Raw genomic sequence first — 72,089 nt, forward strand, 5'->3', positions numbered from 1 at the left:
CAAGTAGCTATCAAATTGGACTCATTTATAATGAATTCTACACACTCTAAACCAGTGGTGGGCAACCTGTGGCCCCTGGGCCGCATGTTGCCCACTACCGCTCTAAACCAACCCAAATCAATTCAGAACCATGTCCAAGCAGCCAAAAACAAAGCAGAGAATAATGCTGCTTACAATAGAAAATAATGCTGCTTATAATAGAAAAAAATTGTAATTGATTTTGAAAAGAGAACATGAGTTGAAGCTAAATTCTATGAGAGTATCAAGCTAATGCAATAGTAAATAAAAAAAAGGAGTAAATGAAAATCATTACTGCTATTGGGAACAGTTCAGGCTTTATTCCAGTAGCAGGGGAAATATCCCAGGTTGATGCAGGTAGTTCTTGCATAGTGGGGATAGATACATCTTCTTTATAGTTGGTGAGTGCGGTCTGCAGTAATGGAAGGTGAACCTGGGTTATTCTGCAAGGTTAGTGAGGGGGAGCCTCATTCTTATCTAGTAAGGAATGGTTTCAGGTGGTGCAGGCTGGCTCTGACGTGTTTATAGAAAGTTTCTGGGGTGTTTTCAGAATTTTCAAGGTGTTCTTGGCTTGTTCAGGAGGTTGAATGAGGTCTTCATTAGATTCTAGCATGCTGGGTTGGCTCCAGATGGATCATGGCATCCTGAAGTTGCTTCTATCTAAAAAAGTTTGTAGTAAGAGCACAATTTCAAAATAGTCTGAGGAGGTGAATAGTCTATCTCGCTTTTGGAAGAGTCTCTTGGAGCTCTAGGATGTGCTCCTCAGTACAGTCCTGATCTATATGTACAATCAATAATTACAGCTATTATAGGAGAAGCTATAATAGCAATTCTTCACTCTCCCAAAACATCTCATCTCAATCATGGAAAGATTGCCCAATCTCATTTAACTATTTCCAAAGATATTGCATGCCTGCTCAAAAAAGGTACACTTCATTAATTAATTGTTGTCAGTGAAATATTTCATTTTGTCTAGATTTTGGGGGCACCAGATCTTTTTTGTACCTGAGATTTGTAGTTACATGTAATGTCTATAGTTAGCCCTTGGACACATAGACAGCTAACACAGACACATCCCAGTAGGTTCTACAAAAAGAATTACTGCAGCTTATTCAGGGATCAAGGTGCATGTGCAACACTCGCATTGAACCAGTAGCACTTCCTGGCATGTGCCACTACTGGGTCTCTTAAGGGATTGTCCCCTACACTACATATCAAGAGCAGGCATTAACCACTAACATTTTTATAAGCATATGCTGTACTGCTTTTGATGCCCACAGTTGACTTAGTGTTCATATTATTACATGACAAAGTATACCAAGTTTGTAACTTTTGTGGTCTGGAAAGCATTTCAGACACAGTGTCTATCCATGCAATCCTGACCAACATATGATGATCTAACAGCGGTTATGTGTTTCAGCACTGGCTGGTTTAACAGAGCGTGATCTATTTCTCAGGTGGATGAACTCACTCAACTATTGTCTCCCATCAAAGAAACTATGAAGACCCTGCCCACACTGCATATGGGAACAAGTCTAGATTCAATCCTCTAAGAGTGCAATCCTTTGGACAACATATTAAGCTTTACAATAGATACGCTGCATCAGACCAATGGTCCATCTAGCCCAGTGTCCTGTCTTCTGACAGAGGCTAGTGCCAGATGCTTCAAAGGGAATGAATGGATCAGGGCAGATATTGAGTGATCCATCCCGCATCGTCCAGTCCCAGCTTGTGGCAGTCAATGGTTTTGGGACACCCAGAGCATGGGGCTGCATCCCTGACTATCTTGGATAATTGCCTTTTATGGACCTATCCTCCATGAACTTATCTAGTTGTTTTTTGAACCCAGTTATAGTTTTGTCCTGACAATGAGTTCCACAGGTTGATTGTGTGTGGTGTGAAGAAGTACTTTCTTATCTTTGTTTTAAATTTGCTATTAATTTAATTGGTGACCCCTGGTTCTCGTGTTATGTGAAGGGGTAAATAACACTTCCCTATTCACTTTCTCTACACCATTCATAATTGTATAGATCTTTATCATATTCCCCCTTAGTTGTCTCTTTTCTAAGCTGAACAGACCCACTCTATTTAATTTCTTCCTGTATGGAAGTTGTTCTATATCCCTAATCCTTTTTATTGCCTTTTCTGTACCTTTTCCAATTGTTATGTAACTTTTTTGAGATGCGGGACCAGAATTGAGCATTTAAGTTGTGGATGTACCATGGATTTATATAGTAGCATGATATTTTCTTATTATTTATCCCATTTCTAATGGTTCCCAATATTCTATTAGTTTTTTTGATTACCACTGCACACCGAGAAGATGTTTTCAGAAAACTGTACACCATGTCTCCAAGATCCTTCTCAAATGATAATAGCTAATTCATAACCCATCATTTTGTATGTATAGTTGGAATTATACACTGAATTTCATCTGCCATTTTGTCACCCAGTCCTTCAGTTTCATGAGATCCCTTTGTAACTTTTCAGTCAGCTTTAGACTTAAGTACCTTAAGGAGTTTTGTATCTGCAAACTTGGACACCTTACTGTTTACCCTCATTTCCACATCATTTACGAATATGTTGAACAGCACAGGCCCCAGTACATAGCCTAGGGGGACCCTGCTATTTGCCTGTTTCCATTGTAAAAAACTGACCATTTATTCCTACCCTGTTTCCTGTCTTTTTTTTACTGATCCATGAAAGGACCTTCCCTCTTATCCCAGAACTGCTTATTTTGCTTAAGAGTCTTTGTGTGGGAGCTTGTCCAAGGCTAGTCCAAATACACTATATCGACTAGATCAGCCTTGTGCCACTCCCCACCATGATGACCTACTCTGTCATTCCTGTATATTTTGTACTCTGGTATTACCATATCCTAGTGACTATCATCATTCCACCAAGCTTCTGTGAGGCCTGTTATATCAATATCCTCATTTAATACCAGGCACTCAAGTTCATCCATCATAGTATTTAGACTTCTAGGATGTGTATAGAAGCACTTATAAAATTTGTCAATATTTAGTAGCCTGCCTTCATGTGATATAATTGAACAGGACTCTTTTTCATTTGACTGTTTCTCTTCAGTTCCTGTCTGTACTTTATAAATTTCTATCCTCTCCTCTTTAAAAGGATATAAAGTATTCCCTTTAATAAATCCTCCACTAAGGGATGCCTCTGTCTGAACCATGTGCTCCTGCCCACTGGTCAGCTTTCCCCCTCCCTTAGTTTAAAAATTCCTCTATGACCTTTTTAATTTTACAGGCCAGTAATCTGGTTCCATTTTGATTTTGGTGGAACCCATCCTTCCTGTATAGGCTCCTCCTTTCCCAAAAGGTTCCCCAGTTCCTAATAAACCTAAATCCCTCCTCCCAACACAGCTGTCTCATCCATGCATTGAAACCCTGAAGTTCTGTCTAACTGGCCCTGTACATGGAACTGAAAGCATTTGAGAGAATGCAACCATGGAGGTCCTGAACTTTAATATCTTACCTAGCAGCATAAAATTGGCCTCCAGGACATCATTCCTACCTTCCCCTATGTCACTGTTACCTACATGCACCATGAGCACTGGCTCCTACCAAGACATAATATCTATCTATCTATCTAGCTGTCCCAAGAGACTGCAAACTTTGCACCCAGAAGGCAATTCACCATGTGGTTCTCCTGGTCGTCAGAAACTCAACTATCTATATTTCTAATAACTGAATCCCCCTTTACTATTACCTTTCTCTTCCTGATAACTGTGGACCCTTACCCTGCGGGGATATTCTCAGTGTCAGAGGATACCATGACATCATCTGAAAGGAAGGTCCCAACTATGGGATTGTTAGCCTCTGCTCCAACTCCATGTTCTCCTTCCCAGAGACTTTCATCCTCCTCAACAGCACACAGACTGTCAGACTATGGGAAGGATCACTCTACTATGTCTCAGAAAGTCTTGTCTATGTACCTGTTTCCCTTAGGTCCTCCAGTTCAACCACTGTGGTCTCAAGGGCCTGTACTGGGTCTCTGAAGGCCACAAGTTGCTTATACTGAATGCACTTATATGGCACCTGTCCACGAGACAGGTAATCATACATGCTGCATTCAGTGCAATAAACTTTATAGCCCCCCCACTCTGCTGCTGGACTTCTGGGTGCATTATTTTTACTCTTGGGGGAGGGGAAGCATTTGTTTGCTTGATTTTTTGGAGACGATTATAGTCCTACGTTTAGAATATGTTTGTTAAGTGTATCTGGCTCTCATGCTCCCTCTCTAAACTCCATCACAAAACTCCTGTTTGCTAGCTTCACAGAACACCTATGGCCTGGCTTTTAAAACCACTGTTCCCTAGAAGTTAGCCCCATCCCTTTGTCAAGGGATCCTAAAGGGATTAATGATTGAAGGGAGAAGGCTAGAGCTCGTTAGTAAGGCCATTTGGCTAGCAGGCTGCTCGGCTCAGCACACAACCCCCATACCAGACCACACAATAATATTCAGACAAGCAAGCACATGGCAAACAAACTAATGGACAAACTAACAGACAAATGCTCCCCAAGGATCACATAGTCTCTCCAGTTTTACCTTTATATTAAACTGGAAAAAAAAAACATATTAGAGAGTTGTCTACAATAGAAGCCTGGGTTCAAATGATTCTGTTTCAACTGACAATGAAGTTGCTAACGTTTAAAAAGATTCCCTGGGGATTTATTCCCAGGACTGCAGCCTGAATTTCATAGCTCCTGGCGAATTCTGCAAAATATCCCACAGGACTGTGAAACTATTAAAGTGATGACACTCCATATATGACATCACTCCACACTTTTTATGTTCCTGTTTTCCTTCCTGATTCAATTGTCCAAGGAACTTTTCCTGTGAAATAATGTTTTTATATTATTTATTTTTATTTGTAAACCAACATATAAAAATCACCCAGGCAAATGCCACGGGTTCCCTAATGGCAAATGAAATACACAATATTACAAACTTCATTGTAATAAAATCCTACCACATGCCATCAATATTTCACCAATCTTAACTAGAGCTGGGGGGAAAAAAGAAAAAAAAAGTTTGGTTGACAAAAAATGTTTTCTTGACCAAATCAACCTTTTCCAGCATGAAAAAAAAATTGAAAAAGTGGAGGTGGGGAAACTATTAAAAAAACCCTGAAAGACTGAAGCGAATACTTTTTTACTAAAAATTGACAAAATTAATGAACAATTTTAACAAAATGAAAAATGTTTGTTTCTTTCTAATTTTTCTTTGTAATGTCATCCTATTTATTTGTATCAGCCTTACCTTGGGAAACAAGCAGGGAGAACTGGAAGTCCTGGCACAGTCAAGGAACTATGATGTGATTGGAATAACAGAGACTTGGTGGGATAACTCACATGACTGGAGTACTGTCATGGATGGATATAAACTGTTCAGGAAGGACAGGCAGGGAAGAAAAGGTGGGGGAGTTGCATTGTATGTAAGAGAGCAGTATGACTGCTCAGAGCTCCAGTATGAAACTGCAGAAAAACCTGAGAGTCTCTGGATTAAGTTTAGAGGTGTGAGCAACAAGGGTGATGTTGTGGTGGGAGTCTGCTATAGACCACCAGACCAGGGGGATGAGGTGGATGAGGCTTTCTTCCAGCAACTAACAGAAGTTACTAGATCACAGGCCCTGGTTCTCATGGGAGACTTCAATCACCCTGATATCTGCTGGGAGAGCAATACAGCTGTTCACAGACAATCCAGGAATTTTTTTGGAAAAAGTGTAGGGGACAATTTCCTGGTGCAAGTGCTGGAGGAACCAATCAGGGTCAGAGCTCTTCTTGACATGCTTCTCACAAACCAGGAAGAATTAGTAGGGGAAGCAAAAGTGGATGGGAACCTGGGAGGCAGTGACCATGAGATGGCCGAGTTCAGGATCCTGACACAAGGAAGAAAGGAGAGCAGCAGAATATGGACCTTGGATTTCAGAAAAGCAGACTTTGACTCCCTCAGGGAGCTGATGGGCAGGATCCCCTGGGAGAATAACATGAAGGGGAAAGGAGTCCAGGAGAGCTGGCTGTATTTTAAAGAATCCTTATTGAGGTTGCAGGAAAAAAACATCCCGATGTGTAGAAAGAATAGTAAATATGGCAGGCGACCAGCTTGGCTTAACAGTGAAATTCTTGCTGATTTTAAATGCAAAAAAGAAGCTTACAAGAAGTGGAAGATCAGACAAATGACCAGGGAGGAGTATAAAAATATTACTCAGGCATGCAGGAGTGAAATCAGGAAGGCCAAATCACACTTGGAATTGCAGCTAGCAAGAGATGTTAAGAGTAACAAGAAGGGTTTCTTCAGGTGTGTTAGCAATAAGAGGAAAGTCAAAAAAAGTGTGGGCCCCTTACTGAACGAGGGAGGCAACCTAGTGACAGAGAATGTGGAAAAAGCTAATGTACTCAATGATTTTTTTTGCCTCTGTCTTCTCAAACAAGGTCCGCTCCCAGACTACTGCGCTGGGCAGCACAGCAAGGGAAGGAGGTGACCAGCCCTCTGTGGAGAAAGAAGTGATTCAGGACTATTTAGAAAAGCTGGACGAGCACAAGTCCATGGGGCCGGATGCGCTGCATCCGAGGGTGCTAAAGAAGTTGGTGGATGTGATTGCAGAGCCATTGGCCATGATCTTTGAAAACTCACGGCGATCGGGGGAGGTCCTGGATGACTGGAAAAAGGCTAATGTAGTGCCATTCTTTAAAAAAGGGAAGGAGGAGGATCCGGGGAACTACAGGCCAGTCAGCCTCACCTCAGTCCCTGGAAAAAATCAAGGAGCAGGTCCTCAAGGAATCAATTCTGAAGCACTTAGAGGAGAGGAAAGTGATCAGGAACAGTCAGCATGGATTCACCAAGGGCAAGTCATCCTGACTAACCTGCCTTCTATGATGAGATAACTGTTTCTGTGGATGAGGAGAAAGCAGTGGACGTATTATTCCTTGACTTTAGCAAAGCTTTTGATACGGTATTCTTGCCAGCAAGTTAAAGAAGTATGGGCTGAATGAATGGACTATAAGGTGGACAGGAAGCTGGCTAGATTGTTGCGCTTAACACGTAGTGATCAATGGCTCCATGTCTAGTTGGCAGCCGGTATCAAGTGGAGTGCCCCAAGGATCGGTCCTGCGGCCAGTTTTGTTCAATATCTTCATTAATGATCTAGAGGATGGTGTGGACTGCACCCTCAGCAAGTTTGCAGATGACACTAAACTGGGAGGAGTGGTAGATATGCTGGAGGGTAGGGATAGGATACAGAGGGACCTAGACAAATTAGAGGATTGGGCCAAAAGAAACCTGATAAGGTTCAACAAGGACAAGTGCAGAGTCCTGCACTTAGGACGGAAGAATCCCATGCACTGCTACAGACTAGGGACTGAATGGCTAGGCAGCAGTTCTGCAGAAAAGGACCTGGGGGTTACAGTGGACGAGAAGCTGGATGTGCGTCAAGTGCGCCCTCGTTGCCAAGAAGGCTAACAGCATTTTGGGCTGTATAAGTAGGGGCATTGCCAGCAGATCGAGGGACGTGATCATTCCCCTCTATTCGACATTGGTGAGTACTGGAGTACTGTGTCCAGTTTTGGGCTCCACACTACAAGAAGGATGTGGAAAAATTGGAAAGAGTCCAGCGGAGGGCAACAAAAATGATTAGGGGGCTGGAGCACATGACTTATGAGGAGAGGCTGAGGGAACTGGGATTGTTTAGTCTGCAGAAGAGAAGAATGAGGGGGGATTTGATAGCTGCTTTCAACTACCTTAAAGGGGGTTTCAAAGAGGATGGATCTAGACTGTTCTCAGTGGTACCAGATGACAGAACAAGGAGTAATGGTCTCAAGTTGCAGTGGGGGAGGTTTAGGTTGGATATTAGGAAAAACTTTTTCACTAGGAGGGTGGTGAAGCAGTGGAATGGGTTACCTCGGGAGGTGGTGGAATTTCCTTCCTTAAAAACCTCTAAGGTCAGGCTTGACAAAGCCCTGGCTGGGATGATTTAGTTGGGGGTTGGTCCTGCTTTGAGCAGGGGGTTGGACTAGATGACCTCCTGTGGTCCTTTCCAACCTTGATAGTCTATGATACCTTCAACATACCCTGCGCATCTCATCAGACCTCTGACCCCTATTTACACTCTCAGTCCCAGTTCCCAAACAAGACCATCACCCCACCTCCTTCTCTATTCCCAGTGAAGGAGCTGGGGGGGAAAGGATGAGGTGCCATTCATCTAGAAGGCTAACAAATCGCGAGTGTGGTGGGCCAAGGAGAGGAGCAAATTCCAAAGCTGGGGGCCTTCATGGAAAACATGCTGCCAACAGCTTCTTCTCTTTTATACTGAGTGCCAGTGTTTTTGTTAATAATTATGTAATGTTTATAATTGATTTTGAAAAGTGTGACCTATCTATCTACCACCTGGTTTTGCTGAAGTTCCATAGTCCAGACATGCAGAATTAGCACCTCATCTTCTGGAAAACAAAACTGCTGCATGCATCTGACGAAGTGGGTATTCACCCACGAAAGCTTATGCTCCAATACATCTGTTAGTCTATAAGGTGCCACAGGACTCCGTCACTTTTTACAAAACCAAAAAAAAAAAAAAGGCGGATACTTATGTGAGGAAACATGGAGCTCCTGTAGTTGCACTAGCTGGGATAAAATCCTAAAAGTATGTGTTTCCATGCTTCAGGGCACTATCTCGTTGTCAAAAGATGTTATGAAGAAATTTTCCCTATGGTACAATAGTGCATCAGGAGGGCCACCATCCTATGGAACAAATGGGCATTAGACATAGTCAGAAACAGGATACTGCACTAGTTGGACCATTGAACTGTTTCACAGGGGCAGTTCCTATGCTCCTAGAAACTGGGATAGATAGCTAGAAAGATCATGTATTGTTTGGTTTTGTTTTTTTCCCCTAAACAAAGATAGGAAAGCCACCTGAACTTGGCTTTTAGCGTTCAAGGGATTGCAAAACTTCAGACAATGTGAAACAAGAATACATCATCATCACTTTCCAACAGGCTCACTTAGAAAGCAAGACCTAGTACCAGGAGGGAGGGAGAGAGATAAATGCTTTATACTACTGAATGGGTTTGGGCTAATGTTATTTACTAATCACTAATTATGGTTCAGTAAAAGCATTTTGATTCAGACACACAATTACATGTGGCAAATGGCTGCACTTATGCATCTGAAATATGAAAAACAACTTCCTCTCTTCTGCTTGTTCTTGTAGTATTTCTTGATGCCATTCTAACTCAAAAAGGCTTTTGGCTAATGTCATGATCCTCTCTCCACCCATCCCCATCCTATGCGGATGGTGGAAAGGCCTGGCCACAGCAGAACTAGTGCAGCTCTACGTCCCAAGGGCAGGATTTGTGGTCCTCACACAGGGTTCAATATTCTTGTCCCCTATGCACCACCGAGAATAGTTCTACCATGGTTCACTGTGCTGTAGCATGCAAGAAAGAGGCCCATGGAGTTGCAACCCTGCGGAGCCACTCGTCACTCATCCCTACTGGAGTTGGTTGCTTCTGTGGTCTTTAGGCTGCAGTAGCAGCCAAAAAGTGATTGCACTGCTGTGGTGGATCAATCTTCCTACCCTGCCCTCAGGGAAATCCAGGCCCACAGGATCTGGCCCCAACGTATTATTCCTGCATTAATCATACAGCACACATCACACACTATGAATACTTCACATGGGCTTTAATGAAGCAAAGAAATCATGGAAATTTAAAATGGAAAATAACTGTCAGGGTACCTTGTCTAACTTCTTGCCAGTACAAGATTGTTCCCTCCAGTAATTTACAGTATGTAGGTTTAAATGCATTTAGTTGAGAGGTTATTCCAAACGCCAATGAGTTTCACCATTAGGTTATTGTGGTATTCAGCCTAAATTTTGCTTTGCATAACTACTGCTAACATTGGACTAACATAAGCAATTCCTCCCCAGCCAGACAGTTATCACATACACAGCCTGCTTTCTTCAGGTACTACCACACACTTCTAATGCAGAGACCACATGTTAATTTCAACAACCCCAATTAAAATCTAGGAACACTGGCTTTTTAAGTGGGTGCCATTAAAGATTAGACTGTAGTGATGCACTCTACATGGCATAGGGCTATACCAGGAAATCATTTGGAGGAAGGAGTCAGAGCGGAATGGTTCTAATAGGCTACTAGGTGGAACTCAAGGTGTGGCTTTAATTCCTAAATCAGTAAATAGGTTGGGCTTTGGTTTTCTGAGGAATCACCTGTACCATGCTGCAGCAGCTGAGATCAACAGTATCCCCTTTAGTATAGACAAGAGGCAAGATGTTCTCCGTGAGGGTTCCTTTACTTTGGAATGCACTCTCCTCTTGGACCATCAACATCCAGGTTTATTAACCTTCTATGCAGGCTGCAAAGCCGTTTTTCCTGGGTTTCTGGGGAATGATGGGGCTGATGGGTTTGGTAGAAATTCATGTATGTATGGAAAGTCCTTTCATAACGTGTATCTGAATTTATGCCAAGAACATTGGTTAGCCCCATCAGAGATTTTTATAAATGTAATCAATAATAAGGACTAGATGGTATCTCAAGGACTCAGGCCATAGTAATGCATGGGTGCTGGTAGTCACACCACTCCAGGAACGTCCCTCTCTGCTCTTCCCTTGCTCCAGCTCAGTAATAATTTACTATTAGCCTTTATCAGAGTAAATTACTACCGCACTCTGCACTGGCTCAGTTGTGCTGGATAGCAAGTGGGAGGATGATGCCCAGGGAGGCAGGAAGCAGGCACTTACCCAAGTCCCAGTAGCCCATTCAGGGTTTGTCTACACTGGCAATTTACAGTGCTGCAACTTTCTCGCTCAGAGCTATGAAAAAACACCCCCGAGTGCAGCAAGTTTCAGCGCTGTAAAGCACCAGTGTAGACAGCGCTGGTAGCCGCGCTCCCAGCACTGGTAGCTATGCCCCTCGTGGAGGTGGTTTATTTAGAGGGCCGGGAGAGCTCTCTCCCAGCGCTGTGCCGCGACTACACAGGCCACGTTAAAGCACTGCCGCGGCAGCGCTTTAGCGTTGCAAGTATAGATTAGCCCTCAGAGGAATATGGATCAAATCTTACTCCCTCTTGGCCTTGAGTGGGCCTGTAGTTCAAATCATGCCCTAACTAAATGAAAATTCAAAACTCAACATTTCCTGTCCTATGTACCTCTGCTAGCCATGACATCTTTCTGTACTTAGAAGATACTCTATAACTCTACAATTATTGTGGAGCAAAAAAATGTTGAGTTTTTAAATGACGCCTGCTGTAGATTGATTAACTGGAGTCTAAACATTTAGGAAACATATGCATTAGCAGCCATGGCCAAAGCTAAAATGCTAGATAACTATATTCATGGGAGACAGTTACTGGTATCACACACCAATTGCATATCCAGGATGTGGTTATTTTGGTTTTGTTTTCAAGACATCTGCTTTTTGTGTGAAGAGACACTAATGGGCTCACAAATGCTGTCAGTTAATCAAGGACATTAGAGAATCTCTCCAGCTCTTAACAGTTTTCTGTCACTTGCTCGAGCTGTTAGGGGATGAATATATGCATTAGTGAACAGCATCATGTCAAGCATTCTAAGAACGGTGCAGGCAGCTAAACTGCTCTTACCAGACAAATCTCTCGAATACATTTTGCATTCCCAGACAGGAGTCAGTTCATATGGAAATCAATGTAGAGCTTGCTTTCTGTGAAGAGATAATGTATGCTTCTAATTTCCAGCTAACCGGTGAGTAGTATTGTATTTACAAGTTTAAGATGATTTGGATGTGCCATTTATTAGGCCCATAATGTTTACTTTCAGACTGCCTCTCTTGCTTAGTGCTGCATTTTGGCCTTTCTTACAATAAGCAAATAGGGATATTACTTTAAAAGCATTAAACGCACCTCAACGCAATGGCAAGATTACACATTGATAGTATCTCCATTAAGGTATACTTGCACCTTTCAGTCAACTAGTTAGCAGCAACTCCAATTTCAGGCAGAAGCTCTTTCTGGGATAGGGACTACACTACTTCTTTTGTGACTGTCCAAAGAAACAAAATATAGATGTTAAGAGAGGAGGTAATAAAAGAAAAGCAGTGAGGGAGAAAGCAAGAGAGAGGAAAGAGAAAACTCCCTCCCCATCACGTTCCCTCTTTTGCTTTCTTCTCATTCCATTGCCCCCTTTCCCATCTTCCTTTTCTATTTTTTCCCTACGCTTCCTATCTTTTCCTGCTTTCCTCACCCTTCTCTTGATCTCTCCCACTTTCTTCTTTGCCTCCCCGTTCTCCCAACCTAAAAAATGGCAACAACAATGCAGCAGCATGGCATGAGATGAAACACCACAGGTATTTGGCTAGGGAACCCTGATGCAGATCTCCCACTGGTATTCATTCAAACTGGGAAACACAGACCACTGCATTGGTATAGCTGTCTATTACACTCGGGCATAATTCCACAAAGCTGGATGTTATTGTGTAACAATGTTCAATACTGAGTATCAAAAGAAAAAGCTCCTGCAAGCAAGACACAGAAACTAACAACATGCTGAGAAACTGTTTTGTATAATGGAAGGCAACCTAAGCTGGAATGCACATCCTAACAAAGCTCTTATATTTCAGATACCACCGTAGATAACAGCTGGATGAATATACCTTAAGCAACATCTTCAAAGGGAAAAATGTGTGAAGGCAGGAAATAGAAAAGCAAAGCAAGGAGTAAACATGATGTACTTTCTATAAGTGATAATGTATGTCTAAGTCAAGATCAAATGTGAGAAAGACAAAACAACACAAGAAAAAAACCTCTTGGTACACTAATCAGCACTCCTTCGATTAGTGGTGTTTAGAGGGAGGGGTGCACAAGTGAGCATCAGATGCAGTAAGAGTGGGAGAATCACCCATTACCCTGGTCCTGCTCTGGGACTCAGTAAATGCCAGGCATGGTTTCAGGGCTTCAGTGCAGGCAATAAGGCTAGTCTCACTGCTCTGCCTTATAGGACACCAGGGAACCTGGAAAGCTGTTTTCAGTATGGATTTGGGGCCAAATTCTGCTCTTGGTTACACCTGAGTAATCCAGAGTATCTCCACAGACTCTAGTGGAGTTGCTCTGGACTTACACCAACATGCAGCACCTCAGGACAGAATTTGGCACCTTGTAGTTTACTGAAGCACGTCAGTGAGGTGCCACTGTGACAAGAAAAAGATGAAAGAAGCACAAGCTGAATCCAGTACAAGAGCATCACCAAATCCACACCTCTTTACCCTGTTTCCCCGAAAATAAGACAGTGTCTTATATTAATTTTTGCTCCCAAAGATGCGCTAGGTCTTATTTTCAGGGGATGTCTTATTTTTCAGAAATGAAAAATGCCTTATTATCGGTGGATGCCTTATTATCGGGGAGGTCTTATTATCGGGGGGATGCCTTATATTACAACGAGAGGCAAAACTGTAAGTAGGCCTTATTTTCGGAGGATGTCTTATTTTCGGGGAAACAGGGTAGAAGGGGTAGAGGTGAAACTGTAGCTACAACTGGCAATCTATCCACCCTCCCTGCCTATGAATAATTAATCAGGGAAGCAGGCAGGGAGTAGTTAGAGTAGGAGTCTTGTTGATTCTTTCTCCTTGACACAGAATACAAAATCCAAATAAAAATCAGACATTTCTTTCAGAAAATACCAAGGGTGAAATCCTGGCTCCATTTAAGTCAATGGGACTTTTGACTTCAGTGGAGCCAGAATTTCACTCCAGGAGTCTCAGTGATGGACAGTAGATGGAATGTGAATGCATCTGTATTTCCGTTTTCCAGAGAATGGCTGTGGAAATGAACTGCTGAGTTTAAAATCCATCCATGTGTTTAAAAAAAAAGTTCAAAGGAAGTAAAACAGTTGACTAAAGTGCGCTGTGGCAGCCTTAAGACGGTTTCATGGGACGGACCAAGGTTGTAATAGCACTTTAGTGAGCAGTATTTGCATTGCTTTAGATCTAGTTCCTCATGCTGAAATGCAATCTACTTATATGTGAAGGCTACAGAGAGAGTTTCTTCGGGCACTCAGTAATGTCTTTGCTGTTGGGTTATTCTGTGTGGTTTGTGTTAAATGTCCCTGCCTATGAAAATAGTAATGTATATTATGGCATTTTTGTAACACTAATCGTCCAGTAAGAATGAGGCATATTTAAGGCTAAGTTCTGCTCTTGGTGGGATAACCGAGAGAAGAACTGATCTTCTTGCCTTAATTGTCAGTGAAGCATCATGCACATTTATGGCATTATATAAAGAATGGGCCAAATTCTGAAGTCCCTACACAGCTTAAAATACGCTCCACAAGTCCTGCACAGCTAGTCTAGGCTTAGTGTGAGGGGGCTTTGAAGGAGCTAAGGAGAAGGAATCCTCCCCTCCACATACAGTGTGGCAGATGATCCACTCCACTGTCTTGCAGCCTATGATGTGGGGTGGAAGCAGAGTCAGTGGATCTGTGTGTCATCAAATCTATCAGCCCATCTCTGCTCCTCTGCTGGCCTGCCTTGCTCAGCCTCCCTGGGGTTGAGCTATGCAGCTCTAGAAATCCTGACACATGTATGAACACCACCAGCTACACAGCATTTTAGGGCACTCTGCAGGTGCTAAATAAGATCTAGCCTTCAGTTTTTATTTCATCCGTAGGCAAAACTCCCATTGACTTCAGTAAGCGTTCTGCCTGAGTAGAGACTAAAGGCTTCAGGATTTGGTCCACAATTAATAATAAACGAAGTATTCCTTTAAAGGGGAGGGGAAAAAACAGAACAGAAAAAGCCAAGGGGTCTGATTCTCCATGGGCCTGCACCTTGTGTAGTCATTTAAGGACAATGGGTGTATAATACTCCCAAATCATAATCATACGGTGAAATCCTGGCTCCACTGAAGCCAACTGCAAAACTCCCAGTGGATTCAACAGGGCCAGGATTTCACTCATAGGCTAAAGGTCTGACGTGGTATATAGTAGCCCTAAACATCCTGTATTCAGCTGGGGAAGGATTACCCCAGTGCCATCACCATGGGAGACTGCATTAAGGCTGACTTTCAAGGACCCCCTTCACAAATCCTGGTGTTAGGGACATGCCAGGGGTGTGCTGGCGGCTGCAGCATGCAGTGTGGCAGAGATGCTGGTCCATGCTGTAGCCCATAGGCCAATTCAGGGAGGCTGCCATAACTCAGACCACCAGAGCCATCTAAGGGTACAGCTACACTGCAATCATGATGTGTGGCTCAAGCTGACATACCTGAGCTAGCTTTAATCTAGCCAGCTCATGTGTCAAAGCAATAAAGCCGCAATCGCGTGTGCCTCAGCACAGGCTAGCTGCCTGCCTGACTTCCAGTGCTCCAGGCAGGTTTGTACCCCCCATGCTGAAGCACACCCTGTCTCAGCTTCATTGCTCTGAGACCCAAGCTAGTTAGCTCAGGTACATCTACTCGAGAGCCAGTCACACCTTGTGATTGCAGTATAGACATACGAAAAGTTATGCCAAGGGCCTCTCCTGCCCCCTGAGCAGCCCAGGACCAGAAGAGCACAAAGGTGGCTTAACGACACTGTAGCAGGGTGGAGGGGTTGGTCAGCAGGTCTAGGCCTCCCACCTCAGTCTCTCTTTCAGTTCAGTGTGTCCCTGGCACTCTGCCTGAGGCCCTGCTGGACTGGCTTGGGGATGGAAGTCAGGGGTCCCGGCCCAGGGTCCTGAAATTGTAGTGGTGTGGGATGGCCTGGTTCAGCCCACCCACTGCTCACAATCCCCCAGGGCACTTCCCAATACACCCTATGTCTCAGTTTGGGGTGTGGCTGCAATTGTGTTAAAGTCATTGCCTCAAACCCCCAGTCTAGGGCCAATGCCTGTAACCCTCTGGTGCCCTTGCCCCTGGTTCCACCAGCCTTTTAGGTAGCATCGGGACAGGGGGAGATCACAGCCAGACACCCTCAGTAGCAGTTTCTACTCCTGCTGCTGCAGAGCAGTGCTCCTCTACAAAATACTTCTCTTTTCTCCTCCCACACCCTTGCCTGGAGCTTCCTTTACGCTGCTCCTCGGGGAAAGAACCATGCCATGGCCAAGGAGCGGGACCTTCCAGGCCCAGTACTGCTTCAGCCCATGTCCTGTCTCAGCCTTAATGTGGGGTCTGAAGACCCCATCACAGGCACCCTACCCCTCCGCCCCTGGGCTATAAATTCTGTGCTTGGCCTTTTAGAGGTGCACACAGGATCTCCCTTGTAGTGTTTTATCCCTTTTTTCCACTCGCTTTATACAGGTGTAACTGACTACACAAGGAACAGAACCATATAGAGAAACATGCTCCGTGTGCACAATTTCTTTTTTAAATCTGAAATGTGTTCTGACTTTGGAAGGAAATTCCAAATATTATACTTCCCTGGAGTAACACCACAATGTACCAGTGAATTCCCCATCCTGAATCAGGAAGCGTATTAGGTTCCTAATCTCCATGTCTACTTAGTGAACGTACTTTTATGTATATTTTAATGGCTTTTTTTTTTTGCAAGTATATTTGCATGTAGAAACTTCACTTAATTGTGCTATATTTCCTACATATTAGCAATCTGCAGTTACCTAAACAGCAGTAAATTACAAAAACACATTCTGTATAAATCATCAGACTGCCGCAGGAACAAACATTAGACTTCAATTTAATTTATGTCATTTTTCAGCTTTTTCCACCCCATCCTCCCACAATGCATAGCACTAGTCATGTAAAAACTAAATTGCCATGTGAGGTATATTTTTAAGCCTCATCTAAACAATAAAGCTTGTGACACAACATGAGAGCAAAGAATGTCCAAATATGGCTGAGAGTTAAGTACCCTGAGAATTAAGTGCTCTTAAATTCACTGGAGTTTATAAATCTGCATTAACCAAATATCTGAAAACAGAAATAAAGGAAAGAGAAAATGATTCAACTCATTTTCCAGTACCATTCTCTACAGATGTCATGTTATAAACATCCTCAATATCTTGGATGCTGGAGGCGTCTGTTGAATCTTGATCGCTGGCTATAATCCCTACTGAAGAAAGGCTAGAAATGAAGGAGTGCATCCTTTTTGCATAAATATCCCTAATGTTAAAATAAGGTAGCTCATTACATTTCTCTTTGTGATCATTGTTGGACTGGTCTACATCAATATCCTTTTGCTTTTGATAGTATTTAGAAAACTTGTTGAAAATTATAGTGATTGGAAGGGCCACCACTAATATTCCACAGAGAATACAAATGCTACCAATGAACTTTCCCAGTAAGGTGACTGGGAAAGTGTCTCCATAGCCGACAGTGGTCATGCTGATAGTTGCCCACCACCAGCAGACCGGGATACTGTGCAGTTCTGACTCATCGTCGTCTTTTTCCACTGAGTAGACCAAAACTGAGAATATAGAAATCCCAACAGATAGAAACAAAAGCAAAAGTCCAACTTCGTGGTAACTATGTCTCAAAGTGGCACCTAAAGACCGTAGTCCTACTGAGTGCCTTGCCAGTTTCAGGATGCGAAATATCCTCATTAGCCGTAGGATCTGAACCACTTTCCCCATATTCTCAATGTCTTCGCTTTCTTCTTCCTTTGTGTCCACAGCCAAGGTAGCATAAAATGGAATAATAGAGACAAGATCTATGACATTCAGAGGGTTTTTCCAGAACTTCTTTAGACTTGGAGCTGCGGCGAGCCTTATCACTAACTCAACGGTGAACCAGACAATGCACGCTATCTCCACGGCTTCCAAAACAGGGTCCTCAATCTCTCTGTCATTGGCATCCCACCTTTGGAACTCTGGCATGCTGTGGATGCACATGGCTACAATTGATGCTAGCACTACGCTCAGGGAGGAAATTGCAATTAACTTGGCTGATAAGCAGTACCCAGGGTTTTCCATTCTGATCCATACTTTCTTTCGTATTTCACCAAGCCACAGTTTATCAAATTTCTCCAGCTCTTTATCAAATATGGATGATTCTTCATTAGAAGAGTCTATGCTTCTGTCATTGCTTTTCTGATCCCAGTCCTTATCTTGACCTTCTTCTTTTCTTTCTTGATACCTATTGCTACAGCAAGAATCAATGAACAGCTCGTTGATCCCCCAGTACTCTATTTCCTGGCAGAAGGAGAAGATACAAAGTTCCTCCATGACATGCAGTTTACCTGTATAGTAAAAATTCAAAACATATCTAAACAAAGAAGGGTTCCTATCAAAGTAATATTCTTTGTCTGCAACACTGTAATCATCACACAGTTCCAGAATAGCCTCTTCAGAATGGCATTTGAGCAGTTTTCCAAGTCTGGTCTGGGGAAATCGGAGCAAAGTACTTTGATCAACTGATTGCTTAAAGCCACCCACATTCAAGTGGATAAGTTCCTCTTCTTTCCCAGGTCTATGGAAAAATTCACCATAAACCATTTTGAACACAGTAGTTCCGTTGCTGGCTTCCAAGGCACTAACCCATAAGATTACATTGCACCTAAAAGAACATAAGATATTATTAGACAATTTAATTCAGTTTTGTTCTTGCTGCAATTATTTTCCAATCTCCATTTACTCTGGAAATGCTACATTGAAAAACAAGAAAGAAATGAAAAGACAAATACATTGTTAACATTTCCGCTAAAGTAGACTTAAATAAGTCTGGTGATTTATTCAATCAGAGTTAGCAAACTTGAATAAAATAGTTTCTGGTTCAGCATGCATCTTTATTTTTTTCTTCATTTATTATTACTCTTTTCCTCTACTACTATCACATTTAAATTAATATTCATTCTGAAAAATACAATGAACTTACAAATTTTGGGACTAAAGGCAAAACGTACTCAGACTACCAAACATTTAGGGCCAGATCCTGAGCAGGAGTTAATCAGTTTTGAAATCAAAGGAGCTACATCAATTTAAACCAGCTAAAATTTGGCCCTTAGTATCCCATTCTTTATTATATTATTTGCACCAAGGGGGCATGCTATTATTTCTTACATGATGCCAACACATCTTAATCTACACCCTTCCCTAGAAGAGCATTCTATATTCCTGTCACTCTTTGGTTGAAAACATTTCAAGAGTCTGTTTTAAACAGCTTATTTTCATTTTCCTTTCCTGCCCTTGCAGACATCTCTTGCCCACATTTGGATATCTGCATTCATGAAGATTCCACCATAGGTATTCTGCAACCTGCCTTGCTACTCACCTGTAGTGATGCAAAGTTCCTCCTTAAGACCTACATCAGTTCCAGAAGCACTTCCTACTCTGCCACAGCAGGTGCACTGGTAATGCTGATAAACTGGCATTGAAATGTCATTTCTGGAAAGAGCAGCTTCCAGAGACAGCACTTCCAGAAATATTTTGTCTCAGCAAGTAAGAAGGGGTATACCTGTAGGTAAACACAAGTAAAGTGCATTTTAATATCTATATACCTTCACCATAAATATATTATTCAGGCTAAATTGGATACAAAAGGCAGATAATATTATACCATATAAAATGTCTGAGACATTGCCCTTGACTTTCCTTTGTTAGTTATAAACCTTCGCTTTAGAGTCAAAATTGGTTGGCCTGATACTTTCCATGCGATTATGACTTCTGACCTGTGTGACAGTAGAAATCGCTATGAGCTCATGATCTAGGATACTTAGAAGTTTGCTTCCTGTATGTCAATTTAATTTACTTCAACTTAGGATGGTAATGAATTTTGAATGCCACAAGAGAGAAGGTATTCTAGCTCTCTTATGTTAGTGTGCTAATTTATTATTATGCAGATCATGTCTTTTAACTGAATTGTTTGGGGTTTCTTTAGTGGTCCAGTTTGCAGGCAGTTGTCCAAGGATGCAGATTTTTCACACCTATGAGCAACGTAGTTATACCAACCTAATTCCCTAGTGTAGACCAGGCCTGAGGATTTGTATTGTGTACATGCAGGTATTTTCAATGAGCACTAACCTGAGTTGGAATGAACTAAATCCCCGACATAGACAAGCCCTAACAATTTTCAGTTATTACCTGCTAAACTGGATCAGGGTACATACAATTTAATTATTTAAAAAAAAAAAATCATATCATTTAAATTAAATACAATTTTAAAAAAAATAAACCTATTAAAACTAAATTTGAAATTATGGCAACTTATATTAAGGCCTAAATCGATTATAACCTAGTAAACGGTTTTAAATTAAATTAAAATATAATATTCAAACAGTACATATTTGCTGCCAAAGTTTTAAAGTTCAATAACTAGTTCATTTAAAATTGAGAAGCTGACTAGAAGTTGAAAGAGCAGGAGAGCATATTTTCCCTCTTCCAATCTAGGGATAAAAATGAGTTGTGAGAGGATGAGAGCTATTACTTCTAAAATCTTGAAGGACATGGTGATCAGAAAATCAATTCAATTCACCTACTCCCTTTATTTAATAAATCAGTTAGTTTAAAAGCAAAAGCAAAACAAGGGTGACAGCTTGGAGGTGCTGCTCGACCCAGCCTACTGCGTCCAAAGACATATAAGGGGTCAGCTTGGGAGTGCTGATTAACCCAGTCCTCTCAAGCGCGCTATGTTAATGTGTGTGTGTTCGTTTGATTATGGGGCTGGAAGAACCCAGCCCTGGGGAATCTAGGTCCTGCAGGATAGCTCCATTGGTAGGGAACTTGCAGAAGTAGAGCTCCATATGAGAACACAAGTGACACAAGCAGTACATTGATAGAATTACAGAAATCACCCCCTCCAGAAGAGTAACCCTAATGAATGAGCATACCCCAAAGTAATGGGCAAATCTGGTAACAGGAGGCAGAGGCCAGAAAGGGAGAAGCAGAGACTGGAAATGCAATCTCATCTGGCAGATGGGGACCTAGAGTACTCCAGGACGGGGAAAGAGATTGAGAGAAAAGGAAACACAGAAGCAAAACAGCTAAGCTCCCACCTGGTGATTGTATTAGAGTCTCTTTCAGCTACCAGTCCAATTGGTACGGGCAGCCACAAGAAGCTTAGAAAGAACAGCCTCCCTCTTCCCCCCCACCCCTGACACATTTTTGAACCTCTCACCCTGTTCATTTTTTAAATTTTCCTAGTTGAAAATGTTGGGGGGCTGGGGGGAGAGGAGTAAAACCCTGTCAGGGCTGAATCCCCACTCTGGCATCTTGAGTGCAGAAAGTGGGGGCCCACAAGGATTTTAAAAATTAATACTGGCCACTCCAGGCTTGTATTACACTCCCAAGGTTACAGCTTCTGACCTTAGCTTGGTAAACGCTGCCACCACCCAAATGCAAAAAAAAACCCCTTTGAATCCAGGAAGGTGTACTTGTGAATTTCTCCCTGTGGTGTAACCTCAAGCCCTTTCACCCCCCTCCAGGGAAGAGCTGAGAAAGAAACAAAGGAAATTAGCTGTGGCTACCAGCTAATTAAACAACATGCACAAACTTCTTAGGACACCAAAAACCCAATCCTGTTCTTAAAAAAGGTAAATTTTCTTAAAAACAAAAAGGAAAAAATAAATCTGGAATTTAGGCTTTTTGCTAGATCTTAAAAGAAACAATTACAAAAATTAAGCACCCAAAATAGCTTTCTTGGGGGTTAAGCTAAAGGTTACAAGCAAACAAAAGCATCTGGGGCTAGCACAGAGGAGAGCCACAAGCCAAAATAAAAAATAAACCTGATTGTGTCTAACTAAACATTCCATATCCAAATAATTTCTTCTAAGTATGGAAGATGAATTTTTATACCTGGTTCAAGCCTTACACAGCATTTCTGCTTATAGCATTGCTGCTCCGTCCCTGCAGTCCAGAGAACAACAGACAAAGGAGAAGTTTCTTTCCCAATTTTAAAAGTTCTAGCCTTCCCATTGGCTCTTTCGGTCAGGTGTCCACTCTTTTTTTTTTTTTTAACCTGTGGGCTTCTTAACCCTTTACAGGTAAAACAAGCAGAGAACTGACACCAAGAGGGATTTAAGCTCAGTTGGGGGGAGGGATAGCTCAGTGGTTTGAGCATTAGTCCACTAAACCCAGAAATGTGAGTTCAATCCTTGAGAGGGCCATTTAGGGATCTGGGGCAAAAAAATTGGTCCTGCTAGTGAAGACAGGGAACTGGACTTGATGATCTTTCAAGGTCCCTTCCAGCTCTATGAGATATACCTATCTCCATATATTATTTATTTTATAACAACTAATTGGCTGGCTGGGTGTCCATCAAAGGGAGCTCCTCCCCCCCCCCCCCCTTCATGTATCACAAGCCTCTACATAAGACACAAGTCACCACAGTCATGGGCCACACCAGACTGTTGACCAGATCCTCCCCTGGGGTAAATCAGTTGAGCTCCATTGATTTTTAATTGAGCTCTGCTGATTTACACCAGCTGAGGGTCTGGTCCCATATGTTGAGTTTTTAATAGTATGAGTGACAATGATTTAATTTTCTTTGCGACAGAGAAGCTCCTACGGTTTAGAGCAGCAGCAATTTCCCCTAGTTGACATGAAGTTAAGCCATTCTTGCTCTTCTGTTTGAGTACATTTTTATCACTTTGATGCTTTTATTATTTCCTGGAGAGTTAGGAAAGAAGAAAATAAAACACCCACAGGTCAGGGAATGCGGCAGCGTGTGTCTTTGGTTTTTTTTTTGTTTTTTTTTACAATGCCCCGTTCTGCATATGCTGACCTTACAAAGTGTTTTCAGCACCATTAACCTCTTGTTTCCATCCCCTCCAGTTTAGCGCTGTCAGAAGCATTAGTAGAGAGCTATACAACTCTGTTCTACCTTTTCATATTTTCTTTTAAATGTTACTTTCCCACAGCACATCACATAAGTAGAAACAGAGGATCAGAAGCTAAAACCCTTATGTGCATATAAATCCTTGCCTACATGACAGGTTACTTCGGTATAACTTACATTAGTCACACACCCCTGAGTGATGTAAATTATACCGACCTAAGCGCTGGTGTAGACGTAGAGTTAGAGCGCCTCCATCACAAGCACAGCAGCTGCGCAGCTGTAAGTGCTGTAGCGTAGATGTAACCTAACTAGCCCTAATTCATATGACTGGTGCCATCAGACCCAAAGGGAGGCCAACAAGACCTCTCACACCTATAAGGGTTGTGGGATCAGGCCCAGAAGTTATTTACCAGAACTGGCAGTTTTAATTCTACAAAAGCAGATGTGTAGCCAGAGAGGGTTTTGTTTATTCATTTTGTACAGCAGACACCTCAATCCATTCTTGTAATTAGAACTGAGGAAACTGACAGTCTTCAGTGGGAAAATAGCTCTTCATTTATGAGAATACTGTAAAGCCCTTTAAATGACTTCTTTCAAAATTAAATTGACATGTTTATTTTTAACAACTGGATGAATTACCGTGCAACCAAGATCAGGGACCCATTGTACTAAAGCATTGGGCATACTAAGAGACATTGTAAACTGTTCAAGCCAAAGGCTAATTAGATAATACCAAAAAGGAAGTACTATTATCTCCATTTTATATATGAGAAACCATGGTGCAGAGAGATTACATGATTTATCCACTCCATTTATAGTATAACTACAAGCTTGCATGCATCTGCAAATAGGAGATTTTGAGATAATAAATTGATAACAGGAGTTACACTCACTGAGTATTTTCCAAAGTTGCATCCCTTTGCGGCCTCTTAGGCCTAATTCTGTCATGTGTATGTAACCCACACACCTCTTGGGTTTGCTGTTCTGTCCCATCTAGTGGCACTGAGACCTCTTGGAGAGATTAATGAGTTTGCTCTAGAGCCTTTGCTAACAGCCAGTTGGCTTTTAGCTCATGCACTAAGCTCCAGAGGTCCCAGGTTCGATCCCGCCCGCCAACAAGAAGGGTCTGTCAGCATTACATGTACACTGAGAAGCACCTTGCTCAACTCCTGGAATAAGAGTGTCAAAATTCAATCCTTACGTGGTTTTCCACTTCATTCATGGTCCTGAGGCAAATTCTGGTTTCATACCCAGAATACCTTATCTGAAGTTACTGGAGTGACTCTAGATTTACACTGATGTCAATTCAAATACAATTTGACTTTATTTGTTAATTAATTTCCAGTGGGTAATATTTACCTTTGTTCAAGTGATACTTTAGTGCCCTGACCTTAACATCTCAGCTTCAATACCAATGCCACAGAAATACTGGACCAAATTTTAGCTCTATGGACATCAAGAGGAATTTTGCCATCAACTTCAGTGGGCCCGAACATGACTTAATGCCTTGTCAAATCCATTTATTTTTATGCTGATCAAATAAGAGAAAAATTAAATTAAATTTGGGATAACTCAGTATACTAAAGAAATAAGATGAAAATTTTGCCCACTGCTGGCTTTTTGAAGTCATTGTAACTAACGGAAGAATTTAGTGCTCAACAATTCTTTAAAACACTGCACCATTGTTGAACTTGCAGTATATAACTCCTTATTGATTATGCAGATCATTATGCATATTTATAATGGTGCCTCCATTTGATTACTCATTTGAATAATTCCAGTAAGCAAGCATCTGCCACTTTGGATAATAATCAACATTAATGCGCAGTATACATGGCAACTGACTCCTGCTTATAAAGGCCCTAATCCAGAGCCCACTGAAGTTCTTCCTTAGACAACAGTGGGACTTTGAATCAGGCCCAGGTTGCAGGAGGAAGTTTCAAGAGGCCTGGTCAGAGTTCTTTCATGACATGTATTAAATTATTGCTATTTATTATTTGTATTACCATAGCACCAAGGAGCCCCACTCATTGTGTGAACAAGAAAGGAATAATTAGGGGTGCTGCTGTAGACATCAGGAGAAAATACTGGAACCTAATTATTTCCAGTTTAGCGATTGCATGGCTGCATAAGTGCTAGCCAAGGTCTGTGGAGGGTGTACGGGGTACTCTCCCTACCCACTGCATGTCCTGGTTAAGGCAGTATTACAGCTTTTGCAGTCTGCGGACCTCATAACTGTTTCAGAGGTGCTTCCCATGAGATCCTCTATGTTCAAAGGGGAGCAAAGAAGAGTGGAATATAGGTGGCTTCACCATGTTCACACATAGGCCAGCTACGGGATTAGACCACATGACTTAAAAGGAATGCCTCTGATGCTCCCACTAAGATAATGTGGATCTGCAACACATTCAAGGCAAGGATATGCCTTACAGTTACAATCTAGAGCTTAAAGGGTGTCGTGCTGTTTTAATGTCATATTTGTGTTTGCCAAAACGACTATGGTGGGACATTTTTTTTTAAGCATTAATTAATCTGTCAATCACAGGTAAGGAATAGGAAGCACTACCATGCTAAATATTAAATTGATTCATGGTTGGATTGATGTCACAGTGTTTTATTACTGTATTTTTTAAACACAGCAAGCACCTATTGATTTTTAGTATTTTATCTTGTGGCCAATTAGTCTGCAGCTATATACATCCTTGTGTGTATGTGTAGGCTCCTCTTCTCAACTCTGGAGAGATGTCTGAAATCTTCAAATTTCAAGGACTTTTCTGCTGAATTGAATAAGCAGAACTAACAAAGGGACAGATCCTGCTACCACGGAAGTCAAGAGCAATATCCCTCTGACTTCAATGGTAGCAGGTTTGGATCCTAACACTGTAAGCCAACTAAAAAAATTATAAATAAGCCCAATAACAAGATTTTCAAAAGTGACTAGTGATTTGGAGAGTTGAAGTTTTTGGGTTTCCAGTAGGGTGACCAGACAGCAAATGTGAAAAATCGGGACGGGGGTGGGGGGTAATAGGAGCCTATATAAGAAAAAGACCCAAAAATCGGGACTGTCCCTATAAAATCAGGACATCTCGTCACCCTAGTTTCCAGTATGAAAAGTCTTAAAGGGGCCTGATTTTCAAAATATGATGAGCACCCACCCTATACAAAAAGCAACAGAGGATCCTCTGGCACCTTTAAGACTAACAGAAGTATTGCACCATAAGCTTTCGTGGGTGAATGCCCACTTCATCAGACGCAAGCTATACAGTGTCTCAAGCTTGACATCCAAAAGCACTTAAGTGGGCCAGATATCTAAAGATATTAGGCACTTAAAAATGCAGGTAGGCACCTAGTAAAATTATCTGAAGTCACTTATCTGCACCTTTAGGTACCTAGATTACTTTTAAAATCTTGACCTTCACCACAAAGTTCACATCAGGATTGAAACTTCCCCCATATTTGGGGGTGTTTGGATCTGGGGAAATAAAAGAGAATAAGCAGTGTTTGACTGTTTCACTAAGGATATGGCTACACTACAATCTGAAGTATAATTGCAGCATGGGTAGATATACCTGCACTAGCTTTAACGGCGCTAGCATGGCTAAGGTTGCCAACTTTCTAATGCAGGGGTGGGCAAACTTTTTGGCCCGAGGGCCACATCTGGGTATGGAAATTGTATGACAGGCCATGAATGCTCACAAAATTGGGGGTTGGGCTGTGGGAAAGGGTGAGGGCTCCAGCTGGAGATGAGGGGTTGGGGGTGCAGGAGGGTACTTCAGACTGGGACCAATGGGTTTGGAGGGCAGGAGGGGGATCAGGGCTGGAGCAGGGGGATGGGACACAGTAGGGAGTCTGGGGTACAGGCTCTGGGCAGCACTTACCTCAAACAGCTCCTGGAAGCAGCAGCATGTTCCCCATCCGACTCCTATGCGGAGGCGCAGCCAGGCGGTACTGCGTGCTGCCCTGTCCACAGGCACCACCCCTGCAGCTCTCATTGGTTCCTGGCCTATGGGAGCTGCAGGGGCGACGCTTAGGGTGGGGACATCGTGTGGAGCCTCCTGGCTGCCTCTACGCATAGGAGCCGGAGTGGGGACATGCCGCTGTTTCCGGGAGCCACGGCACGCACAGAGTGGGACAAGTCCCTGACCCTGCTCCTCGGCGGGAGCTCTAGGGCCCGATTAAAACATCTGAAGGACCGGATGCGGCCCCCAGGCTGTAGTTTACCCACCTCAGAATCTGGGGTGGGGCTGGGGATGAGGAGCTTGGGGTACAGGAGGGGGCCCAGGGTTGGGTACTGGGGGGTGTGGGGCAAGAGCTCCGGGAGGGAGTTTGGGTGCGGGAGGGGACTCTGGGCTGGGGCAGGGGATGGGGTGCTGGGTCCCGGTGGCGCTTACTGCAGCTCTCAGGAAGCGGTCACCCGGTCCCTGCAGCCCCTAGGCACATGGGCATCCAAGGTGGTTCCGCAGATTGCCCTCACACCCGCAGGGACTGCCCTTGCAGCTCCCATTGGTTGCAGTTCCTGGCCAATGGAGCTGCAGAGCCGTCACTTGGGCCAGGGGCAGCACACGGAGCCTCCCTGGCCACCCATGCGCCTAGGGGCCACAAGGACCTGGCGGCCGCTTCCAGGAGGCACGTGGAGTTAGGGCAGGCAGGGAGCCTGCTTTAGCCCCAGGCCCCCACTGCGCCGCTGACCAGACTTGTAACAGCCCAGTCAACGGTGCTGACCGGAGCCACCAGGGTCCCTTTTGGACTGGGCACCTGGCAACCCTAAGCATGGCTAAAAATAGCAGTATAGATGTGGCAGCGCAGGCCTCACACAGGCTTTATAAATATGCCAGGGGCTCTAAATACCTCCTCATGTTGCTGAAGCCCGCACTGCTGCATTTACATTTCTATTCTTACCTCCTGTCAATTCCAGGCAACAGGTGACTAGTGAATGGAGCTGGCATAGTCGTTTGGGTAGCACACACAAGCGACAGCTACTAGGTTTGTTCCTCCATCCCCATGAAAACTTCCCAGGGGTTTCTGAAATGCCTGTTCTTGAGAGGGGACTTATGGTCTCTCTGACCTCTGGGCAGTGGAGTTTACAACTGTAAGCAGAGTGGTCACTGTCGTAGGGGATGGGGCATTGCAAACAACTGCTGGTGGTCTGTTAGGTTCAACACAAGTCATGCAAAGCTCCACGCCATTTGGCGACGTGGTTTTACTATGTTGCTGTAACCGTGCGCATACATCAGCCAGAGACAACGTTGAGTGCGGACACATGCTCAGGTAGGTTGACACAAGGCAACTTCTGTTCACCTAACTTTACAGCATAGGCCTGGCGTTAGCCATGCTAGCAAAGGTATGTCTACCTGAGCTGAAATCACACCTCAGATCTCAACGTAGACATGCCATAAGACAAATATGATGAAGGTGAAATTTACCCTTATGCTTCAGGCTAGCAGAAGGCCAATGCATCAATACATCTCACTTAAACCCTCATATGTTCATTCAATCAGGGAACAAAAATAATACATGTAACTGATGTGATCAATCACAATTACCAACATAGCTCAGTTTTTGTATATCAAATATTGATTATTCATAGTAAAATGTCCACAAGAAATGGATAGGGGGCAACTTGTATTTAAAAAAAAGAAAATCAAATGTGAATAGCAAGAACCTGTGAAACGTCTTCATTTATGGACATCTTGTAAGAAGAAAAAGAAGGTAAATCCATCAACTAAATTATCTGCTCAGCCATAAAATATTTTATGCATTCCATTGGCAATGGTATTCTTTATCCAGTACATTGCATTGCTGGGATGAGTAAACAAAACAACTACTCCACTATATTTCTCCTGAAATGGATTAAATCCAACCTCCAAGGAGACTTTTTAGTAAATAAACTTTGGGATCAAATCCTGATATTTCATTTTTAATTATATTCTGTGTTCCTTATTCAGGCGAAACACACTGAAGTCAGCGGGAGGTTTTACATATATAAAGATTGCAGAATCTATGCAAATTATTTAAAGAAGTATCTACTCATGCAGATTCCATATTTGCATTTATCTACTAGTTTTTGTTTTGAGTTGGTTGGCAGTTACAGGGTATAAGGCTAGATGTGGGTGAAGGGCATGCTGTCTTGCCAGAATGCTACCAGGTCTAGAGGCAGTATTAGAGGGGGCACATTCTCATTGTAGTCCATTATTTTAGTTGCTTTCTCATGAACTTTAAACACCCAGGAATGTGATACAATACTACCTAGTTATCTGAATGTCATTTATGTAATGATAAAAAAAAAATGTACTGTTAAGTCTTCCTAACACAACGAGACACCCTGGAGACAACATGCAGTATGCTAATTAATGACACACACACCTGATGAAATTTCTGATGGTTCCATCATTTGCATTCTGTTCAGAATACATACAGTGACTCAAAGGTTCAGCGCTCAGATAGTGATCTTCTATCAACCTGTACTAAGTGGAATAGACAGGTTAAAATAATCATGTTTGCTTTAAAGCCCACCCGTGATCCTTGCCAATTTAACAATAACTACAGTGTTGCAAGGGTGACACCTTTCAGTTGCCTGATGCAGTGGATCATGTCAAGAGTTTCCTTGAGCTACTTTGCCCCAATTACTGAACTTCACAAAGTGATTTATGAAGATGAGATGAACCCGAGTGCATTGTTATGTCCAGGTCAACATCAGCATAGTTGATGATAAAGGAAAAATGTCTCTCTGCAGAGAGACAATATGATGCTCAGCTACTATCAGGAGCACAATTTAAAAACAGGATACACTATTTGATGTGAATATTGCAAATTTTAGCTGAAAGAACCGTGTAAGGAGGAAACTTTCCACAGTATGTTGGAATGAGATGGATGTGCTGAATTTCATACTGGGTTCAGTCCTGCAGCATCTGTTCAGGAAATTCTTATTCACATGAGCAGTCCAACTGACGTGCAATATTATTATGATTATCAATATTTATATTATAGTAATGTCTAGAGCCGTGGTTCTCAACTAGGGGCCTGGGGCTTCCTGGGGGGGCTGCTAGGAGCTTTCAGGGGGGCTGCCAAGCATGGCCAGCATTAGACTCTCTAGGGCCCAGGGCAGAAAATCAAAGCCCCCCTGCCCAGGACTGCAGCCCAGGGCCTGAGCCCCACTGCACAGGGCTGAAGGCGAAGCCTGAGCAACTTAGTTTTGGGGTGCCCCCTCTGGCATGGGGCCCTGAGTAATTGCCCTGTTTGCTACCCCCTAACGCCAGCCCTGGCTTTTATATGCAGAAAAACAGTTGCGGCACAGCTGGGCTGTGGAGTTTTTATTGTATGTTTTTTTTGGGGGGGGGGGGGGTTGAGGGAAAATAAAGGGGCCCCATTGTGCTAGGTAGTGTGCATTCACATAGTAAGAGGCAATTAAGCCATGAAGAGTTACTCATTTAAATAAATGAGTCAGACAAACAGACCAAAGGCACAGAGAGGTTAAGTGACTTGTCCAAGGTCACACGGCAGGTTAGTTGCTGATTTGGGAAACAGAACTCCTGACTCTAAATCCAGTGCTCTGTCCACATTGTTTCCCCAAAGAAACCAGACATAAAGTTAACAGAATACTAGTGCAAAGGGTTTCAGGACTGGGCCTTTAGGCCCATCCTGCAATTGAATCCATGCAGATGGATCCCTGAACCTGCGAGGAGCCCAGAGAAGTCAAATGATCAAAACAATGTAAATGAATCCCCCACACAAGCAGAGGGTTCCACCCACGTAGACCCAGGGCCTTATTCTGCACAACACTGCTTTTACGCCCGCAAACTGACAAATTGTGTTATCAATCTTATGAAGGTTTATATAATGTTTTTTGATGCATCTTATCCCAAACAAAGCCAAGTATTTAGCCACAGTGCAAGCTTTGAAATATTATTCACAGACCCCCCAGAGTGCAATGGATTTTTAGGAGTTAGTATGCGGAGTGACAGATGGCAGAATTTTCTAATAAAGTGAGACTGCACAAATTACTCTTCCCCTTACCAGCACCCAGGCCTAATGTAAAGGAAAGGGATATGATCTATAACAGGGGTCGGCAACGTTTGGCACGCGGCTCGCCAGGGTAAGCACCCTGGCGGGCCGGGCCAGTTTATTGACCTGCTGACATGGCAGGTTCGGCCGATTGCGGCCCCCACTGGCCGCGGTTCACCGTCCCGGGCCAACGGGGGCGGCGAGAAGCGGTGCGGGAGAGGGATGTGCTGGCCGTGGCTTCCCACCGCCCCCATTGGCCCAGGACGGCGAACCGTGGCCATTGGGGGCCGCGATCGGCCGAACCTGCTGCGTCAGTAGGTAAATGAACTGGCCCGGCCCGCCAGGGTGCTTACCCTGGCAAGCCGCGTGCCAAATGTTGCCGACCCCTGATCTATAGGGTGAAATTTACCCTTATGCATTGGCCTATGTAATATTTAAGACTAGGGTTGCCAACTTTCTAATCACACAAAACTGAACACCCTTGCCATACCCCTGCCACGCCCCTTCTCTGAGGCCCTGCCCCTGCCCCGCTCCCTCCCATAGGCCCCGCCCCCCATTCAATCCATTCTCGTTGCTCGCTCTCCCCCACCCTCACTCACTTTCACTGGGCTGGGAGAGGGGGTTGGATGCGGGAGGAGGTGAGGTCTCTGGCTGGGAGTGCAGGCTCTAGGGTGGGGCCAGAAATGAGGGGTTCAGGGTACAGAAGGGTGCTCCAGGCTGGGGCAAGAAGTTGGGGTGCAGGAGGAGGTGAAGACTCCAGCTGGGGGTACCAGCCCCCTGGGTGGGGCTGAGGGGTTTGGAGTGTGGGAGCAGGCTCAGGGCAGGTGGTTGGGGTGCAGGAGGGGGTGCCGGATCCAGGAGGGGGCTCAGAGGGAGTTAGGGCATGGGAGGGGGTGCAGGTGTAGGCTCTGGGAAGGAGTTATGGTGAGGATACTGGGAGGGCGTTAGGGTATGAAAGGGGGTTCCGACCTGGGGTAGGGGTGCGGGAAGGGGATGGGGATGAGGGCTCCAGCTGAGTGGCGCTTACCTCAGACAGCTCCCAGTCAGGGGTGCAGCGGGGCTAAGGGCAGGCTCCCTGCCTGCCCTGGCTCCGTGCAACTCCCGAATGCAGCCGGTATGTCCCTGCAGCCCCTAGATGGTGGGACCAGAGGGCTCTGCGCGCTGCCCATGCCCACAAGCGCCGCCCCCGCAGCTCCCATTGGCCGCGGTTCCCAGCCAATGAGAGCTGCAAAGCCAGCACTGGGGGCAGGGGCAGCGAATGGAGCTTCCCTGATTGCCCCTTTGCCTAGGGGCCGCAGGGACACGCCGGCCACTTCCGGGAGCAGGGCGGAGCCAGGGAGCCTGCCTTAGCCCTGCAGCACCACTGACCGGACTTTTAATGGCCCAGTCAGCAGTGCTGACTGGAGCCACCAGGATCCGTTTTCGACCGGGCGTTCCAGTCGAAAACTGGACGCCTGGCAACTCTATTTAAGACCCACTTGAGCTCTCAAAAAAGGATTTAAATGGTGCATCGGCCTAGTGCTATCCTCTGCACGTGATGAATTGCACACCAGATGAGCAATTAATTTTTTTCCGCCCTTAAAATCTATGATCTCTTAATTATTTAAAAAAAATAAAATAATAACAACAACTTGCATTTGGTCCACGGGAAGGTGAGGGATAAATTAGTCTCATACCAGGAAGATTTTCCTGATAATCAGTGCAAATTTTCCCTTTTCTATTTTCATCCCATTACTCCTAGTTATAACTTTTATCCTGCTAATTGTTCCTTGAAATTTACATCTTTCGCAGTTGTAAACTATTGCCCCACCCACCCTCTAGGCAACTACCTAAAAGTTACACAACTGATTTCTTATTTTAAATCCTAAATTTTCCCCCACCCTCTAACCGTTTCTTTTCCTCTTCTCTAAATTTCATCAGTTCCACAATACCTTCCTTGTGAAGAGGTGACTAGAATTAAAAAGTCATCTAGGTACCTCATAGGGAAAGACTGTTCCTCCTTGTTCTGTGAAGTGAAGCCTCGGAACATACAACCCCAAAACTTGTGTTTTCAGCAACACCATGTCATGAAAACTTGCTCTGACAGGTTAGAAATCTGTTCTGACATGCTGAAGAAAATGGCTAAACCTTGTCTACACTAGCACTTACTGTTACCAGATGTGCCTGTTACTTTGGGGTACGCTCATTTATTAGGGTTACTCTTCTGGGGGGAGGAGGGGGAAGAAGGGTTTCTGTAATTCTATCGATGTACTACTTGTGTATTCATATGGAGCTCTACTTCTCCCTTCTGCAAGTCCCCTCCCAATGGAGCTATCCTGCAGGACCTAGGCTCCCCAGGGCTGGGTTCCTCCAACCCCAGAATCAGATGAACGAATGAACACGAACACACACACACACACACACACACACACACACACACACACACACACACACACACAGAGTCTGAGTGGACTGGGTCAATCAGCACTCTCAAGCTGACCTCTTATATATCCCTAGACTCAGTGGGCTGGGTCAAGCTGGAATTCCAAGCTGCCACCCTTATACGTCCCTGGACTCAATAGGCTAGATCGAGTAGCACTTCCAAGCTACCACTCTCGTATGTCGTAGGTTCAGCACATCCCTATCCCCACTTTCACGTTACAATTGTTCTGGCAGTAACCCACTTGATGAGCAAACACCACAGTATTTTGGGGTGATACAGGGATCTTTAGCTTAGGTAAGAAGAGTGTTGCTACAGAGTAAATGGGGAAACCAAAACAACAAAAGATTAAAGTTCAGAGAGAGAGAGGGAGGGAAGCAACCAGCTTAACCAAAAAAGTTATGTATTGAATAATAGTGATAACCACACAAGGAGAGCCTAAACAAACAAACAAACATAACAGTTATATTATTAAAGATTACAGAAGTCAGATATAGAAAACTATACCTGATCAAACAAGTCAGGGTTAAAAATAATACCTGAGGTAGAAAAAAAAGAAGAGAGAGAGAGAGCACACGCGCGTGTGCGCTGGGGTCTCAACTCCATGAAGCTTGAACTGGTCGGGGTTCCCAGGTGATGGTGGTAGCTCAGGGTCCTGAGTGCTGGAGACAGACAGAGCTTCCAGCATCATCAGTCGGGAGAAGATGGAGTCCCAGTGGAACTGATGCAGAGTTTGGATCCAGGCATCGGAACACTTACTTGAGCGTGGGGAGGGTTTTTTTGTAGGGAAACAACAATGGTTCAAGGGAGAACACTAGATTTGTTTATAGGTAAACTGATGACTCAAGGGTTTTCTTTAGGCTAGACCAGAGGTTCCCAAACTTATTTGGCCTACCGCCCCCTTTTCAGAAAAAAAATTACTCAGCGCCCCCCTGGAAATCTACCTTCTTTAAGCGAACAAACAGAAAGATGCAGTGACAAATTTGTGTTCTTTTATGTATCTATATTTCTACAATATAGTAAAGAAAGATGTGTTATTAGAATATCGCCCACGACATCAGGTATACAGTGGTTTTTGCGTAAGATGGCAAAAGACAACCAAACTAAAATACTAATGAAACTAATAAACTGGGTTTTGTTCTTTGCTCAGCATTAGATATATGTATTTGATATTAAATTGTCAAATATCAAATTAATTTATCAAGAAATAATTAATTAAAAAATAATCAATATGCAATTACAAATCAGTTAATAGTTTTAATTTAGTTTGCCCTTATTTAAATAATTGTTCCTTATTAACACGCGCCTTATTTACCAACACAGATGATTCGATAGATATAAATAAATGTTAATATTTAACAGTTTTTTTACGATTTCATTCCCGTTTTCGTTAATATTGTAATAAAAATATGACAAATATATTGACTGTACACTTCAAATAGTACTGTACCAACACAAGCCTGCTACGATTTTATTATTAGTAAGCACTAGAGACACAGAAACGTACGGTAGATATGTAAGAAAATGTATAAAAATAGTCACGTGTAAATTGCTGTTTTATTGAAACAACAATAATACAATTTGCTTTGTATGTGATCCGTAATCCGTAAAAATCGAAGGTATTGAATATGAATAAAAAATTTTAAATACTTATTGCACTATTGTTAACTGCTTTTTACACAATTAAGAAAATCTAAATTAGATTTCATACATGTCGCCTATTTATAGTATCGTATTGTAAACAAGTCATTACACGCACATATTCCTGCCGATGCATGCTGGACTTCCCGACAATGCGCGACACGCTCGCCTGCCAAAACTTGCTTGTTAAGAGCTATTGGCGGACTTGACACCTGATCGGTTATAATTTGTGAATTTATTTGGAAAATAAAGTAATCACTACAACTTTAACTCTATGTTACACAATAGATGAAACATGTACGAATGGTTTTTCAAAATTTTCTTATATTCTTTCTTTATGCTTTCACCGCCCCCTTATTTTTATTCAACGCCCCCCAATTGCACCCGAGGCTACTACTGCCCCCCTGGATCGTTCCAGCGCCCCCCAGGGGGTGGTATCGCCCACTTTGGGAACCTCTGGGCTAGACATAGAAACTGATTATTCCTGGCTATGGGCAGTGTTCCTTCTAGGGAGCTCACAATGATATCCAAAATACTGAAGTTGCCTAATTGCAATCAAGGATTCATTACTAGAATTGGTCTGATAACTGCTGAGCTGGGTGTGTACAGGCATAGGTTCATTAACATCTGGAGCAGAGATCCCCCATGATGCAGTGCTTCCCTGCTTTTCTGGTCCCAGAGTTCAGTGCGGTTCTTGCCTTAGAATTTCTGTTCTCCATTCTGTATGCTAATGGAGATGCCTCCCTGTCCCATCTTTGATACAGATGAGGCTAGGGGAGTTGCCTTAATCTTGTCACCCTTGTCAGGAGAGGTTTAGGTGTGTCTCACACCACCTTTTTATTGCTTTCTGTAAGTCTTTCTTCTGATCGGTTTTGGTTCAAGCAGAAGCTGTGGGCGGGAGGGAGGGTGACCTTCATGAGTCAGACAGGCTGGATACTGCGTCCTGGTTCCCCAAGAACACAGAGCTGACTGGTATCATTACACTGTTGCTAGCACTGGAAAGTGGGTACCACATTCCAAGCATAGATGCAGACACAGAAAGCACATTAAACAGTGTTCTGGAATCTGAACTGGCTGCCAGTAAGTTTCCAGGTAGAGTTCAAAGGATTGGTTGTTTTTAGCCTGTAACATCTGAGAAAGCTTGGGACCTGGTTGTTTGAGAGATTACTTTTCTTGTCATGCAATATTGTCACAACTGTTTGTGCTTCATTCATTAAAATCCTTCAGACTCATTCGTGTGTGTGCACGTGCACACGAGTAGAAAGAACATATTTAAGGAGGTTGTGGAATCTCCATCTCTGGAGATATTTAAGAGTAGATTATATAAATGTCTATCAGGGATGGTCTAGACAGTATTTGGTCCTGCCATGCAGGCAGGGGACTGGACTCGATGACCTCTCGAGGTCCCTTCCAGTCCTAGAATCTATGAAAAGAGTACAGTGAAAATGGGATGGAATCACTGAAGATGCATGGTAGAAATCAGACTTCTTCAAATTCTGCTTAACAATTCACTTCCTTTGCTATATATCTAAATTGCACTTTGCAGACTGAGCACCTGAAGTTATATGGGATTTTTTAGATGTTTTGAAAGATGTTTACTGCTGAAAGTAATAGTGTTGTTTTGGTTTCTTAGCCAACTCCTAAATCTCCAGGATGTTTATAGAGGCTCTTGAGCAGCAAAAATACTACAGTTTACAGTTGCTTCTGTAAATTGTTTCTGTGAAACCTAGGGCATGTCTACACTTGCAAAGTTACAGCGCCGGCAGTTACAGCGCCGCTCAGAGAGCGCTGAAGGAAAATCGCTGTTGTGTGTTCATACTGACAGCTGCCTGCGCAATATCATGTTCACACTTGCAGCACTATTCGGAGCGGTCCCAGGAGGGGGCAGTCAGGGGACAAGGTGCGGGGGGGGAGGGTTGGCAGTTCTGGGGGCGGGGTTGTCAGGGGGCAGGAGTGGGGAGAGGGATCGGAGCAGTCAGGAGACAGGGAGCAGAGGGGTTTAGATGGGTTGGGAGTTCGGGGGGGGGCTGTCAGGGGGTGGGGAGTGGTTGGATGGGGCGTGGGAGTCCCAGGGGTCTGTCTGGGGGTGGGGGTGCGGGTGTGGATAAGGGTTGGGGCAGTCAGGGGACAAGAGGCAGGGAGGCTTAGGTAGGGGGTGGAGTCCTGGGGGGCAGTTAGGGGCAGGGGTCCCAGGAGGGGGCAGGCAGGGACAAGGAGCGGGGGGAGGGTTGGGGGTTCTGAGGGGGATGGGAAGTGGGAGGGACAGGGGCGGGGTTCCTCCCGTCCTCTTTTTTGCTTGCTGAAATATGGTAACCCTACTGGAGAGTATCCACTTGGCGCTCCATAACTGTTAAGAGCCGCTCCGTGACTTCTTTCTGGTGTGCCACATTCTCCTTTCAGTCCCTCTTCTCACTGTCCCGCCACTCCTTCAATTAATTTTTTTCTCGGCGGTGGAGTGCATCATAACCTCATGCATAAAGTCCTCCTTAGTTCTTTTTGGATGCTTTCTAATTCTGCGCAGCCATTCTGCTGCTGATAGAGAGGGAGGCTGTGCTCCCAAGGTCATCTCTGAAGTTTAAATGCAACAATTTACAGAAACAGTATTGTTTGCAACACACACAACACTGATTCAGTGCTTTAAAACACAGCCAGTATTCACACACCTGTCACTAATTGGCTGACCCCAGGCAAGCACACATGAGCCACAAGACCCACAAAATGGTGAGTAGCCGCGGGGGCAGGGTAAATCACTGTTCCCAGACCCTGCTGTACATTTGGCACGTGGCTCTTGGGCACTTGGATGGGCCTGATAATCATTCCTGTCTCCATACTTTCCATAGGAGGTGATGATTATGGAAGAAATCTTGCTGCTGAGGGTGAGCAGGGAATCAAGGGAGGGCCTTCTCCAAGCCTGCAGCTTCCACCTTGGCACCTATGCGGCTAGCCTCTGTACAGCAATGGTCCCCCTCCCCCCCCAGTCACGGCAAAGTGGCACAGGAAAGTTACCATTAACGGGACAAGAAACAAAGCAGCTCTGCCGAGGAACCTGGGGCAGGAGATTGCCCAACCCAGTATCTCCACGAGAGTTTCCTGGAGACCCCTGAGGGAGATTCCTGTGAAGCGAGGGAGTGTATCAACAGCCTGTACTGCCGCTCAGGCTAGGCATGAGGGGGAGACAAACCTGCTCTCTGCAACCCTCCTGCCCCCAACAACTTGCTTCAGCAATTCCCAAAATCAGATCCACTTACCAGGGGCCTCCTCTCCTGTTTGCGCTTTGCCAAGATCTGACTGCTGTGACTGGCTAGGCTCCTCCGGGATAGAAAAGAGCTCCTGATTGCATGCATCTCTGGCCTCCAAGTTGTCCTCTGCTTCTGGGTCCCCCTCTTCATCCAAGATTCCCTCCTCCTGGCCCGGTCCATTCTCAACTGGCAACGAAGCCAACAAAGTATCCACAGGGGACTTCGCAGTGGAGGTGGGGTCACCACTGAGTATCACGTCCAACTCTTTGTAGAACTGGCAGCTCGTGGGCGCAGCACCGGAGCAGCAGTTTGCCTCCCGCGCCTTGTGGTAGGCGTTCTGCAGCTCCTTCACTTTGACCCTGCACTGCAGTGTGTCCCGGTCATGGCCCCTTTCTGTCATGCATTGTGAAATCTGTCCATAGGTATCATAATTCCTACGGCTAAAGCGCAGATGTGAGCGCACAGCCTCCTCTCCCCAAATGCCGATGAGGTCCAGCAGCTCGGCATTGCTCCAAGCGGGGGATCATCTGGTGTGTGGAGCCGGCATGGTCACCTGGAAAGATGTGCTGAGACCACTGCACGTGTCACCGAGCAAACAGGAAGGGGACTTTCAAATTTGCAAAAGGAACGTATGGGGTGGGGCTGACGGTTGGTCACCTGAGGGCAATAGAGTTTAAACCGATGCCAGAGAGGTGAGAAAAGGCATTGTGGGCCACCTCCTGGAGGCCCATCACAGCGCTGTAATCACCCTGGTGTCTACACTGGCACCGCAGTGCTGTAGCCCCGGCGCAGAAAGCTCTACGCCTCTCATCGAGATGGTTTTTTTAGAGTGCTGCATCTGCACAGTTTCTGCGCACTAAGTGGCTTGGCAGTATGTGCACCTCGGAAGTTACAGTGCTCAAAGCTGCTTTACTGAGCACAAACTTGCCAGTGTAGACAGGGCCCTAATAAAAACGTAAAACACTCTGCTTTAAGGAGTTTTTGACTAACTAAAGTGGGAGGCCTAGAGATGGGCCTGAACCACACTTTCAAGTCCAAATGACCTCAAATTTGAATTCTGTTTAGATCCATAAAAATTCATGTTTCACTTCTAGGGTTCAGAAGCTAAGTGAAACCCATTCCCTCCTCTACTTAGAATCCTCAGTCTTTTTGGATCTGAGAGCTTTGTGGGGCACCTATTCACCATTACTATTTATGAGGCCACCATCCTCCAACCCCCACCCTAGCTCTTCAGGAAGGCATTAGCTTTCTGGTCACCCCACTAAGCAGAAATGGGTTTCCTTGAATATTCCTGCTGTTCATTTAAACTTCACTGTTTCCACAGTCATTCTGCCAGAAAAAGCATTAGCAAGAATATCTGTGGATCGCGAACACAGAAAGGATCTGAACACAGACACAGCAACTGAATGTTCTATTCGGGTGAATATTCATAGAGACATTTTTGAGGCATTATCCCAGCTCTAATCATAACTAATAAAGAGAAGGAATTGCCTGCAAATAAGTAGTTTATTAAATACTATAGTAAACATTGATGCAATACATCTCACCAGCTCCATTAGCATTATCATGTATCATCTTTGCAAGTAGAATTAAGTAGCTATTAATACATTTTTAACATGCAGGAAAATGCTGCACATTGGCACAACACATTATAATGGTGCTTTTCTATCTATTCTAGGGAAAGGTTCTATACAAACAAATAATGTCAATATGTATAAAATATACATGTACAGAAATACCCAATACCAAACTAAATTTGGGGCTCAATGCTGCTTTCTTTGAAGAAAATGTGAAGTTTGCCATTGACTTTAATAGGAGAAAGATTAGGGCTTTAAAGGGACACAAAGTGAAACTTACACAGATTCAAAAATGAGTTCAAAAGGAGCTGGTACTACAACCAGAGTCCATTTTTTTTGGTTTACAACCACATTTTCCTAATTTTTATAAAGATGCATAAAAACCATCAGAGAAAAATAATGAAGTCGCCATCCTATGGACACCAAGGGCTTGTCTACACTGCCGCAGCTCAGACTACAAGGGCATGAAGAGCAGTGCACACCAAAGTGCTGCATGGTAACTCCCCCATGTGGCCACAGCATCCAAAAAGTAAAAGGTTCCCAGCAATGTTCCCTGTAATTTTTTCCATCCATGTGCAGACTGAATTTTGTTATGTGCACCATATCGCAGTAATGTGCAGCAGAAACAAAATACCTAGATATAATAAATATATTTTTAAAAGTTACCATAGGGATAATTACTCCACCCATGACAGGTTAGGCATTTTAGAACTCACTACTCAAAGAATTAAATGTAAGCGTAAGAGAGAAATAAAAATTATGAAATGCATAGACCAGTCAAGAAAACTAAAATAGAAGCACTTTGAAAGAAGTATCAAGTAACAACACCACCACCACTATATGCATGGGTGTGCGTGTGTGTGTGCGTGCACATGTGAGAAAGAGAGACACACAAAGTGTGCGTGTGTGTGAGAGAGAGATAGACACATGTGGCCCCTTTAAGTACGCTGCCCTTTTAAGTACAGACGCTCCCCAGGTTACGCAAGACCCGACTTACGCAAATTCGCACTTACTGAAAAAGTCAAAAATGGGATTTTCGAGTTGCGGAAATTTTTGCGTAACATACGGGTATACGTTTCCGATTTACACAATTCAAGTTACGCAAGACTTTCTGGAACGGAACGATTGTGTAAGTCGAGGGGTGTCTGTACATTGGCACTCACCAGTCTGAAGCCTGCTTGTTCAGACATAGCAGCAGCCACCAGCAAGCTCTGTCCCACATTCCACTCCTGAGCCATCGTGTCCATCCTCTCCCGTTCTGTGGAGATGGAGTACAAAGGTAGGGTGGGAGGGACACCCTGACATCAGGGCCCCCCCCCCCCCGCACACACACACACCCCGCAAGCAGAAGCCTCCCAGGAGCAGCTGACCAGGGGCTCCAAGGCAGAGGGCAGAAGCAGTATGGCAGTGGGAGGAGGGGCAGCTGAAGTGCATGGCGGCACTTGATAGACGGCTGGGCAGCCGCGTGGCTTAGAGGGAAGTTAGGTTCCCAGCTGCCATTATCATGTTTTCTTCAAACAGGTCCAATTAATGTGAAATAGGAACTTTTAATTTGCACCCACAGAATTCACACGGGGGGGGGGAGTTACAGCACAGCACTTTCGTGTGCACTGCTATTCACACCCCCATTAGTCCAAACTGCAGAGCAATGTAGACATAACCTTAGTGTGAAAACCTGGCCCCATTGAAGCCAATGGGAGTTCTGTCATTGACTTAAGTAGAGCCAGGATTTCCACCTATGCCTATGCTTAACTTAAAACATGAATAGTCTGACTTCATTAAGACTACCATGTGCTTAAAGATTTTGCATTAGGTTTTGCCACAATCCTTCAGTCTAGTCCATAGAGCCCTGCACATAGAGCCCCACTGGCTTCAAAGGGACTTCACACAGTGAGAGGCATCCATGCTAGCAGATCCTGATGCAAGATGAGAGCACCTGATTATAAAGGAAAGACAGTGCTATCAAATGCAGAAAGGAACAAACAGAACAAGAAAATGGAGAAAAATCTTCTCTAAATTCTTTCAGTTATTGCAATTTTTTGGAATACAGTGAATACTTCAGTCTCAACTAAAATGGAACATCTCCAATGCGTAACATTAAAGACATGCATGAGTGTGCAGGTTAAGGGCCTTAATAAATTCAGTTTGACTTCAGAGAGATTCCCTATACTTCAAAAATGGGGAACGCTGTAAAACCAGAATAAGCTTTTAATTAAGCACACCCACGGCAATTGTAAGGGAAATTTTAAGACAAATTTATTTGTTTTTTTATTTACCATTTCCATTGTTTTAAACAGCTGTTTAAAAACAAACAAAATAGCACTAAATGCCAGTTCAAACAAAATACTAGTTAGCTGCAAAAATTAAAATGTACTTTTCTTTTTCCCCACTAGGACATGTTGGGGGGGGGGCAGGGAATGGGAAGAGGCTGAAACCAACTGAAAATAGTTTTTTTATGGTTGGTTTTTGTTTTTGCTACATTCAAATGAGAACACGGCCAAATATATTTAAATAAAACCTTAGGAGGAGAAAATGCTGACAGGCTGAGAACATTTTGCCAAGTTTCAATGTGGAGTGAATTAAAACATCCAAGATCTAACAGTTCATTACAATATTCACCATACTAAGAGTTAGGTTGTCCTTAATCCACACGCGGAGGGCAGGGTGCAGAGAGCTTCCCCTAGCTTGCATAAGTTGTACGCGAGCCTGCCACAATTGCAGTCCTTGCGCTTGTGGGAGCCAGTAACTGCTCCCTTGGGCTCTGATCCTGTAAAGCTCTTAGGACTAGATCAGCGGTTCTCAAACTTTTTGCTGGCATGACCCCATTTGAATGAATTATTTCCTCCCAGGACACCAGACAGCGTGGAGTACACCATTTTGAAGAGCAAAATGGCATCCTTTGCACAACGTGACCTCCTCTCACGCACATCAAATGGAAGGCCATGTCCCACAGAGGATGCCATTTTGCTCTACAAAATTAGGGTTACCATATTTCAGCAAGCAAAAAAGAGGACGGGAGGAGCCCCGCCCTAGCCCCGCCCCTGCCCCTCCCACTTCCCGCCCCCCCAGAACCCCCAACCCTCCCCCCGTTCCTTGTCCCCTGACTGCCCCCTCCTGGGACCCCTGCCCCTAACTGCCCCCCAGGACTCCACTCCCTATCTAAGCCTCCCTGCCTCTTGTCCCCTGACTGCCCCAACCCTTATCCACACCCCCACCCCCAGACAGACCCCTGGGACTCCCACGCCCCATCCAACCACTCCCCACCCCCTGACAGCCCCCCCCAGAACTCCCAACCCATCTAAACCCCTCTGCTCCCTGTCCCCTGACTGCTCCGATCCCTCTCCGCACTCCTGCCCCCTGACAGCCCCCCCCAGAACTCCCAGCCCCCCACCCCCCCGCTCCTTGTCCCCTGACTGCCCCTTCCTGGGACCCCTGCTCCTAACTGCCCCCAGGACCCTACCCCCTACCTGTACCCTGACCGCCCAAAACTTTCTCCACTCCCCCCCAAAAGCCCCCCCCCCCGTTTCTTGACTGCCCCCTCCAGAACCTTCCTGCCCCCTGGCCCCCTTACCCTGCTGCTCAGAACAGGGTGTTGGGCTCTGTGCGAGCCGAGCCGGACTCGTGGCTGCGCTCCCCGGCACAACAAAACCCGGTCCCTGGCCCTGCACAGTGCTGCTGGACCGGGCTGCAGGGGAGAGCTGCCGGCTCAGAATGCAGGGCGGATCCGGCTCCTCTACAGCTGCTCCGGAATCAAGCCCGGGACTTTCCTGCAGCCCTCCCAGCCGCTCGCTCTGCTCTGCCGGGGGAGGGGGGAAATCCCGGACATTTTGAGTGCTTTACAAATTCCCCCTGGACGCTATTTTTAGAACAAAAAGGAGGACATGTCCGGGTAAATCCGGACGAATGGTAACCCTATACAAAATGGCATCCTCTATGCATCATGATCTTGCATGCACTGTACATGGGAGGTCACGCTGTACCAGAGCAATATGGCATCTTCCACATACTAGGGATTGCCGCAGCGCCGTCTGCTGATGGTCACAACATACTGTTTGAGAACTGCTAGGCTAGATTCAGCTCCTGTTGAAGCCGCCGATGGGAGTTCAATCCAACTTCCACTGAAATCAACTTCACTGGGACTTGGATCAGGTCCTTGAAGTCTCCATTGACTTTAATAGGAGCTGGATGAGGCTCTTAGGCACATGCTTAATTCTAAGCTCATATGCAGTCCTTTTACAGCCAATGGAAGCCCTCCAAGCTTAAAGTTAAATATGTGCCTTAGTGCCATGTAGGATCTCGGCCTTTGAGCAGCCCACCCCCCACAGGGAGAGGGACAGTAAGGAGGCAGGACCTTGACTCTAACCTCAACTACTTAACAACAGCCCTTAGAGGAGGCTGGCTCAATGAAATCACAGAAGTAAGCACTCTGCCTAGTAATAAGTGTTTGCAAGATTGGGCATTTTAGATTTTTTATTTGTTAACTTCATGAACAAAAGTCAGACCTGCAGCGTTTTTGCTTTGAGCTGTTGAATACGCCAAGTATCTGAAAGAGTTAATCGCTTTTTGGTTTGGCACCTCTATATCAGTCAAACAACATTCTTATTAATCTGTCGGAAAAAAATATTTGCTTCTGGCCTGCCCTGCAGACATTAAGAGCAAGTTACAACCCCCTGAAAATAATGGTTTATAATGGAAATATTGACATGCCTTTAATTATGCCTTGCAAATGGGTCTGTAGTAAAATATCATATGGGACCAAACCCTACATTCTTTGTGCATCCTTAACTCTCATTGACTTGAATGTGTGAGTGCCCATATTGGTGTTTACCCTAATGGGTTATGCAACGTTTTCCATTGCAAATATTAGGTGAGCTTTATCATGTATAAATATGTGAATTTCAGGGCATTTTAGAGTGAGAGGATTCTACAAAGCGATTTCTTTTATGTTTAGGTTATCCACAAAAAATCCTGCTGCTACAATACAATGCTGAAACCCTTTTTCAATACATGCCACTACGTTATAACTAAAACACTGAAACCTTACTTAAATAGATATTACAATAATTAGATTTGCCCTTTTCAAAGTCAACTCCTATTTTATGGCCCTATTTGATTTTCTTTAAAGTTGTAATAAACAATATTTAACCAAATTAAAAAACAGCTTCAGAATCATTAGCCAATTTGGTAGTTTATAGTTATTTTAACAACTGAAAAACAATTATGATTTTTTATTGATACAATAAAATCCCCTAATTAAAATGCAAATGCTGTTGAGGACAGTTCCCATGTTTTCTTTTTTTAAATACCTGTGGACTCATTGGTAATAATCATATATTACATTAATAGAATGCATTTAATCCCAAAGCACATTACAAATTATGGGCCCAATCCTGCTCCCAATGACAAAAGTCCCATTGCTTTATGCAACATGCTCTCCTCAGACATCATTAGATTTCTGCACTGAAATCTGAATGGTAGCACTAGCTCTCATCATTGGGCAGAGAGGGGATAGTATAGAAGCATGAAGCAGAGAATTAATATTTTATATGCTGATCCCAATACCTGAACCACTTTGGATACGGGCTGTAGATTTGTGCTTCACCAGCAAGTGAGGACCATTAAGCTATTAACCCAAGAGCTGGAATGCTGCTAGCTATAAAGATCCACAGACTGTTAGTTTGCTGACAGCTTGTTCTGCAGCAGCGTTTGAAGGGACTGAGTTGCTGCAATTCTTCTGAAGCTCTGAAGAGTCTAGAATGACACACACTACATATCACCACACCATAAAGACTAGGAAATCAGCTCTGAGGAGAGATCAGAGGAAGTGTGTTTAGTTATGTGTGCTGAAGTGTAGAATGTTATGTTGGAACCTTATATTTGAATGTATGAGAAATAAAGTGGAATAAGTATATATAAGGAACACCACTAGATGTATTGCTTAACAGCCTTCATTTACAAGTTATTCATAGTATTTGGAATACTATTTATAATATATTTTATACTATTTACGTTTTCTGTGTGCATTAAATGTCTGTTTTACTAAGGCCGGGTCTACACTATAAACTTACACCGGGAAAACTACATCGCACAGGGGTGTGATTTTTCAAACCCCTGAGTGACGTAGTTATACCAACCTCACCTCCAGTGTAGACAGCATTACCGCCTCTCATGGAGATGAATGAACTACACTGACGGGAGAAGCTCTCCCCTTGGTCTTGGTATAGTAGCGTCTTCACTGAAGCACTGCAGCAGCGCTACAGCAGCATTTGAAGTGTAGACCTGCCCTAAGGCTATGTCTACCCTACCACTTATGTCAGCAAAACTTATATTGCTCAGGGGTGTGAAAATTCCACCCTCACGAGCAACGTAAGTTACACCAACATAAGGGCCTGTGTGCACAGCACTAAGTCTGCGGGAAAGCTTCTCCCACCAACATAGCTTCTGCCATTCGCAGAGACGGTTTTATTATACCAATAGGAGAGCTCTCTCCCATCAGCATAGAGCATCTTTACCACATGTGTTGTATCGATACAGCTGCGCTGCTGCAGTGCATACTGTACAGAAATGGCCTAAGAACCTGTATGGTACCCTCTTTGAACTTGACTGGGAACTATTAACGCCTACTTCTCAGGATTTTATATACAATAGTCCCAATGTTTAACTCTGGGTAATGCGTTCTGAAAAGTTCTGAAAAGACAGGGAGAAGGGCATTTACCAGAGTTACACGTAATAGTGCCTCAGCGTCCCCCTTCCCTGTTACACAAGTGCTAAAGTCAATGGAAGCTGACGGTACCTCCTCTGGTAAAATCAGAGGGGAGCTGCCCCTCCAACCCTGGCTAAGGTAAGCAGTGCTCCCCATGATGCTCCTGCCTAACTGGCAGGTGTAGTGAGAGTGCCCCTTCCTGCTTCAATCTACTTTAACCACAGCTTCGGAGGACTGAAATACAAGGGTGACATTGCAATAGGCTGAAAATGGAGCTGCCCCTTTCCCAACCCTTCAGCGAGGGGAAAGGAGATGAGAGCCAGTGGGGTAACAAACTATGCAAGAGAAATCCACCCTGCAGCTTAGAGATCCATCCCGCAGATTGGAAAGGATTGTTTTTCTCTAGAGGAATTAGTATGTATGGGATGCAGGAGAAAACAACAATTCTTGTTGCTGATGCCAGAGAGGAACATTGTCAAACTGTTCCATGGCAATTTATATTGAAGCTGCCGGATCCAGAGGTCAAGCAGCTCTCATTGCCTGAGTTCTCACTTTCAGATGCAAATCTACCTGGAGCTGTTTTGCTCCATGCCAACTGCAATCAAAACCACTCTTATTTCCATAGCTGGGGTGTATGATTGTACAGGGTGGGCATACTCTCACTCCCACATTAGCAAGGTCCTGCTATCCACTCATCCCCATCAGACGTGCCACTGCATGTGGTCCGATGAAGCCAACCATACTGGATTTTCTGTCCCTGAAGGGCATTCTTCTGCAGGCTGTCTACCAGCTCCTCCCCCAGGAGGCAGAAAGTAAGGCAGGTAGAACAGAAGTTGCAGGAGCCACACCTCCATTCACATTAACACTTCAGAGAATGGGAAGTAGGAGAGATAAATGGGATAAGCCACTGTGGTGGGGGCGAGGGAGCACAAGAAGATGGAGAATGGAAGGTCATAGCATGGCCATGGAACTCTGGAAGGCCCTAAGAGAATATATGTGGGTGAATGGGAGAGACAACATGGAAGAAAGCCAAAGGGAACCTACACCACCTTACTGGAGTAAGGGAGAGGCAGGAGGGCTCAGTGGAGGAGCAGACAGTATAATATGGGGGAGAGAGAGAAGGGCTGAATAAGGAGAATCAACGGGGCTGAAGCCATCAGCCCTTACGAAACAGGAGCTACTACTAAATGCTGCAGCACATCTCCTGAGCAACACAGGCTACCACAAGAGCATCAAGCCTGTCCTTGACTCTCTCCACTGGTCTCCCCCGAATATTGAGACCAGATCAAGGTCTTGGTCCTTAACTTCAAGGCACTTGATGGCTGTGCCCAAGATATCTAAGAGATCGCTTAAGGCCCTAGAATGAGAACCACAGTCAATAGCTCCACTCCTGAGGCACAATGGAACTCTTTACCATAAGGTTAAAGCTTGTCTGTGTGGAAGACGGAGCCTTCTTGGGGGGCAGTCTAGACTGGAAGAAACTCTCCAGGAACTAAGGACTATCACAGACTTCACCACCTTCAGCTCCAAATGCACGGCACACTTCCTTGATCGGCCTTCCACAATTCCTTGACCTGCCTTCTCTAACATAGATCTGTACACACTGATCTGCGTTTATTTTTTTAAAAATCCCTACCAAAACACTACACTGCACACAGTACTTCTTTGGTTGGGAGGAGCTGAGGGAGAAAAGGAACCACATGTGACAGATATTAGTCACATGAACTTCTGAAAGTGCTCGGATATAACATTGACTAGGGTAGTATAAGAACTTACATAGCATAAAATAGAACAGAATAAATGAAAGAACGGGGCAGGGGGAAATCAAAGGGGGCAGAAAGATAAAAGCAGAGAGAATGATGAACATGGCAAAGAATAATGGAAAAGGATACAGAAGCCAGAAGGAGAGAATAAGAAAATAAACTATGGGCCAGATGCTCAACTAGCGTGAACTGGTGAAGCGCCACTGAAGTCAACAGATCTATGGTCCTAGTCTACTCAAAAATTTGACCAATCTAGTTAAACCATTCAGGGCTGTGAAAAGTTTTAGACCCTGTACAATGTAATTAGGTCAACCTAACCCCTAGTGCAGATAGGTCAACAAAATAATTATTCCATCAACATATCTACAGCCTCCCAGAGAAAATGGAAAACCGCCTTCTGTTGAAATAGGAAGTGTCTACACTACAGCGGTACAGCTCTAGCAGCTGTAGTGTAGATATACCTTAAGACCATTTCTACCAGCTGAGAATTTGGCCGTTTAAAAAGAACCAGACTAGGATCTACATATTTTATAAACAGGAAGCGAGAGTAGCATGATTTTGTTTTGTTTTGAAGAAAAGAAAAGGAGAGAAGAGAGGAGAAGAGAGAAGAAAAAGAAAAGCGAATACACACAAAAAAGGAAGAAGGGGAAAAAAAGATAAGCAATTGAACAGAATTAGAAGTTAATGAAAATGGGAGATGGGAAGAGAGAAAGAAAAAGCAGCAAAAAGATGGAACTATGAGAAAAAATAAGCTAGAAAATACCAACCAACAGTAGGCTAGTGGAATAACTTATTTATTCATGAGCCTCCATTTTATTTTATTGTGTTTCCCTGGCAGACGTGCCACAGCTCTAAAGTTTGAGAGCAAGGGAATGATGTTGCTTTGGGAATCTGAGTCTTGTATTTAATACTATTACAGTTGGGCAGGTCTTTTGAAATGTAAATGCCCTAGTGGCAGGTAATCACATTCTTCAAATGGCAAGACTGAACTCAGAGGGGATGTTGCAGAACAACTTAAAAGAATCGGAGAGGAATTCAAAGGAGGAAGGTAAACAGGAGAAGTGTCCTGTTTATATATAGTCAAGATGGAGGGAGACCAGCTATTCCTCTGCTAAAGCTAAAGCAGTCAGAGCCCCAACACAGCATACAGATTCTGAAGGGCAAAAGAAACAAACACACAAATGCCCTTATCTCCTTGCTTGGATGTGGTAGCCGTTTCTCAGGCTCCCTCTCCGGAATCGAATCCTGATTCCCCGTTACCCGTGGTCACCATGGTAGGCACAGGAAGTACTGGCATTTAATTTACATTAGAATGGCTGGGTATGTAGAGCTTGATTCACTTCTGTTAGCACTGAGGGGTATAAATAAAACCGGAGTGAAGTGCAGGCAGCTACAAGTTAGAGGACGACACTCATCCCAGGAGAGAGGGCAGGGTTGTGTTTCCAACACTGATTTGACCCAGGGGCTCTGCCAGAACATTCCCGTACAGAGGGAGCACCAGTGGCAAAGGCTATCAAGGGAATATGATGAATCAGTATATCAGTAAGCCTGGCAATGCCACCTCCCCAACCACTTGCAGGTTCCCTGGTGGAACAGGGATTTGAGATGCCTTGTACAGCTCCATCTCAACTCCAGGCAGACTTTTTGCACCCAGGAACAATGGCCCAGATCCTCAAACGTATTTAGGAAATCAATGGAAGTTAAAAGTCTACATACCCTTGAGGATTTGGGCTTCTGTGACATTCATTGTGTCAGGGCTGAATCAAGCCAGCAGTGTTGATGTTAACTTCCTGACTTGATTTTTACCATTATTCTTTGAAAATGGTAATTAAATTATTAGGGTTATCTTGATTGCCTGATTTATTATTCACTCTGGCTTTTGATTGTTTTATTCTTCCCTTGGGAAATTTTGATGTGGCTGGAGTAGTCACAAAGGCAATGTTTCTTGGTGTAGGATTACCTTTTTTTGGTGCAAAGGACATTTTAGGACAAATTCTGATCTCACATAAATCTAGAATAAATATTGACTTCAACGGAGTTACTCTGGATTTACATCAGTGTAACTGAAAGCAGAATCTGCTCCCTTCTCATTCCCCTTCTTCTGCTTGTATTTAAGGACATCTTGTTGAAGGACTGCTGACATTCTTGTCCTTGGCTTAGTGCTATGAATTACTTTCTCCAGCAGGAGGAAATGAGGAAGGATGCACTCACTGGCTCCTCTTAGAAAGCTGCTTTACATCCTAAATTCTCAATATACTTAGTAGATTTTACTTAATTAAATAAGTTTTCTTAAATTGTTCTTCACTTTCAATTAAATCAAGTGGTGTTGCTCTCCTTGATGTTTGTTCAGCTATGAAAAAATTAATTTAACATCATATTTTAAAGAAGTATTTTCTGGACATAACATCCTGCTTTTACTAGTAGTTTAAATACAGAATCTTGAAAATATTCAAAATTCAGATTTTCCACCATTAGCCAATATTCTCCCCCTCCCCCCATACAATTCAGTTCAAGCATGGGATTTAGGGGACACATTTTCCTAGATCTCTCTGTTCTTGTCATAAATAATTGCTTGGTGACAAACTAGCAACTGATTCTGTAACATACTAAACAAAGTTGTAAAGCCAGCTGTTTCTTGTCAAACTTCCAGGAAACCTGGCCAGTTATTGCTAAAACCAATGATTCAACTCTAGTTGATTATAACAGTTATACATTTTCTTAAAATACTGTCCTCATGATCAAGGAAAATGGCTAAAATAAGAAACTATTGCCCAGAATGCCCACCCTCTGAAAAATCAGTCTCCTTTAATGCATCTTATGTTGGACACCCAAAAATTGAAGCACCCAGAATCACTAGTCACTTAAACAAAAAAAGAATTGGTTCATGGCTATACACAGTGAATTGTTGCTTACCTATAGATACACTGTTTTACTGCACTTATTTCGAAGTTACTTTAACTCATTCCATCTTTCCAACTCTTTTGACCTCTGTTGGTGATAGAAGCTTAGATAAGAACTTTAATTCTGGGAAAGTAATTGTGCTAAAAGGATTTGTTGGTAGATCTGTAAACTCTGCTAATGGAATCAATATACTCCTGCTGTTCAAATCTTGAGGTACACCCTCCCGCTAGATAGATCATTGGTACTCTGTTTAAGACTATAGCTCACAGAGAGCAATCAGCAGTTGTACTTTGCATTAGGCAAAAATAAACCGTGTCGGAATGGGGCTGTGTCAGACTGTGATCCCTGGAAAAGAGTTCTGAAAGTGATCCATGAGGATTGTCATTGTCTCATTGAAACACAGATTAAAATTCTTCATTATAAGAGGGAGGCGCTTTAAAAAAAAAACTACTTTGATCCACAAGCAGGGAGTCTACCTCCAGTTTAGCAAGTCTGATTTGAGCCTGCCATCCATGGGCACGGGAGCTGTTTCAGATCCACTTGGCCAGTCTCTTGCTAGGATTAAAGGAGAGACTGAGCTCCGCAATGCGAAAGGGACTCGGCTATGTACCTATTGATCTGCCTTGGAGAAGCTACGAACGAGAGTGACCCTTCCCAGCAGCAGCAAAACTAACTAGCTAAGCCCCAGCCTCCCGTCCAAGATCAGACGGGAGTAATCACCATAATTGCCCACCGGCTCCAAGCAGAAGCAGGCGTTTCTTCTAACAGCGGGCAGCCCAGGGCGCTACTAGCCCCAAATAAAAACCAGCGACTTTCTCGTGTTCAGAGGGGCTTGGTTCGTCTTAACTGATCAGCGCTGGCCCCGGGGCAGAGCCAGCGGCGCTCCCTGCATGCAGGGCAGGCTGGCGGGGAGGGAGTCTCCTTCCCCAGGACGAACTGTCCCCAGGCACCCAGCAGCAGACGACAACCGAAGCAGCCCCTCAAACTACACGGAACTTGGAGCCCCAGCGCCGCTAGGGGACTCGAGCGAGGAGCGGCGCGAGAAGGGGGTGGCCGAGAGGCACGAACTAAGTTGACTTGCTCCGTGGCGCGGGTCGGGGGCAGCCGCTGGAAGTTTGGGGCTCCCTGCTGGGCTTGCCGCCGTAAGGGGCGGGCTGAGTGGGGAGGGGCGGCCCGGCTTGAAAGGCAAAGCCCCAGACTAGACAAGACATACCTGGGGGGGCCGCGGCTGGTTCCGGCGCGGAGCTGCCCATCCACGCGTCTCTCCGGCTCCCGCAGCGAGCCCCGCGGCCCGGCTCGGCGCGGCGCTGGGGAAGATGCGCAGGGAGAGGTGGGCGGGGTTAGGGACGCAGAGGCGCCCTCCCCATTGGATTTCCCCAGCCCCTTGGCCGCCGAGTCCCAGGTCCGGCCGGGCTGTGCGCACCCCCACTGCGGACACAGCGCCGCCCCCCAGGACTTGGCCTGCCCCTCTCCTCCCCCCCGTGGGGGGCTGTCCGGGGACACCAAGGGCAAGCTCCGTAGCGGCGGCGCGAGACAGGAGGCTGCCAGAGACCTCAAGCACCAGCAAGTGAAGCCGCCGCTGGGATGGGACCGGGAACATCCGCGATCCTGGGCGTGGGAACTCCAGCCAGCCCCGGCATCAGAGCAGACTTCGGGGCTGAGTATTTGCTCTGTTACCCCGCTCGTGTGTGTGTGTGTTATTTACCCGCTGGGGACAGTTAAAATCGACCACCTGACACAGATAACTGGGAAGTGTTGGGGTCTTTGGTGGGAGCCGTGCGCCCTACCCCACGTGTTAGCCAACAAGGGAGAGTCAAAAACCTCCCATCAGACGGGGAGAAGGTAAGAACCTGGATCCCGCCGATTTGGGGCTCTGCCCCCCCCTTTAAAATCTAAACAGAGAACAAGTGTCTCTGCCCCTGTTGTGCCGAAGGAACGCGGAGCACATTGCATCAGGGCACAGCAGCCCTGCAGAACCCCACATCTGGCACCCGCATCTAGCTACATTTTTACCCCAGTAACCCTAATTCTACCATATGAATAACGAGCATGTTTAGCTGCTCCTGTTGTACCCGCTCAAACGCCAGATCCTGATGCATCCCAGCTCAACAGCGCCATTAAATCACAGATCTCCTTTCTGTCGACCCCAAAATAAACTGTGCCTCAAAACAGAGAGCGAGTCTTGCTTCTGCTATTCTACCAAACTGGATCCCAACACATCCTGGTACAAGAAAGCTGTAAATCCAACTGGCACCTGGATCCTGTTAATGTTTTGGGTACATACCTTGTTCTACTGTCTGAACTCAGTACACATGCAGCTTCTCCTGGTCCATTAGAATAATTTGGATCCCAACATAAAAACTAACTGTATCAAGATGCCAGATCAGAGTTTGAGATGCTGTTGTATTGGGATGCATTAAGATTTGCTAGTTTGGTGCAGTTGGAGGGGCTGGATTTGTTGTGTATATGCCCAGTGGAATTTGGGGGCTGGGGACCAAAAATGACCAGGATCCAGCTTTTACCTTTTTCCTCTTATTCAACAATAGTATCGAGCATCACATGTATAATGAAAACATTGATTTACAATAGCTTTCAACCTGCTGATTTACTAATGTGGAAAACAAATCACATCATTTGCAGAGGAGAGGGTGCGGAGTGCAAAGTAATGATGCTTATAGGGCACACTGTATAAAACATACATTAACATAAATGTGATCTGAATATCAGTTAGAATATGATTACATTTGATTGTGATTGCCAATATTTTAACAACTGCCATCCCTCAGAACACACCCACTGCACACTGACACTGATACTATACACACACACTCTTTCTCACACATACAAACACTATACTCTCTTACACAGTATCCAGATTACACATACAAAAATTATTTTTAGGAAATACACCTCTACCCTGATATAACGCTGTCCTCGGGAGCCAAAAAAATCTTACCGCGTTATAGGTGAAACCGCGTTATATCGAACTTGCTTTGATCCGCCGGAGTGCGCAGCCCCGCCCACCCCGGAGCGCTGCTTCGCTGGGTTGTATCCGAATTCCTGTTATATCAGGTCACGTTATATCGGGGTAGAGGAGTATAAATGTTTTCCTCCTTCTAATAAGCTGTGGAAAATATATACTCTACCCACAGTGCTGAGCATTTGGAATGTGTGAGATTTTCCCCCACTCCAGAAATTCTTCTTATGCTTAGGATAATCTTCAAACCAGTATACGCCTCTTTGTATTGATATAATTGGATCCACACTAGTTTGGTACAACTTTCTACAGTAGACAAGGCCTTAGACATTCCTGAGCTCAGCACTGCAACACTTAACTTTTAGGCACCTAAGCCCAGATCCTCAATGGAATTTAGGCACTTAAACCACAGATTTAGATGCCTAAATATTGGGTTTAGGTGCCTAAATCCCAGTTTTGAAAGCATTGTGATCCACAGAACTTCTGCTGAACCTGGTAAGCATGGTCAGCAGGTATAATAAGCCGCCCCCAACCGACACCTGGGCCACGGTGACCCCGCCCCTTCCCTGAGGCCCCCACCGCCTGCTGCTACTGCCACCTGCCAACCTGCACTCCAAAACCCCCCACCCCCACCCCCACCCCAGGTCCCCACTGCTCGCTGCGTCGCTTCTCCTTAGGGCTGGGGAGGGATGCTGCAAGCAAGCAGCAGGCACGGGGGTCTGGTGGGGGAAGTGAGGTGCTTCAGCTGGGCACTGGGGCTGCTGGCTTGGGGGGGGCACCATCGGCTCTGCCTGGCACTTGGGCGGGGGCTGGCCCGGATTTAGCCTGGCTCGGCGGGTGTGGGGGAAACGGCCGAGCCCCGGCGAGCCCCAGCGCTGAGGCTCGCCGGGGCTCCTCCTTTTATGGGGTGGGCAGGTTTCAGGGCTCCTGCATGCGTGGGGGCAGGGCCTTGGGCAGAAGGGGTGGGGCCGGCGGGCTAGCTTCTCCAAAGTGGGGGTTCACCCACCACCCGTGTTGGTAGGTGTCTAAACATACTCAACGCCTAAGTTTTCAGAGTAAAAATTCCCTACCCTCCTATGTTTCTGCTTCTGGGCATAAGTGCTGTTGCCTCACTCTAGGTATGCAGATGCCTATCTCCCACATCACCTTTGGGTGAACACTTTTCACAAAGTGATCGCTCTATAGCTGGCCTATCAGTCCTTATCCTCAAAGAAAACCCGCACAACATTTTCAAAAGACAGGCCTGGGAACTTAAATTCATAACTTTGCTAGACGCTAAAAATCATGGACTGCATAGAGACACTGGATTTATGGCTTATTACAACAATCCACACACACACACACAAAATCCACACACAGCTGCTTTTCTCCCTCCTTCCTTCCTTTCCTCCCTATTACTGGAGGAGTGTTAATGGGCCACTTCACCTTGATATGTGTGAATTACCTATATTGTATAAGTACTTGTATATAATTACTTGTATTTAGCTGTGATGCTCTGAGTTAAGCCTTGTCTATACTACGCAGTTTTGCCAACAAATGTCAGCTTTCATCGACAAACCAATGGAGGTGTAAACACTGAAAAGCTCCTCCTGCTGCTTTAACTCCCCTGCTATGCTCACAAAACCACCTCCTAGCAGCATGTTTCCCAGACCTGAAGAAAGAGCTCTGTGTGGCTCAAAAGCTTGTCCCTCTCACCACCAGAAGTTGGTTCAATAAAAGATATAACCTCACCCACCTTTCTGCCTAATAATATCTTGGGACCGACTTGGCTATAGCACTGCATATGACAATGGAAAAAGTTAACCAAGGGAAAATTTGGTTCAGACTATGGACTTTTCATTGCCATGTATCTTGTGCAGTCATTAACAATAGCACAAAATGGATCTAAAATGTTACCAAATCAGAATAGTAGCATTTTGTACCCACACAGAAACCTGGTGGAGTGAGGACAATCAATGGGACACAATCATTCCGGGATACAAAATATATCGGAAGGACAGAACATGTTGTGCGGGGGGGGGGGGGGGGGGGGAGTGGCACCAGGGCCATCCCTAGCTGTTTTAGTGCCCTATGCAGCCCCCCCATGGGGGGGCTGTGGGGGCCCCATGCCTCCATGGGGGGCTGTGGGGGGCCCCGCCCCAGGCCTCCGCCGGGGAGGGGCAGCTGGCCCCAGGCCTCCTCTGGGGAGGGGGAAGGAATGGGGGCTGGCCACTTCCTGCAGAAAGTGGAGTGACCCAGACCCAGCCTGCTCTGCTGCCTTGGCTCCCAGGCTTGTGGGGAGGGGAGAACTGACCCCCAGCACTCGCCAGTGGCATGGCTGCGAGCCAGGGGAGCGGAGCAGTCTGGGGCCAGGTCACTCTACTTACCAGTGAGTGCAGGCCCGACCACTTCTGGAGTCCTCAGGGGAGAGGGGGCAGGGCGTGGGCAGGAAGAGGTGGGGCAGAGCAGGGGCGAGGGCACTGGGGAAGAGCTGGAGCAGCAGGGGCTGGAGCAGCACACAGATGTGCAGGGCACCAAATTTACTGGTGCCCTACGCAGCTGCGTGCTTTGCGTATGGGTAAGGACGGCCCTGAGGGGGACTATATGTGAAGGAAAATGTAGAATCAAATGAAGTAAAAATCTTAAATGAATCCACATGTTCCATAGAATCTCTATGGATAGTAATTCCATGCTCTAATAAGAATATAACAGTAGGAATCTATTATCGACCACCTGACCAGGACAGTGATAGTGACTATGAAATGCTACAGGAGATTAGAGAGGCTATCAAAATAAAGAACTCAATAATAGTGGGGGATTTCAATTATCCCCGTATTGACTGAGTACATCACCTCAGGACAAAATGCAGGGACAAAATTTCTCAATAATTTAAATGACTGCTTCTAGGAGCAGCTGGTACAGGTACCCACAAGGGGAGAGGCAATTCTCTATTTAGTCCTGAGTGGAGCGCAGGACTCGGTCCAAGAGTTAATTACAACAGGATCGCTTGGAAATAGTGACCATAATATAACATTTAACATTCCTGTGGTGGGAAGAACACCTCAACAGCCCCACACTGTGGCATTTAATTTCAGAAAGGGCAACTATGCAAAAATGAGGAGGTTAGTTAAACAGAAATTAAAAGGTACAGTGACTAGAGTGAAATCCCTGCAAGCTTCATGGACACTTTTCAAAGACACCATAATAGAGGCCCAACTTAAATGTACACCTCAAAGTAAAAAACATAGTAAAAGAACTAAAAAAGAGCCACCGTGGCTTAACATGTAAAAGAAGCAGTGAGAGATAAAAAGGCATCTTTTGAAAAGTGGAAGTCAAATCCTAGTGAGATAAATAGAAAGGAGCATAAATGCTGCCAAATTAAGAGTAAAAATGTAATAAGAAAAGCCAAAAAGGAGTTTGAAGAACAGGTAGCCAAAAACTCAAAACATAACAAAATGTTTTTTAAGTACATCAGAAGCAGGAAGCCTAATAAACAACCAGTGGTGCCCCTGGACGATCGAGATACAAAAGGAGCACTTAAAGATGATAAAGTAATTGTGGAGAAACTAAATGAATTCTTTGCTTCAGTCTTCACGGGTGAGGATGTTAGGGAGATTCCCAAACCTGAGCTGTCCTTTGTAGGTGATAAATCTGAGGAATTGTTACAGATTGAACTGTCATTAGAGGAGGTTTTGGAATTAATTGATAAATTTAACAGTAACAAGTCACCGGGACCAGATGGCATTCACCCAAGAGTTCTGAAAGAACTCAAATGTGAAATTGCGGAACTATTAACTATGGTTTGTAACCTGTCCTTTAAATTAGCTTCTGTATCCAATGACTGGAAGATAGCTAATGGAACGCCAATATTTAAAAAGGGCTCTAGAGGTGATCCCAGCAATTACAGACCGGTAAGTCTAACGTCAGTACTTAGATTTCCAGAAAGCCTTTGACAAGGTCCCTCACCAAAGGCTCTTAGGTAAATTAAGTTGTCATGGGATAAGAGGGAAGGTGCTATCAGGGATTGGTAACGGGTTAAAAGACAGGGAACAAAGGGTAGGAATAAATAGTAAATTTTCAGAATGGAGAAGGGTAACTAGTGGTGTTCCCCAAGGGTCAGCCCTAGGACCAATCCTATTCAACTTCTTCATAAATGAGCTGGAGAACGGGGCAAACAGTGAGGTGACAAAGTTTGAAGATGATACTAAACTGCTCACGGTAGTTAAGACCAACACAGACTGCGAAGAACTTCAAAAAGATCTCACAAAACTAAGTGATTGGGCAACAAAATGGCAAATTAAATTTAATGTGGATAAATGTAAAGTAATGCATATTGGAAAAAATAACCCCAACTATACATACAAAATGATGGGGGCTAATTTAGCTACAACTGATCAGGAAAGGGATCTTGGAGTCATTGTGGATAGATCTCTGAAGACGTCCACGCAGTCCATGCAGCAGAAGTCAAAAAAGCAAACAGAATGTTAGGAATCATTTAAAAAAAGGGATAGAGAATAAGATGGAGAATATCTTATTGCCCTTATATAAACCCATGGTACGCCCTCATCTCGAATACTGCGTACAGATGTGGTCTCCTCATCTCAAAAAAGATATACTGGCATTAGAAAAAGTTCAGAGAAGGGCAACTAAAATGATTAGGGGTTTGGAACGGGTCCCATATGAGGAGAGATTAAAGACGCTAGGAGTTTTCAGCTTGGAAAAGAGGAGACTAAGGAGGGATATGATAGAGGTATATAAAATCATGAGTGGTGTGGAGAAAGTGAATAAGGAAAAGTTATTTACTTGTTCCCATAATACAAGAACTAGGGGCCACCAAATGAAATTAATGGGAAGCAGGTTTAAAACAAATAAAAGGAAGTTCTTCTTCACACAATGCACAATCAACCTGTGGAAATCTTTGCCTGAGGAGGTTGTGAAGGCTAGGACTATAACAGGGTTTAAAAGAGAACTAGATAAATTCATGGAGGTTAAGTCCATTAATGGCTATTAGCCAGGATGGGTATGGAATGTTGTTTCTAGCTTCTGTTTGTTAGAGGGTGGAGTTGGATGGCAGGAAAGAGATCACTTGATCATTGCCTGTTAGGTTCGCTCCCTCTGGGGCACCTGGCATTGGCCACTGTCAGTAGACAGGATACTGGGTTGGATGGACCTTTGGTCTGACCCATTATGGCCATTCTTATGTTCACTTTGTGCTGGTGTAAATGACTTTATAAGGCAATGGAGAGTAACCCTTTTTTTGTACCATTAACTCCTTTGGGGCTTGTCTACACTAGGAGTTTAATCTTGAATTAAGTGTCTGTCTGCACAGCCTAGGGAAGGCCATGTTTACACTAGTGAACTTACAGCGGCACAGCTGTACTGATGCAGCTGTGCCACTGTAAGATCGCTCATGTAGCCACTCTATGCGGACGGGAGAGAGATCTCCCATCAACAGAATAAAACCACCTAAACAAAGTGCTTGAAACCCCTCCCAGCTTGAGGTCATCTGCATATTTTATAAGCATACTCTCCACTCTATTATCCAAGTCATCAGTGGAAAATATTGATGAAGATCAGACCCAGGACTAACTCCAGGACCCCACTAGATACACACTCCCAGTTTGACAGCTTCCCTGGCTAACCTAAGATGTATACATCAGTGCACCCAAACACTGTTATGTCTGAGGGTTGCTGTGAGCTTTTCTTGTCTGTGAAATACCATCATCCCTGTGTGCTTACCCTCCGCATTTCCCTAGTTGCTTTCCTTCCTAAACTGCCTTCATTCAACCAAATCCTGCCTCCGGATACACCAGTACAAACCACTGAAGGTAAATGAAATCAATGTTCTCCACTATTGAACATTCATAATTTAAACAGCACAGTTGGAAATATGCCTTAGGTGATCAGATTTTTAACTGAAAACTAGAGCCAATGGGGATAGACCGTGGTAACTGAGGTCTTTCATGTATTCTTACTATCCTGTACATTCTCCTCCTGCCTGTGAGCTGGCACAACAATGGGATATGTATAGTGAGATAATGGGTACCTCTTGCAGTCCCTGCACTAATAGTTACATGGTTGCATTTGTTTCTATTACAAGAAACAAGCCACCTGAACACTCACCTGTCAGTTAATAAGTTGCACACTGCATTGGTCATGCCTGCTGCTGACTGCAGAATCTCTGTTTGGATTCCCTCTCTGTCTGGATATAAACTGATTAATTTAAACCAGATTTACATCATTTTGCACTACAGAAAGGAGATGATCCTTCTCTCATTTACATCACAGGAATTCTATTGAAGTTACTTTTTTTTACATTGGTGTGTAAAAAGTGAGATAAAATGCTCATCAACTTAAGGATTGTCTACACACAACTTGCACTGAAATAACTAAATTGGTTCTAATTCACAATGGGCTATTTCAGCGCACTTGGACACTTATTTTGGAATAATAAAAAGGTTCTATTTCTACTTTGATTACAATGGAAAACAAACAACTTGACCTAAGCACCTTCCATTCACTAATGAATTCATCCTCACAATATGGCAGGGAGATAGGGAAGTATTTATTACATTTGTCTTCTCTTCCTGTGATAAAGCATTAGCTTACCCTAAATCACTTCATGGTAGAGATAACCCATCTAAGATTAAGTAAAAGAGCCGCACTACCGCAGCTCACTGTGTCAGCTGACTCTGTCTTGCATGGTTTGGGCTGCAGGGCTATAAAATTACAGCGTAGATATTTGAATTCAGGCTGAAGCCTTGGGTCTGAGACCCTGCAAGGGAAGAGGGTCCCAGAGCCTGGGCTCCAACCCAAGCCTGAACATCTACACTACCATTTTTAGCCCTGCAGCCCACCGAGCATGTGTCAGCTGACCTGAGTTCTGCAGCTCGATGCCATGGGTATTTTATCGCAATGTAGACATACCCCTAGGGGCAACGGCAGACAAAAAAATCCATGACAGAATCAAGAATAGAACGTAAGGCTGCTGAGTCCCAGTCTAATAACTTAACCACAAAAATCAGGCTTCCTTCTTTCAAAAATGGTACTTACATTATGAATATTTAGAAGAGAACGCTTATGGGACTTGTACCTGAGAATATCCTCAAATAAGCCCTATGAGCTTATACTGCCTCTCCAATTGAGTCTCTCTGCACCAGCCAATGCTTTATCACAGGAGAGGAGAAGACAAATGTACAGACACTGAGGGCATTTTATATCCTTTAGGGGTGGGGTATATTTTCTAGTGATCTGCAAATTGGAGGTTATTTTCAGTAGTTTATATAACAAAGGAGTATGGATTGCAAGTGACAGAGATACGCAATATTGTCCACTGAGAGGTATCCCATGTGGGAAAGTGTTTCTCCTTTCAGTGGCTGCTACTGGGGGAGTGGACGACAAAACATCTTATGTAAGGTGGTGGCTGTGGGGCTTAGAAAATCCAATATAATATTTCCTCTCTCTTTCCCCCTATAAGTCTATGCTTTCTTTTCCATATTTTCTCTCTCTTTTTTCCTTGATTTTCTTCTTTATTTCTCTTTCACTAATGTTCTTTCTACTTTTTCATCTCTATTTCTTGATTATCACTATTTCCGTTGAGGTAGCCCCAAAGAACTACCGTCAAGGATCAGAGTTTCATTGTGCTAGGCTCTATACAGCCAAGTACTAAAGAAGACAGTCCATTCCCCTGAGATCTCACAACATAGATATGAGGCAGAGTGAAGCTGGGTGAAAGAGAGAAAAACAGGGGTTGGACGCTGAGGTAGTAATAAAATGAACAGAGAGCAGCACAAAAGCAGTAGCCCCTGCATTCTCCCCATTTGTTTATTTTCCTCTTTTCCTGCCTTTTCTTTTTCATTATTTCCCCTCTTTCTATTTTCATTATTTTCATACAAACAATATTTTTTTAAATGTTACTCTCAGCCTCTTCATTTTCTGCTCAGTTCTTAGCCCTTGACATGTCTCCTCCTCTGAGCACCTTGCAGGGGCTGGAGTCAGCCATCAGCTGTGAGGGAGGCAGACAGAATTTTAAAGATTTCTTTCAGATCTTAAGAGGAAAGGAGGCGGTGGATCAATACTGCTGTATAGGCACGCAGCACTGATTATTGAGATGTAAGCATATGTATATCTATTTGAGGGCATTCAGCCACATTCCCGTCCCATCCTGCTCTGCTATCATGAATAATAGAAGGAGGAAGACCATTCTTGTGAGCCTGGGTGAGTCCAAATAAGTGCAGAAAGGGACCAATACATCTTCTGCATTACTGTCTTGTATTCACTGTATATACCTGGAAAAAAAGTAAGGCTAAACCTAGAAGTTTCATAATTTTTTTTGAGGATTATGAGGTGGTCTGGGACTGTATAAATTGCTAGATCATTTACTAGATTGCTAGATAAACCTCACATACCTCAGAGGAGCTGGGACTAGAACCTGAGTCACTCAGTTCCAAAACCACAGTTCCTTTAACTGACAGTAAGAATAGCTGCTATAACCTTTCTCTGTGGATCAGCACTGCAGGGCATCTCTCTCTCTCTCACACACACACACACACATATTGACTTTTGAGTTCTGATTTAGCACATATGAATTAACAAGTGTTAACTAGCAGGACTGCAAATCCTAGTGCAAGTAGCTAAACACAATTAGGAATAACCTTTTGTGTGGCAGCTTGTGGTGGGTCTGGCACCGCACCGCCCCACCCCTGTGGCAGAGGTGGGATGGGGTGTCGGAACCTCCCACTCCCAAGTTCCTGTGCTTGTCTCTCTGTGGGCGGCCGGTTGCAGCCTAATGGCCTCCTCCTGCCACACGATCACCCCTTGCAGGCAAGGTAGTGCAGCCTAGCAGCCGGAGTCCATGTAACTCACCCCAAGTATCTGGGTGGTGAGGCCCAATGGCCAGGGTCCATATAAACCACTCCCAGCATTGGAACAGTGCAGCCTAATGGCCAGAGTCCATACAATCCCCCTCATGAGCAGGGTAGTGCAGCCTAGCAGCCAGAGTCCAGCTAACTCAACCCCCAGTGTCAGGCAGTGTGGCCCAATGGCCAAGGTCCATATACAATTACTCCCCACATTGGAGCAGTGTGGCCTAATGGCCAGAGTCCATACAATCCCCAGAATGTGGGGGGGATGGTAGTAGGGGGACCTGGGACCACCCTCTCCACTGGGTCCCAACCCAGGGCCCTGGTAGTGGCAAGTTCCCCTTGCCAGCAGCTCGGTGTTCATGCAGCTCTAAAGTTTTGCCTCCATTGTGTCTGTGCAGCCATTTGCCTCTAAAGTTCCCCTGGGTCACTTCCTACCATAAACACCGGGTTCTCCACTTCGGGAGGTCCTCTACTCTGTTCCCCTCCTGGGACGTACTCCATCTGGGCATCAGGGTGTGTCCCAGCTTGGCTGACCTCTGGATCCTGGTGCGCAGGCTGTCTCTTCTTGGGAGCTAGCAGTGTGCCTCCTTCCCCTCCAGTGGTCAGCCCAGACTGAGTAGCTCTGCAGGCTTTTATACCTGTTCCCCAGTTGGAGCATGCCCAGCGGAGCTTCCAGGGTATGGCTTCCTCTCCTAGGAAGGAAGGGTTAACCCCTGCCATCCCAATGCAGGGCCGCTCTGCCCCATCACACGGCTACACTAAAATTTATAATTGTGTTAATTAGCAGGTATTACAACATAACTAAAAATTCAAGTTTAGAGAGGATGGATTGTAAGTGACTGAGATCCGCAATAATGTCCATTGAGAGGTATCCCATGTTGAAAAGTGTTTCTCTTTTCAGTGGCTGCCACTAGGGGGAAACAAAACATCTTATGTAAGGTTGTGGGCCCTGCCTTACCTATCAACTCTAATACAATATCAAGCCAGCAAAAAAACCCACTACCAAAGCCTTTACTGGCCATTAGTCCAATTTTCCCATATGCACCTATATGTTCTCTTCCATGATGCCCACTATTCATGAAAGTAACTCCATAAAAAATGCTATGAAGCCAACACATTACGCTCCTTCAAATCCTCCTTAGAACTCACTTCTGTTGTGATGCCTCAAAACACCTGGCAATGTTTAGGTGGTTGGTATGATCTGACTGTGGCTAACATTACATGTGATCATTTCAATTTTAACTTGTCTGCCCTACACCCACCCCTTTTTGTTGTATCCATCTGTTGTTGCTCATCATATGCTCAGCTGTAAGCCCTTTTGGACAGAGACTGATTCTTTTTCTTATGTGTGTAGTGTACCTAGCACAGTGAGTCCTCAGTCCCTGAAAAATGTTATGTTACCACAATTTGCCTCATTGTTTCCTTGAGACCAGTGTAAACAACCACCTACAATGCAGGTCAATGAAGAATCAGGCCCAAAGTGTGATAATTGTCTGAATGAGCATCAAGGATTCTGATACAGAGCTTCTCCAGCTGTATTCCTTGGTCCCAAGAGATGCATGGAAGATTTCTGGATGATCCCAGAAGCACCTGAATTTTCCTGGATACTGGTGTAAATCTTTGTAAAAGGGTCCATTACTTTATTATTAATTTGTTGTGCATAAAAAGCATGTTCAGTGCCGTATAAGACAAAAATAACTTCCGTAACTCACTGCCTTGAAGAATTTAATACATTCAAATCAGTGTGTCCAAGAAGAAAATCAACCTGACTAGCATCTGTACTGCTTCTTTCTCAAAAAATGTCCCCACTGTCCATACTATAAAGAGATTGCTATGGAGTTGAAAACAGACTCCTTTGCAACAATATAGGATTCACTAGCATTGCACAAGAGCTCTAAAAGCAGTCTTGGGACTTCCGTTGGACTGCTATGAATATATCTGTAATATGATGAGGCTAGCAAAGAGTTTTAAGTGCTGTATCATCAGCCCCATTGGACTGCTGCTATTTAATCTGAAGTCACACTGAAAAGGAATCCCTCTAACTTCTAGTGGAATGAAATTATTCTACTCATATTTAATTTGTTTAGCAGCAAGCTCTGATTAGCTTTCCTCTACTGTCTAGAGGCCTAGAACTATATATTGTTTTTGTGTATTACTTGTTCTGTAGGAACTGTACAGTATTATTTTATTGCTGCTAGACACTGGAGATCTTCTCTTAGCTCATACAGGAAAGTAGTTGGTTTTACATCCATCTTAGAGCTCAATAGATTGCTAAAAGCCATATTCTGATCCCCCAACCCCTGTTGCATAACACCTTAGGGTCCAATCCTGCAAACACATATGTACACGTTGAGCGTCTGACGAAGTGGTTATTCATCCATGAAAGCTTATGCTCCAATATAACTGTTAGTCTTAAAGGTGCCACAGGACTCTCTGTTGCTTTTTACAGATCCAGACTAACACGGCTACCCCTCTGAAACTTTATTACTGTTAGTAGTCCCATGGAGAATAGGTGCATGTGGCACCCAATCCTACAACTCCCAATTCTACAACTGACTTCTTTGAGAACCTCTAGTTTTGTATCCCTCTTACAGCTTCATTAATGTAATTAGAGCCAAGAGCTATTTAGCATTTGAGTACCCGATTCTTGGCTCATGTGCATCAGTCTTCTGCTAATATAACTTCACTGACTTCAAATCACAGCAAATCAACAGTGAGACCAGAATCAGCCCAAGTTGTTCTCATAGGAGTTGGTTATATGTTGTTCCCAAGTCTGTATTATAGTCTGGGAGTACTTCATAGAATTTTCAGTTATAATATTGGAGTACTGTAATTCCTTTCAGGCGGGTGATGGCAATATTTATATTTAATCTTACCACAACCAACTGCCAGCTTCAACTATGTGTTGATTCAACTTCGTCAGTGTTGGTGGAGGTAGTTTAATATCAGTGACAATAGAAATACATATGGCATATGATCTTTGTAGCATCAACAGGCATTCACCCCCACCACCTGTGCAAGAGGTTATATCCAGGATCTTTGTAAATTCAGTGAGGATATTTCTCTATTCTACGTGGTGTTATTAATACTGGATTTCATTGTGAGGCACAAGTTGTGCAATTAAAGAGATAGCTACATATCAGTCTATTTGCTCTGATAGCAAGTGAATGTTAGGTCATCAGGAATTTCAATGGAAATGTTTTTATTTTTTTTATGGAAAATGCAGTTTCCCATGGAAAATTTCAATTTTGCTGAAATGTTTCAGTTTTCCATTGGGAAAATGTAAATGAAATATTTTATTTCAGGTCAGATCATCCCAAACCAAAATATTCTGGTTTCTTAAACTGAAGGGAAACATTTCATTTCAGATCAGTTTGACATTAATCTGTGACTGCCTGAGCTGCTGTAGTGACTAATCAGTGATGTAGTTTGGTATTGTCCCCATTCTCTTCTATGGACTGGGCTCCACAAATAGACTACATCTTGCATGCTGTATACAGTCTCTTCTCTGGTTAAACCACTCTGGTGTATTGTGGAAGTCCCAAGATCACAGTGCATCATGGGTGATGTAGTCTGGCCAGGGAGCCTGGCCCATAAAGACCAAAGGGGGCATGAGGCATCCAAACTATAACTCCCATAATTCACCCGCAGCTCCAAAGGACACAGTTCAATGTCAACATGAGCCAAAACAACATGTTTCAATTTAGTTTGACAAACCAAAACATTTCCAAATTCAATTTTTTCAGAACTTTCTGTTCCTCAAGATATTTTGATATTTACACTTTTCATTTCTATTCAGGATTAAAATAAATGTTGAAATATTGAAATTTCCCTAAGACAAAATTTCCAATTTTTGAACACTTCTCATGAACATTTAGCCATATCCAAGGTCAAGAGAAATATGTAAAAAAAATGGCAAAACGATAAAAGAATTTTTCTCCTGTAATATATTTAACTAACTTTGTGGGCCAAATTCTTCTCTCCATTACACCAGAGCAGAGTAAATCTAGAGTGACTCCATTTAAATTAGCAGAGTTGCACTAACTATATAGCTCAGTGGTTTGAGCATTGGCCTGCTAAACCCAGTGTTGTGAGCTCAATCCTTGAGGGGGCCATTTAGGGATTGGGCCAAAAATTGGGGATTGGTCCTGCTTTGAGCAGGGGGTTGGACTAGATGACCTCCTGAGGTCCCTTCCAACCCTGATATTCTAAAGCACATTCTATGTTATATGGCCACACATTCTGTCTTATGAACTTATATGGACTCCAACTGAGTGCCTCACAATCTCTTAATGTATCTACCTTCATAACATCCCTGTAAGGCAGGGTATTATTATTATCCCCATCATACTGATAGGGAACTGAGGGGCAGATACTAAGTGACTTTCCCAAGATCACAGAGAAATTCTGAGGCAGGACAGGGAATTTAACCAACTCCAAGATAGCCCTCTAAATAACTGGAATATCCTTCCTTTCCCTTCCCTGAGCTATCCTCAGATGTGTGGTGTGCAGCCTACACCATTCTTTTGAATGACTTTCTCCACAGGCTAATATGGGGTTGGGTTGGAGACAGAGCCATGCCTCTGTCCCTCCTATGCACATTAGGGCACACTGAGGGAGCAGTCCCTGTATTCAGGGACTGGTGGGTCCTTACACCAGTCATCGTGCCAGGCAGGAAAGTTCCCTGTGGGTGTCACTTCACCCCCATGCACCTGAATAAAAGCCAGTCACAATCTGGCCCTTCAAGATGAGAACTTGTGTCAACAAGAAAAGGGTGTTCAGCAAAATGCCAGAGTGATCCCCTAATCATTATGAAAAGTGCTATGAGACATTTACCTTCCTTCTGGATGGATGGCAGCTATGGGGAGAGGAGACCTCAATTTAACAAGTCATCTGAACTTGAATTTATCTTTTTCCCCATTGGCAACTTAAGAGTCCTACCAAGAGAGCTATGCTGACAAATCCTGATGCAGTCGAGAACATTTCAGAATTTTTAAATAAATGTATCAGTAGAAAACAATTTTGAAGTTTCCACTGCACTGTAGATTGGCAACACCAAGGGACTGATCCTGCAATTCTTTGAGGCCTAATCCAAGGCCAATTGACATGAAAGAGGATCAGGACATGGGCAATTCAAGAATGCAGCATCAGGCCCTTGGTGATTCTGTGGATTTTGATATGAACTAGCATAAAAGTAAATGTTAATAGTTAAAATTAGCCTTAGAAGTTGAGATTCATTAAAACAAACTGAGAACTACATTGCTTCAGTCTGGATATTGATAAAACATTATCTTCTATTTTATTAACAAATATTGTAATTCTGTTTACTTGTTGGGGATGATACATTATTTTCACTTTCCATCTCTACTCCTGCCATTTTAAATCTGCTGTCAGTTGAGGGGTTGTAGACCTTTACACAGGGCCGGCTCCAGGCACCAGCCCACCGAGCTTGTGCTTGGGGCGGCACCTGGATGGGGGCGGCGCGGTGCTCTGGCTCCGGCCGCCGGGGAGAGCGGAGCCCCGGCTGGGCTCTCCGGCCTCCCCCCGGCACTCTGGCCGCCGGGGAGAGCGGAGCCGCGGCGGGCTCTCTGCCCTCCACCTGGCGCTCTGGCCGCCACTCCGCCCTCCCCCCAGCGCTCTGGCCACGGGGGAGAGCGGAGCCGCGGCGGGCTCGCCGCCCTCCACCCAACGCTCTGGCCGCCCCTCCGCCCTCCCCCCGGCACTCTGGCCGCCGGGGAGAGCGGAGCCCCGGCCGGGCTCTCCGCCCTCCTTCCGGGGCTCTGGCTGCCAGCGGAGCCGCAGCAGGCTCGCTGCCCTCCCCCCGGCACTCTGGCCGGTCGGGGAGAGCAGCCTGCGGCCGGTCTCAGTGCCCTCCCCTGCCGCGCTGGGGGGGGGGGGGGGGGGGGGGGCGGGCGGCGGGAGGCTTTTTTGCCTGGGGCGGCAAAAAAGCCAGAGCCGGCCCTGCCTTTACACCAAAGAAAGCTCCCAATATTAAATTATAGAAGACCATTTCTGTGGCAAACTGACTTTGTAGAATCAGATGTGATGCTACAAATCATCAGATGTGATGATTTGAAAGATTAAAATCCCAGAAAAACTGAAATAGAACATTAATATACAGCACCCAAGAAGAGAAATGTATTCTTTGTAATAAATTTGATACACAAAATAAAAAGACTTTTAAAAATACATAAACATGAACATAAGACATCTCTCTTCATATCCTTAGCAGGAAAAAGTGGATTAAATACATAAAATATATTTAATCATATATATGTTTTCTAGAAACTTGTAAGTCCAGGTACAAGAGAGCGCATGCAATGAGTCTAGAGACTAAGGACAAGATTATCAAAACTGTGTGGTTAAATTAAGGCTTCTATACTTATATTTAGATATTTAAATAATTTTGCCTGATTTTCAAAAGTGCTGAGCACCCAGCAGTTCCCATTGACTTCAATGGGTGCTTGACATTTTCGAAAATCAGGCTATAAACTTATGCTTTACATCCTCAACGGTATTTAAGCACCTAATTCCCATTGAAATCAATTGGAGATAGGCACCTAAATAGCTTTGAGAGGCTGGATCGAGGTTCCCAGATATGGATACAGAAGACTTAATTTAGGCACACAGTGTTTAAAATTTTGGCCCAAGTCCACAGATTATTAATTATTATTAAACATTTATATTGTGGTAGCATCTAAAGGTCACCAAAAGGTTGGGCCCCATTTGTGCCTCTGTACAAGCAAATGATAAATAATAGTCCCTGCTTCAAACACTTTGCAACCTGAAAGACAAGACAAGACTAACACGTGGCTGGCACAAACAGGCAGGCAAGGGTGGGGAAGGGAAAATGGGGTGACAAATAATTGTAACGAAGAGTGCACATTCTTAGCTGGTCTCTGGCAGGGATCACAGAAGACAAATCTGCATGAATGAAAAGAGGGACTTCCATAATGTTTTAGCTTGTGACTCTGGACAGGAAGAAGAAAAGAAGCTCAACTTCCACTAAAAAAAAAAAAAAAAAAAGCAAGAAGATTCTGTGTATGTGATCTGAAGGTCAGAACAATGAATATGCATATTAGTCTGTAATTTAAATTCAGGTAGGGGAAATAATGTGTCATTGCTCCCTGTGCTAGGGTCTTCTGTGGCTGGGTGGCCTAGTGGCTAGACCGCTGGTCTTGCAGTCTGTAAGGCCAGAGAGGGTGATAGGGGGACCCGGACCCTACCTCTGCATTGGGTCCCAGCCCAGGACCTTGTGTAGTTTAACTCCTAAACAGGGGAGATGAGTCTCCCTCCCAGGGGCGGGGAGCAGGGATAGTAGTCAAGACCAGTTTCCCTGGGTTTATTCCTACACATTTCTTTAGTTTGGGCCATGGCCCTGCTAATCCAGTTGCCCCCATAATTGGGGCTTATTTGCAGGCTCCCCTTGGCAGGGGAAGCTTTACTTGCCTTAAGTGGCTGCGCTGGCTGGCAGGTCATTGATTCATCCCTACAGGCAGGCAGACAGAGAGCCCCTGCCTGCCCTCATCAGTCAGCCCCCAACTGAGCCAGGCTCCCTTCTTTTCTCTCTCCCCCCGCCCCTCCCCCCCACCTCCAAGGCTGGCATTGGCTGAAGGTATAGCGGGGCAGGGCTAGCTGTATCCAAACGTTTTCTTTAACCCCCGTTGTGCCAGACAGCAGTTTCTGCTCCCTCACATGCACCCTAAAAAAACCGAGAGAGAAGAATGGTATTTATATTCAAGGTATAAAACAATATTATACAGATTACTGTACATTTTAAGAGCAGGCAGATCTTCACTTCTGTTTATTCTGATTGTCAGATAGCTATCTATAACTACGTATAGGCAGAGAGAAATTGGCTGTATACTGGCAGCAATACTTGAATGATATAACTGAATGGTAAATAAGAAGACAGCACATAAATATCATGCATTGGACACAAAATGTCCCTGGACAGTAGGCAGTCTTTATATTTTGTCTACACATAACTAGGGTTACCATACGTCCTCCTTTTCCCGGACATGTCCGGCTTTTTGGCACTCAAACCCCCGTCCGGGGGGAATTGCCAAAAAGCCGAACATGTCCGGGAAAATGGCAGCTCTGCTCCTCCCCTGACTCTTCGGCTCTGTTTAAGAGCCGAGCTGCCCGAGCGCTATGGGCTTCAGGCAGCCCCCTTGCCTCCGGACCCCAGCCGCCGGCCGGGCACTTCCCCTCCCGGGCTCCGGCGGCGCAGGGTCCGGAGGCATGGGGGCTGCCCGAAGCTGGTAGCGCTGGGACAGCTCGGCTCTTAAACAGAGCCGAAGAGTCAGGGGAGGAGCAGAGCCTCCAGCCGTGGCGGCTCTGCTCCTCCCCACTCTTCGGCTCTGTTTAAGAGCCGGGTTGCCCGAGCGCTACCGGCTTCGGGCAGCCCCCATGCCTCTGGACCCTGCGCCGCCAGAGCCCGGGAGGGGAAGTGCCCAGCTGGGGGCGCAGGGTCCGGAGGCAAGGGGGCTGCCCGAAGCCCAAGCGCTACCGGCTTCACGGTTTGCCGGGCAGCCTCCAGACCCTTTGCCCCCGGCTGGGCGCTTCCCCTCCCAGGCTCCAGCTGCGCTGGGGAAGTGCCGGCCGGGGGCGCAGGATTTGGGGGCTGCCCGGCAAACCGTGAAGCCGGTAGCGCTCGGGCAGCCCTTTCCGCGTGGCTGGGAGTGGGAGGGAGGAGGGGGCGGAGTTAGGGAGGGGAAGGGGCGGAGTTGGGTGGGGTTGGGGGTGGGGAATTGGACGGGGCCAGGGCCCATGGAGGGTCCTCTTTTTTTATTTATTAGATATGGTAACCCTACACATAACTCTTTTATGTAATCACAACACTCTGCATTTCTTCTCATTTGGTTCCAAACTGTACAAAACACTGTACCACCCAGCAAAGTTCTCTGCTGCAAACTAAACTTGAGGCCAAATTAATCCCTGATGTAATTCCATCAGGTTCAGTTTGTTCTAGGGACAGAACATCTATAGATTGATACAACAGCCTCATGAGGGAGCTGTTTCCATCATTCAGCAGCCAGCGCCAGTGGATAGAGAAGACAAGCTGCATATGTCCTAAAACTGCTGAAGTTACCAAGCAGGGATAGGAATTTATGAGGACATTTCCCTACCTTGTGAGGCCCACATAAGGGCTGATCGGAATTGCAGTCCCTCCTCAGTGGACTGCAGACTCCACAACAGGGTGCCAAGGGTGCCCACACCTCAAAGGGAGCCAGGAAGAGTGAAAAGGAGGTGGAGTCATGGCTTTGTACCCTTTATGTGCTGGCTATATGTGGGGAGTAG

At 44.7% G+C, this 72,089-nt stretch overlaps 1 protein-coding gene across 2 annotated transcripts; it reads right to left on the reverse strand.

Moving 5' to 3' along the window:
* Positions 1-16,354: 16,354 nt before the first annotated feature.
* Positions 16,355-52,310, reverse strand: KCNS3 (potassium voltage-gated channel modifier subfamily S member 3). Of its 2 annotated transcripts, none has more exons than XM_005293073.4 (3): positions 52,180-52,310; positions 19,222-19,404; positions 16,355-18,507 (listed from the first exon to the last, which is right to left on the reverse strand). In XM_005293073.4, the coding sequence occupies exon 3, from the start codon at positions 18,444-18,446 to the stop codon at positions 16,962-16,964; it is 1,485 nt and encodes a 494-aa protein (XP_005293130.1). In that variant the 5' UTR covers positions 18,447-18,507; positions 19,222-19,404; positions 52,180-52,310; the 3' UTR covers positions 16,355-16,961. The 2 variants fall into 2 exon arrangements, with proteins under 2 accessions (XP_005293130.1, XP_065443717.1); XM_065587645.1 differs by lacking the exon at positions 52,180-52,310 and adding an exon at positions 21,741-21,818.
* Positions 52,311-72,089: the final 19,779 nt, after the last annotated feature.

Source organism: Chrysemys picta, chromosome 3 (genome assembly GCF_011386835.1).
Source record: "Chrysemys picta bellii isolate R12L10 chromosome 3, ASM1138683v2, whole genome shotgun sequence".
Classification (NCBI taxonomy): domain Eukaryota; kingdom Metazoa; phylum Chordata; order Testudines; family Emydidae; genus Chrysemys; species Chrysemys picta.

Excerpts from the sequence above, each read along its gene's own strand:
- KCNS3 (XM_005293073.4), bottom strand. The coding sequence starts at position 18,446 with ATGGTTTATGGTGAATTTTTCCATAGACCTGGGAAAGAAGAGGAACTT.